The following is a 72,089-nucleotide window of genomic DNA, read 5'->3' as shown; positions in this document are numbered from 1 at the left end:
TATGAAGTGTAGGCTGTTCAGCAGCATTACATGGTCGGGACGACGTTTAGGAGATATAAGTAATGCTGATTACGGAGCTCACCGGCTGACCTGCTTCCTGCTTATTCCCTCCTCTGTACATCTCCAGCTCAGCGCGTTACACAACTCAAGCAAAAGCTTCTACTAAATGACTTGAATTGTGGCTCCTGTATCTCCCAGTTAAATGGTTTCATTGGCATATACTTGTTTAACATTGTGGAATTTGATAACATCTGTAATATGGGTGCTATGACCGGGGGGCCAGGCTCCCCTCTTACCTCATATTGGTTACCTGGCATCTCTCCCCTCCTGACTACGGGTGACACGGTCAGGGGGCGGTGGGGGAGGGTCAGCAGGGGTTATTTATTCTCCCATTCCCTCTCTCCCCCCATCCTCTCACTCTCCCCCATCCCTCCATTCTCTCTCTCCCCATCCCTCCATTCTCTCTCCCCACATCGCTCCATTCTCTCTCTCTCTCCATCTCTCCATTCTCTCTCGCTTCCCCATTCCCTCCATTCTCTCTCCCCCCATCCTCTCACTCTCCCCTATCCCTCCATTCTCTCTATCCCCATCCCTCCATTCTCTCTCTCCCCACATCCCTCCACTTTCTCTCTCCATCCCTCCATTCTCTCTCTCCCCCCATCCTCTTACTCTCCCCCATCCCTCAATTCTCTCTCTCTCTCCATCCCTCCATTCTCTCGCTTCCCCATTCCCTCCATTCCCTCTCCCCCATCCTCTCACCCTCCCCCATCCCTCAATTCTCTCTCCCCCATCCCTCCATTCTCTCTCCCCACATCGCTCCATTCTCTCTCCCCCATCCCTCCAACCTCTCTCAACCCCATCCCTCTATTCTACCCATCCTTCCAGCCACTCTTTCCCCACCATCCCTCTATTCTCTATCCCTCCATCCTCTCACTCCCAACCATCCCTCCATTCTCTCTCCCCCATCCCTCCATCCTCTCTCTTAACCCGATCACTCTATTCTCTCTCCCCCATCCCTCCATCCTCTCTCTAAACACGATTACTCTATTCTCTCTCCCCCATCCCTCCATCCTCTCTCTTAACCCCACCCCTCCATTCTCTCTCCCCCATCCCTCCATCCTCTCTCTTAACCCCATCCATCTATTCTCTCTCCCCCATCCCTCCATCCTCTCTCTTAACCCTATCCCTCCAGCCACTCTCCCTACCATCCCTCTTCTCTCTTTCTCTCTCCCCTCATCCCTCCAGCCTCTCTCAACCCCATCCCTCTATTCTCTCTCCCCAACCCTTCCATTCTCTCCCCCCATCCTTCTCACTCCCCAATCCCTCCATTCTCTCCCTCCCCATCCCTCCAGTACTCTTACAATTCTTCTCTCCATTCTGTCTGCTTCTCTCCAGTCTGTCTCTATCCCACCCATACTGTGCCTGCCTCTCCCCATGCTGTCTCTCGCTCTCCCCATGCTGTCTCTCGCTCTCTCCCCTTGCTGTCTCTCGCGCTCTCCCCATGCTGTCTCTCTCTTTCCGCATTCTGTCTCTCTCTCTCCCCATGCTCTGTCTGTCTCTCCCTCTCCCCATGCTCTGTCTGTCTCTCCCTCTCCATGCTGTCTGTCTCTCCTCCTAATGCTGTCTCTCCCCCATTCTATTTCTCGCTCTCTCTCATAGATAACCAAAAAGGGGGGAATCACCGCTCAAACCAAATATATTGTGCGCATAACTGCGCCAAACGGGTGCATATGGGAGGAACGATACTTAGATACAATGTCTAATCGAAGAAGATCATAATAGATCCCAGAAAATTGCACTCAACCTGATGAAATGTAATGTCAAAACCTATAATAGGTATGATATACACAATAGTTTGTAGACTACAGTTGGATGAATAGGAAGATTGGTGAGAATAACTACCTCTCAGGGAGACTATAACAAGACACAAAAATAATAAAATTGTATTTATCATATATCAAACTCTGGTGTGTTATTTATTTTCAAAGTGAATGTTAAAACCCCGGTAGTGATTGATCGGACATGTAAATACAGGGTTGTAAGAAAGTACTAGCTTATAGTACACTGCTATATCATATAATAATGATTGATATATATATATATATATATATATATATATATATATATATATATACATATATATTGTGATGTCCACACCACGTTGCAGTCTCTTTTATCCAGATCAAAGGCAGGGAAACGTAGTGTTGATGCCAGGTACAAAGCCGGTATACACATACACGCCCAGAGAGGTAATACCGGTATACACATACACGCCCAGAGAAGTAATACCGGTATACACGTACAGGCCCAGAGAGTTAATACCTGTATACACATACATGTCCAGAGAGGTAATACCGGTATGCACATACACGCCCAGAGAGTTAATACCTGTATACACGTACAGGCCCAGAGAGTTAATACCTGTATACACATACATGTCCAGAGAGGTAATACCGGAATACACATACACGCCCATAAAGGTAATACCGGTTATACACATACATGTTCAGAGAGGTATACCAGTATGCACATACACGCCCGGAGATGTAATACCGGTATACACATACACGTCCAGAGAGGTAATACCGATATACACTTACACGCTCAGAGAAGTATACCAGTATACACATACACGCCCAGAGATGTACTATCGGTATACACATACACGCCCAGAGAGGTAATACCGGTATACACATACACGCCCATAGAGGTAATACCGGTATACACATACACGCTCAGAGCGGTAATACCGGTATACACATACACATCCAGAGTGGTAATACCGGCATACACAGACACGCCAAGAGAAGTAATACCGGTATACACGTACACGCCCAGAGAGTTAATACCTGTATACACATACATGTCCAGAGAGGAAATACCGGTATACACATACACGCCCAGAGAGTTAATACCTGTATACACGTACAGGCCCAGAGAGTTAATACCTGTATACACATACATGTCCAGAGAGGTAATACCGGTATACACATACACGCCCAGAGAGGTAATACCGGTATACACATACACGCTCAGAGAGGTAATACCGGTATACACATACACACCCAGAGAGGTAATACCGCTATACACATACACGCCCAGAGAGGTTATTCCGGTATACACATAAACGCCCAGAGAGGTAATACCTGTATACACATACACGCCCAGAGAGGTAATACCGGTATACACATACAGTACACGCCCAGAGAGGTAGTACTGGTATACACGCCCAGAGAGGTAATACCGGTATACACGTACACGCCCAGAGAGTTAATACCTGTATACACATACATGTCCAGAGAGGAAATACCGGTATACACATACACGCCCAGAGAGTTAATACCTGTATACACGTACAGGCCCAGAGAGGTAATACCGGTATACACATACACGCCCAGAGAGGTAATACCGGCATACACAGACACGCAAAGAGAAGTAATACAGGTATAAACGTACACGCCCAGAGAGGTAATACCGGTATACACAAACACCCCCAGAGAGGTAATGCCGGTAAACACATCCACGCCCAGAGAGGTAATACCGGTATACACATACACGCCCAGAGAGGTAATACCGGTATACACATACACACTCAGAGAGGTAATACCGCTATACACATACACGCCCAGAGAGGTTATTCCGGTATACACATAAACGCCCAGAGAGGTAATACCTGTATACACATACACGCCTAGAGAGGTAATAACGGTATACACATACAGTACACGCCCAGAGAGGTAATACCGGTATACACATACACGCCCAGAGAGGTAATACCGGTATACACATACACGCCTAGAGAGGTAATACCAGTATACACATAAACGCCCAGAGAGGTAATACCGGTATACACATACACGCCCAGAGAGGTATTACCGGTATACACATACACATCCAGAGAGGTAATACCTTTATACACATACACCCCCAGAGAGGTAATACCGGCATACACATACACGTCCAGAGAGGTAATACCGGTATACACATACAAGCCCAGAGAGTTAATACCTGTATACACACACGCCCAGGGAGATAATACGATATACACATACACGCCCAGATAGGTAATACCGGAATACACATACACGCCCAGAAAGGTAATACCGGTTATACACATACATGTTCAGAGAGGTATACCAGTATGCACATACACGCCCAGAGATGTAATACCGGTATACACATACACGTCCAGAGATGTAATACCGGTATACACATACACACCCAGAGAGGTAATACCGATATACACATACACGCCCAGAGAAGTATACCAGTATACACATACACGCCCAGAGATGTAATACCGGTATACACATACACGCCCAGAGAGGTAATACCGGTATACACATACACGCCCAGAGAGGTAATACCGGTATTCACATACACGTCCAGAGTGGTAATACCGGCATACACAGACACGCCAAAAGAAGTAATACCGGTATACACATATACGCACATAGACGTAATACCGGTATACACATACACGCCCAGAGAGTTAATACCTGTATACACATACATGTCCCGAGAGGTAATACCGGTACATACATACACGCCCAGAGAGGTAATACCGGTATACACATACACGCCCAGAGAGGTAATACCGGTATACACATACACGTCCAGAGTGGTAATACCAGCATACACAGACACGCCAAGAGAAGTAATACTGGTATACAGTAGCGACATATCTTATTGCACTAAATACCGGCGGCATGCCGGGATCTGCCCCAGCTGCCGCCAGTAATGCACGCGCGCCGCCGCGTTCCCCCACTCACCCCCCCTCCTCCATCGCGCACAATTTATACACCCTTCCGGACCCCTGTACCCCTTCTGCTCTTCCACTCTGCTTCCCCGAACACCCGCTTACCTTAATTTCATCTCCAGGGGTGTCGGGGAAGCCTGGGGAAGCCGGGGAAGACGGGGAAGCCGGGCGCGCATGTGACTGTGACGTCACAGTGCGCCGCCACGCGCCGCGGCTACCCGCTTCCCAGCCACATACAGCCAGCGGCTTTTGCTCGAATAAGAGCTGCCGCTGCTGTACACATACACGCCCAGAGAGGTAATACCTGTATACACATACACGTCCAGAGAGGTAATACCGGTATGCACATACACGCCCAGAGAGTTAATACCTGTATACACGTACAGGCCCAGAGAGTTAATACCTGTATACACATACATGTCCAGAAAGGTAATACCGGAATACACATACACGCCCATAAAGGTAATACCGGTTAAACACATACATGTTCAGAGAGGTATACCAGTATGCACATACACGCCCGGAGATGTAATACCGGTATACACATACACGTCCAGAGAGGTAATACCGATATACACTTACACGCTCAGAGAAGTATACCAGTATACACATACACGCCCAGAGATGTAATACCGGTATACACATACACGCCCAGAGAGGTAATACCGGTATACACATACACGCCCATAGAGGTAATACCGGCATACACAGACACGCCAAGAGAAGTAATACCGGTATACACATAGACGCCCAGAGAGGTAGTACTGGTATACACGCCCAGAGAGGTAATACCGGTATACACATACACGCCCAGAGAGTTTATACCTGTATACACATACATGTCCAGAGAGGAAATACCGGTATACACATACACGCCCAGAGAGTTAATACCTGTATACACGTACAGGCCCAGAGAGTTAATACCTGTATACACATACATGTCCAGAGAGGTAATACCGGTATACACATACACGCCCAGAGAGGTAATACCGGCATACACAGACACGCCAAGAGAAGTAATACAGGTATAAACGTACACGCCCAGAGAGGTAATACCGGTATACACAAACACCCCCAGAGAGGTAATGCCGGTAAACACATCCACGCCCAGAGAGGTAATACCGGTATACAGTACACATACACGCCCAGAGAGGTAATACCGGTATACACATACACGCTCAGAGAGGTAATACCGGTATACACATACACACCCAGAGAGGTAATACCGCTATACACATACACGCCCAGAGAGGTTATTCCGGTATACACATAAACGCCCAGAGAGGTAATACCTGTATACACATACACGCCCAGAGAGGTAATACCGGTATACACATACAGTACACGCCCAGAGAGGTAATACCCGTATACACATACACGCCCAGAGAGGTAATACCGGTATACACATACACGCCAAGAAAGATAATACCGGTATACACATACACGCCCAGAGAGGTAATACCGGTATACACATACACGCCCAGAGAGGTATTACCGGTATACACATACACATCCAGAGAGGTAATACCGGTATGCACATACACGCCCAGAGAGTTAATACCTGTATACACGTACAGGCCCATGAGGTAATGCCGGTAAACACATCCACGCCCAGAGAGGTAATACCGGTATACACATACACGCCCAGAGAGGTAATACCGGTATACACATACACGCTCAGAGAGGTAATACCGGTATACACATACACACCCAGAGAGGTAATACCGCTATACACATACACGCCCAGAGAGGTTATTCCGGTATACACATAAACGCCCAGAGAGGTAATACCTGTATACACATACACGCCCAGAGAGGTAATACCGGTATACACATACAGTACACGCCCAGAGAGGTAATACCGGTATACACATACACGCCCAGAGAGGTAATACCGGTATACACATACACGCCAAGAAAGGTAATACCGGTATACACATACACGCCCAGAGAGGTAATACCGGTATACACATACACGCCTAGAGAGGTAATACCAGTATACACATAAACGCCCAGAGAGGTAATACCGGTATACACATACAAGCCCAGAGTTAATACCTGTATACACACACGCTCAGTGAGATAATACGATATACACATACACGCCCAGATAGGTAATACCGGAATACACATACACGCCCAGAAAGGTAATACCGGTTATACACATACATGTTCAGAGAGGTATACCAGTATGCACATACACGCCCAGAGATGTAATACCGGTATACACATACACGTCCAGAGATGTAATACCGGTATACACATACACATCCAGAGAGGTAATACCTTTATACACATACACCCCCAGAGAGGTAATACCGGCATACACATACACGTCCAGAGAGGTAATACCGGTATACACATACAAGCCCAGAGTTAATACCTGTATACACACACGCTCAGTGAGATAATACGATATACACATACACGCCCAGATAGGTAATACCGGAATACACATACACGCCCAGAAAGGTAATACCGGTTATACACATACATGTTCAGAGAGGTATACCAGTATGCACATACACGCCCAGAGATGTAATACCGGTATACACATACACGTCCAGAGATGTAATACCGGTATACACATACACACCCAGAGAGGTAATACCGATATACACATACACGCCCAGAGAAGTATACCAGTATACACATACACGCCCAGAGATGTAATACCGGTATACACATACACGCCCAGAGAGGTAATACCGGTATACACATACACGCCCAGAGAGGTAATACCGGTATTCACATACACGTCCAGAGTGGTAATACCGCCATACACAGACACGCCAAAAGAAGTAATACCGGTATACACATACACGCACATAGACGTAATACCGGTATACACATACACGCCCAGAGAGTTAATACCTGTATACACATACATGTCCCGAGAGGTAATACCGGTATATACATACACGCCCAGAGAGGTAATACCGGTATACACATACACGCCCAGAGAGGTAATACCGGTATACACATACACGTCCAGAGTGGTAATACCAGCATACACAGACACGCCAAGAGAAGTAATACTGGTATACACATACACGCCCAGAGAGGTAATACCTGTATACACATACACGCCCAGAGAGTTAATACCTGTATACACGTACAGGCCCAGAGAGTTAATACCTGTATACACATACATGTCCAGAAAGGTAATACCGGAATACACATACACGCCCATAAAGGTAATACCGGTTAAACACATACATGTTCAGAGAGGTATACCAGTATGCACATACACGCCCGGAGATGTAATACCGGTATACACATACACGTCCAGAGAGGTAATACCGATATACACTTACACGCTCAGAGAAGTATACCAGTATACACATACACGCCCAGAGATGTAATACCGGTATACACATACACGCCCAGAGAGGTAATACCGGTATACACATACACGCCCATAGAGGTAATACCGGCATACACAGACACGCCAAGAGAAGTAATACCGGTATACACATAGACGCCCAGAGAGGTAGTACTGGTATACACGCCCAGAGAGGTAATACCGGTATACACGTACACGCCCAGAGAGTTTATACCTGTATACACATACATGTCCAGAGAGGAAATACCGGTATACACATACACGCCCAGAGAGTTAATACCTGTATACACGTACAGGCCCAGAGAGTTAATACCTGTATACACATACATGTCCAGAGAGGTAATACCGGCATACACAGACACGCCAAGAGAAGTAATACAGGTATAAACGTACACGCCCAGAGAGGTAATACCGGTATACACAAACACCCCCAGAGAGGTAATGCCGGTAAACACATCCACGCCCAGAGAGGTAATACCGGTATACAGTACACATACACGCCCAGAGAGGTAATACCGGTATACACATACACGCTCAGAGAGGTAATACCGGTATACACATACACACCCAGAGAGGTAATACCGCTATACACATACACGCCCAGAGAGGTTATTCCGGTATACACATAAACGCCCAGAGAGGTAATACCTGTATACACATACACGCCCAGAGAGGTAATACCGGTATACACATACAGTACACGCCCAGAGAGGTAATACCCGTATACACATACACGCCCAGAGAGGTAATACCGGTATACACATACACGCCAAGAAAGATAATACCGGTATACACATACACGCCCAGAGAGGTAATACCGGTATACACATACACGCCCAGAGAGGTATTACCGGTATACACATACACATCCAGAGAGGTAATACCGGTATGCACATACACGCCCAGAGAGTTAATACCTGTATACACGTACAGGCCCATGAGGTAATGCCGGTAAACACATCCACGCCCAGAGAGGTAATACCGGTATACACATACACGCCCAGAGAGGTAATACCGGTATACACATACACGCTCAGAGAGGTAATACCGGTATACACATACACACCCAGAGAGGTAATACCGCTATACACATACACGCCCAGAGAGGTTATTCCGGTATACACATAAACGCCCAGAGAGGTAATACCTGTATACACATACACGCCCAGAGAGGTAATACCGGTATACACATACAGTACACGCCCAGAGAGGTAATACCGGTATACACATACACGCCCAGAGAGGTAATACCGGTATACACATACACGCCAAGAAAGGTAATACCGGTATACACATACACGCCCAGAGAGGTAATACCGGTATACACATACACGCCTAGAGAGGTAATACCAGTATACACATAAACGCCCAGAGAGGTAATACCGGTATACACATACAAGCCCAGAGTTAATACCTGTATACACACACGCTCAGTGAGATAATACGATATACACATACACGCCCAGATAGGTAATACCGGAATACACATACACGCCCAGAAAGGTAATACCGGTTATACACATACATGTTCAGAGAGGTATACCAGTATGCACATACACGCCCAGAGATGTAATACCGGTATACACATACACGTCCAGAGATGTAATACCGGTATACACATACACATCCAGAGAGGTAATACCTTTATACACATACACCCCCAGAGAGGTAATACCGGCATACACATACACGTCCAGAGAGGTAATACCGGTATACACATACAAGCCCAGAGTTAATACCTGTATACACACACGCTCAGTGAGATAATACGATATACACATACACGCCCAGATAGGTAATACCGGAATACACATACACGCCCAGAAAGGTAATACCGGTTATACACATACATGTTCAGAGAGGTATACCAGTATGCACATACACGCCCAGAGATGTAATACCGGTATACACATACACGTCCAGAGATGTAATACCGGTATACACATACACACCCAGAGAGGTAATACCGATATACACATACACGCCCAGAGAAGTATACCAGTATACACATACACGCCCAGAGATGTAATACCGGTATACACATACACGCCCAGAGAGGTAATACCGGTATACACATACACGCCCAGAGAGGTAATACCGGTATTCACATACACGTCCAGAGTGGTAATACCGCCATACACAGACACGCCAAAAGAAGTAATACCGGTATACACATACACGCACATAGACGTAATACCGGTATACACATACACGCCCAGAGAGTTAATACCTGTATACACATACATGTCCCGAGAGGTAATACCGGTATATACATACACGCCCAGAGAGGTAATACCGGTATACACATACACGCCCAGAGAGGTAATACCGGTATACACATACACGTCCAGAGTGGTAATACCAGCATACACAGACACGCCAAGAGAAGTAATACTGGTATACACATACACGCCCAGAGAGGTAATACCTGTATACACATACACGTCCAGAGAGGTAATACCGGTATGCACATACACGCCCAGAGAGTTAATACCTGTATACACGTACAGGCCCAGAGAGTTAATACCTGTATACACATACATGTCCAGAGAGGTAATACCCATACACGCCCATAAAGGTAATACCGGTTAAACACGTACACGCCCAGAGAGGTAATACCGGTATACACAAGCACCCCCAGAGAGGTAATGCCGGTAAACACATCCACGCCCAGAGAGGTAATACCGGTATACACATACACGCCCAGAGAGGTAATACCGGTATACACATACACGCTCAGAGAGGTAATACCGGTATACACATACACACCCAGAGAGGTAATACCGCTATACACATACACGCCCAGAGAGGTATTACCGGTATACACATAAACGCCCAGAGAGGTAATACCTGTATACACATACACCCCCAGAGTGGTATTACCGGTATACACATACACGCCCAGAGAGGTTATTCCGGTATACACATAAACGCCCAGAGAGGTAATACCTGTATACACATACACGCCCAGAGAGGTAATACCGGTATACACATACAGTACACGCCCAGAGAGGTAATACCCGTATACACATACACGCCCAGAGAGGTAATACCGGTATACACATACACGCAAAGAAAGATAATACCGGTATACACATACACGCCCAGAGAGGTAATACCGGTATACACATACACGCCCAGAGAGGTATTACCGGTATACACATACACATCCAGAGAGGTAATACCGGTATGCACATACACGCCCAGAGAGTTAATACCTGTATACACGTACAGGCCCATGAGGTAATGCCGGTAAACACATCCACGCCCAGAGAGGTAATACCGGTATACACATACACGCCCAGAGAGGTAATACCGGTATACACATACACGCTCAGAGAGGTAATACCGGTATACACATACACACCCAGAGAGGTAATACCGCTATACACATACACGCCCAGAGAGGTTATTCCGGTATACACATAAACGCCCAGAGAGGTAATACCTGTATACACATACACGCCCAGAGAGGTAATACCGGTATACACATACAGTACACGCCCAGAGAGGTAATACCGGTATACACATACACGCCCAGAGAGGTAATACCGGTATACACATACACGCCAAGAAAGGTAATACCGGTATACACATACACGCCCAGAGAGGTAATACCGGTATACACATACACGCCTAGAGAGGTAATACCAGTATACACATAAACGCCCAGAGAGGTAATACCGGTATACACATACAAGCCCAGAGTTAATACCTGTATACACACACGCTCAGTGAGATAATACGATATACACATACACGCCCAGATAGGTAATACCGGAATACACATACACGCCCAGAAAGGTAATACCGGTTATACACATACATGTTCAGAGAGGTATACCAGTATGCACATACACGCCCAGAGATGTAATACCGGTATACACATACACGTCCAGAGATGTAATACCGGTATACACATACACATCCAGAGAGGTAATACCTTTATACACATACACCCCCAGAGAGGTAATACCGGCATACACATACACGTCCAGAGAGGTAATACCGGTATACACATACAAGCCCAGAGTTAATACCTGTATACACACACGCTCAGTGAGATAATACGATATACACATACACGCCCAGATAGGTAATACCGGAATACACATACACGCCCAGAAAGGTAATACCGGTTATACACATACATGTTCAGAGAGGTATACCAGTATGCACATACACGCCCAGAGATGTAATACCGGTATACACATACACGTCCAGAGATGTAATACCGGTATACACATACACACCCAGAGAGGTAATACCGATATACACATACACGCCCAGAGAAGTATACCAGTATACACATACACGCCCAGAGATGTAATACCGGTATACACATACACGCCCAGAGAGGTAATACCGGTATACACATACACGCCCAGAGAGGTAATACCGGTATTCACATACACGTCCAGAGTGGTAATACCGCCATACACAGACACGCCAAAAGAAGTAATACCGGTATACACATACACGCACATAGACGTAATACCGGTATACACATACACGCCCAGAGAGTTAATACCTGTATACACATACATGTCCCGAGAGGTAATACCGGTATACACATACACGTCCAGAGTGGTAATACCAGCATACACAGACACGCCAAGAGAAGTAATACTGGTATACACATACACGCCCAGAGAGGTAATACCTGTATACACATACACGTCCAGAGAGGTAATACCGGTATGCACATACACGCCCAGAGAGTTAATACCTGTATACACGTACAGGCCCAGAGAGTTAATACCTGTATACACATACATGTCCAGAGAGGTAATACCCATACACGCCCATAAAGGTAATACCGGTTAAACACATACATGTTCAGAGAGGTATACCAGTATGCACATACACGCCCGGAGATGTAATACCGGTATACACATACACGTCCAGAGAGGTAATACCGATATACACTTACACGCTCAGAGAAGTATACCAGTATACACATACACGCCCAGAGATGTAATACCGGTATACACATACACGCCCAGAGAGGTAATACCGGTATACACATACACGCCCATAGAGGTAATACCGGTATACACATACACGCCCAGAGTGGTAATACCGGTATACACATACACATCCAGAGTGGTAATACCGGCATACACAGACACGCCAAGAGAAGTAATACCGGTATACACATAGACGCCCAGAGAGGTAGTACTGGTATACACGCCCAGAGAGGTAATACCGGTATACACGTACACGCCCAGAGAGTTAATACCTGTATACACATACATGTCCAGAGAGGAAATACCGGTATACACATACACGCCCAGAGAGTTAATACCTGTATACACGTACAGGCCCAGAGAGTTAATACCTGTATTCACATACATGTCCAGAGAGGTAATACCGGTATACACATACACCCCCAGAGAGGTAATACCGGCATACACAGACACGCCAAGAGAAGTAATACAGGTATAAACGTACACGCCCAGAGAGGTAATACCGGTATACACAAACACCCCCAGAGAGGTAATGCCGGTAAACACATCCACGCCCAGAGAGGTAATACCGGTATACACATACACGCCCAGAGAGGTAATACCGGTATACACATACACGCTCAGAGAGGTAATACCGGTATACACATACACACCCAGAGAGGTAATACCGCTATACACATACACGCCCAGAGAGGTATTACCGGTATACACATAAACGCCCAGAGAGGTAATACCTGTATACACATACACCCCCAGAGTGGTATTACCGGTATACACATACACGCCCAGAGAGGTAATACCGGTATACACATACACGCTCAGAGAGTTAATACCTGTATACACACACGCCCAGGGAGATAATACGATATACACATACACGCCCAGATAGGTAATACCGGAATACACATACACGCCCAGAAAGGTAATACCGGTTATACACATACATGTTCAGAGAGGTATAGCAGTATGCACATACACGCCCAGAGATGTAATACCGGTATACACATACACGTCCAGAGATGTAATACCGGTATACACATACACACCCAGAGAGGTAATACCGATATACACATACACGCCCAGAGAAGTATACCAGTATACACATACACGCCCAGAGATGTAATACCGGTATACACATACACGCCCAGAGAGGTAATACCGGTATACACATACACGCCCAGAGAGGTAATACCGGTATTCACATACACGTCCAGAGAGGTAATACCGGTATACACATACACGCCCAGAGAGGTAATACCGCTATACACATACACGCCAAAAGAAGTAATACCGGTATACACATATACGCACATAGACGTAATACCGGTATACACATACACGCCCAGAGAGTTAATACCTGTATACACATACATGTCCCGAGAGGTAATACCGGTATATACATACACGCCCAGAGAGGTAATACCGGTATACACATACACGCCCAGAGAGGTAATACCGTTATACACGTACACGCCTAGAGAGGTAACACCGGTATACACATACATGTCCAGAGAGATAATACCGGTATACACATACACACCCAGAGAGGTAATATGGTATACACTGACACACCGAGAGAGTTAATACCTGTATACACATACATGTCCAGAGAGGTAGTACCAGTATACACATACACGTCCAGAGAGGTAATACCGGTATACACATACACGCCCAGAGAGGTAATATAGTATACACATACAGGCCCAGAGAAGTTATACCGGTATACACAGAAACGCCCAGAGAGGTAATACCGGTATACACATATACGCCTAGAGAGGTAATACAGGCATACCCCGGTATAAGGACACTCACTTTAAGTACACTCACGAGTAAGGACATATCGCCCAATAGGCAAACGGCAGCTCGCGCATACACCTGTCAGCACGTCCTGAACAACGTTCTGAACAGCAATACCAGCTCCCTACCTGTACCGAAGCTGTGCGCAAATGGAGAGACTATAGAGCCTGTTACAAATGCGTTATTTACATCAGTTATGCACGTATATGATGATTGCCGTACAGTACATGCATCGATAAGTGGGGAAAAAGCAGTGCTTCACTTTAAGTACATTTTCGCTTTATATACGTGCTCCGCTCCCATTGCGTACGTTAATGCGGGGTATGCCTGTACCGTACACCTATACATGTCCAGAGAGGTAATACTGGTATACACATACACGCCCAGAGAGGTAATACCGGTATACACATAAACGCACAGAGAGGTAATACCGGTATACACATACATGTCCAGAGAGGTAAAACCGGTATACACATACACGCCCAGAGAGGTAATACCGGTATAAACATACACGTCCAGAGAGGTAATACCGGTGTACACATACACGTCCAGAGAGGTAATACCGGTATACACATACACGCCCAGAGAGGTAATACCGGTAAACACATACACCCCAAGAGAGGTAATACCGGTATACACATACACGCCCAGAGAGTTAATACCTGTATACACGTACACGCCCAGAGAGTAAATACCTGTATAGACATACATGTCCAGAGAGGTAATACTGGTATACACATACACGTCCAGAGAGGTAATACCGGTGTACACATACACGCCCACAGAGTTAATACCTGTAAACACGTACACGCCCAGAGAAGTATACCAGTATACACATACACGCCCAGAGATGTAATATCGGTATACAGATACACGTCCAGAGAGGTAATACCAGTATACACATACACACCCAGAGAGGTAATATCGGTATACAGATACACGCCCAGAGTGGTAATACGTGCATACACAGACACGCCAAGAGTAGTAATACCGGTATACACATAGACGCCCAGAGAGGTAATACCGGTATACACATAGACGCCCAGAGAGGTAATACCGGTATACACGTACACGCCTAGAGCAGTAACACCGCCGTACACATACATGTCCAGAGAGGTAATACTGGTATACACAAACATGCCCAGAGAGGTAATATGGTATACACAGACACGCCCAGAGAGGTAATACCGGTATTCACATACACGCCCAGAGAGGTAATACCGGTATACACGTACACGCTCAGAGAGTTAATACCGGTATACACAGAAACGCCCAGAGAGGTAATACCGGTATACACATGTAACGGGTATTCCACCCCACCCAATCGCATATACAGTGTGAGTGCGGGGAAACATACGGTGTTACCATAGGTGTGGTGCATTACCTGTTGGCTCACAGGAGGGCTGAGCTTCCGCCACGGGGAACCTGGGGTAATTATACTAGGGGTGATCACTTACAACATCTTCTCGGTACAGCGCCTCCACCTGCGATGGCTCCCACCAGAGGGGGAGTGGTTCCTCGCAGGACAATCACAATAATAATCACGTAGACAGCATGTATATTAACTATATGACTTTACTAACATGCATGGAGAATATCATCACATTTACATAACCTCATAACCAGTTAACCTTATCACCTCAGGCCCAATGTCTGGTGCTCCCACCGGCAGTGGATATTCACAGTTGAGTGCAAATAGCCGCACGGCTATTCGCACTCAGTAAACATCCCAGCCTGGAATCGAACCCTTGTCCCCTTACGGCTATTCGCACTCAGTAGAACTTAACTGAGTGCGAATAGCCGAGCTGTTATGAACAGGTTTCTATGCCTTTATTCACCAGGAAAAAATCAGAAAGTCTTATAGCTCAGTGGTTATGCTGCAGGCCATTCGCATAGTGGACCAGGGTTCCATTCCTGGCAGGGATGTTTATTTTTTCCATTTTATTTTCTACTGAGTGCGAATAGCCGTGCGGCTATTTGCACTCAGTAGAACTTAACTGAGTGTGACTAGCCGAGCTACTAGAACTTAACTGAGTGCGAATAGCCGAGCTGTTATGAACACGTTTCTATGGAACTTAACTGAGTGCGAATAGCCGAGCTACTGAGTGCGAATAGCCGAGCTAGTAGAACTTAACTGAGTGCGAATAGCCGAGCTGTTATATACAGGTTTCTATGCCTTTAATCACCAGGAAAAATCAGGAAGTCTTATAGCTCAGTAGTTATGCAGCAGTTATGCAGCAGGCTATTAGCATAGGGGACCAGGGTTCGATTCCTGGCAGGGATGTTTATTTTTTCCATTTTATTTTCTACTGAGTGCAAATAGCCGAACTCAAAAGAAAATAAAATGGAAAAAAATGAACATCCCAGCCAGGAATTGAACCCAGGTCTCCCGTACTAATGGCCTGGAGCATAACCACTGAGCTATAAGACTTTCTAATGCTTTTCAAGGGCACAGAGGCATAGAAACCTACTGACAGTACAGTGTTCCTAACAGCTCGGCTATTCGCACTCAGTTCAGTTGAGTGCAAATAGCCGCACGGCTATTCGCACTCAGTAGGAAATAAAATGGAAAAAAATTAACATCCCAGCCAGGAATCGAACCCAGGTCTCCTGTACTAATGGCCTGGAGCATAACCACTGAGCTATAAGACTTTCTAATGCTTTTCTAGGGCACAGAGGCATAGAAACCTACTGACAGTACAGTGTTCCTAACAGCTCGGCTATTCGCACTCAGTTCAGTTGAGTGCAAATAGCCGCACGGCTATTCGCACTCAGTAGGAAATAAAATGGAAAAAAATTAACATCCCAGCCAGGAATCGAACCCAGGTCTCCTGTACTAATGGCCTGGAGCATAACCACTGAGCTATAAGACTTTCTAATGCTTTTCTAGGGCACAGAGGCATAGAAACCTACTGACAGTACAGTGTTCCTAACAGCTCGGCTATTCGCACTCAGTTCAGTTGAGTGCAAATAGCCGCACGGCTATTCGCACTCAGTAGGAAATAAAATGGAAAAAAAATAACATCCCAGCCAGGAATCGAACCCAGGTCTCCTGTACTAATGGCCTGGAGCATAACCACTGAGCTATAAGACTTTCTAATGCTTTTCTAGGGCACAGAGGCATAGAAACCTACTGACAGTACAGTGTTCCTAACAGCTCGGCTATTCGCACTCAGTTCAGTTGAGTGCAAATAGCCGCACGGCTATTCGCACTCAGTAGGAAATAAAATGGAAAAAAAATAACATCCCAGCCAGGAATCGAACCCAGGTCTCCTGTCCTAATGGCCTGGAGCATAACCACTGAGCTATAAGACTTTCTAATGTTTTTCAAGGGCACAGAGGCATAGAAACCTACTGACAGTACAGTGTTCCTAACAGCTCGGCTATTCGCACTCAGTTCAGTTGAGTGCAAATAGCCGCACAACTATTCGCACTCAGTAGGAAATAAAATGGAAAAAAAATAACATCCCAGCCAGGAATCGAACCCAGGTCTCCTGTACTAATGGCCTGGAGCATAACCACTGAGCTATAAGACTTTCTAATGTTTTTCAAGGGCACAGAGGCATAGAAACCTACTGACAGTACAGTGTTCCTAACAGCTCGGCTATTCGCACTCAGTTCAGTTGAGTGCAAATAGCCGCACGGCTATTCGCACTCAGTAGGAAATAAAATGGAAAAAAAATAACATCCCAGCCAGGAATCGAACCCAGGTCTCTTGTCCTAATGGCCTGGAGCATAACCACTGAGCTATAAGACTTTCTAATGTTTTTCAAGGGCACAGAGGCATAGAAACCTACTGACAGTACAGTGTTCCTAACAGCTCGGCTATTCGCACTCAGTTCAGTTGAGTGCAAATAGCCGCACGGCTATTCGCACTCAGTAGGAAATAAAATGGAAAAAAAATAACATCCCAGCCAGGAATCGAACCCAGGTCTCCTGTCCTAATGGCCTGGAGCATAACCACTGAGCTATAAGACTTTCTAATGTTTTTCAAGGGCACAGAGCAGTTTCCCAGGGCTGGTGTGCTGTAGATAGTCCAAGACAAAAGTTCCGTATTGGTAGTGCCTGTAGCACTAGCGCTTGGATCAGTCCACTCCAGCGCTGGGTGTAGACTTCAATGTCGGTGCGTCTGACGTCATGACGCTCCCTGACGCGTTTCGTCAGTCTCGGCTAACTTTAGCGTCATGACGTCAGACGCTACCAATACGGAACTTTTGTCTTGGACTATCTACAGCACACCAGCCCTGGGAAACTGCTGGTACGCTGCTCTTTTGCCAACGGAGCCTGGGAATGCCCCAAAAGTCTGCACTTTGACCGGATGATTTACATCAGTCCTGGAAACCTGCTGAGACGCTGCTCCTTCACCAACGGAGCCTGGGACTGCCCCAAGAGCTTGCAGTTAGACCGGATGGTGGTGATTATTATCACATATGCTTGATTTTATTGTACTTCTTGTAAGTGTGTTTTTTACCCCCCCTTCCCATCATTAAATTTACTCCTTTACGCTATGGGCGTGCGCTCTCTCCTCTTTTTTCCTTTTTAGATATCTTGTGGACGTGGTGGTCCACACTGAGAGCTGCCGGAGACCCTGCACACCAGCACCCATATTAATCATCGGAACTATTTGAGGACTGGTTTATCCTTTCATTTGCTTTTTTCATGTGTTGTTGCTGTATGTTTGTTATGGGCCTATCTTATGTTTATAGGTCCGTATAACCTTTACATTATTGCTTAGACAATTTAGGTTTTACACTAGATAATTCCTACGTAGACATACATAGTGTATATGTTCCTTAGAGGCGCAGCTTTTTTCCCTTCTGTTTGATTGATATATATATATCAATCAGAGACCCGGCGTTGCCCGGGATGTAAATGCGTAATAGGTAGTATCTACTATATATTTCTGAAAGTGTTCTATGTGTCCGGGTCTGTATGTGTCTCCCTGTGTCCCTCCCCGTGTCCCTAGCGGCAATCTCATTGGACCTTGGGCCAGGCCAATGAGATTGCTCCCTTGGGCCGCCCGCCCCCGCACACCTCTCATTGGCCTGAGGCAGAGTGAAGGGCACACACACACACACATCACTATACACACACACACACACATCACTATACACACACACACACATATCACTATACACACACACACATCACTATACACACACACACACATATCACTATACACACACACACACATATCACTATACACACACACACACACACATCACTATACACACACACACACATCACTATACACACACAACCCCCCCCACACACACGGTGTTACATACATTAGCGGGGCTCACTGTGTTAGCAGCACATCTCCCGCTCTCTTCCCCACCGGTCCCGGAGGCTCCGCCTGTTTCCCGCGCTTTCACCCCTCCCCCCCCTCCACGTGGGAGCTGCCGGACGGGTGAGGGAGCGGCCTTCACCTCCCCTCACTCCACTTCCCCTCCCTCCACTTCACCTCCCCTCCACCCCCCCCTTAACCTCTCCACCCCCCCCCCTTCACCTCCCCTCCGCCCCCCTTTCACCTCCTCTCACCAACCATCCTCCTCACCTCCCCTCCACCCCCCTTCACCACCCCCCACCACCCCTCCGACCTCACCTCCCCTCCTTCAATGCCTTTCGTCCGCCCTCCTGCCTTTTGCCCACCCGCACTTCTGCCTTTCACCCGCCCACCGCTCACACCCCTGCGCCACACAGCCGCCGCACGCACTCAACAGACACCCGCCACTCGACACACACCCGCCGCCTCTCACCCACCCCACACACTCGACACTCACCTGCCGCATCCTGCCCCTACGCAACAATATCACTGACCAGCTGTCACCCACACTCGCCACACACCCGCCGCCTCACACCCTAGCAGGACCCCGACCAACAGCCAGCACTCACTATCCATGCGCCACCCGTACTGAACACCCACCTGCCGCCTCACACACGCTCACACCCTAGCAGGACACACGCCTCACATTTTCACATCACTTATGTCACCAAAATATACATTGTACTGTGGTGTGTTTACAATAAACCATTTTTATACAACATCGTATTAAATTTTCTTCCATCTTTCTTTTCAACATTATTATCCAACCTTTCCAACAAATAGTCACCTATTGTTCCACGATTTATAAATAATACTACCTATTACGCATTTACATCCCGGGCAACGCCGGGTCTCTCAGCTAGTTATTTATAAATCGTGGAACAATAGGTGAGTATTTGTTGTAAAGGTTGGATAATAATGTTGAAAAGAAAGATGGAATAAAATGTAATACGATGTTGTTTAAAAATGGTTTATTGTAAACACACCACAATGTATATTTTGGTGACATTACAGATGTAAAAATGTGAGGCGTGTGTCCTGCTAGGGTGTGAGGCGGCAGGTGGCGCGTGGGTTGTGAGTGCTGTCTGAGTGGGGGTCCTGCTAGGGTGTGAGGCGGCGGGTGGCACATGGGTTGTAAGTGCTGTCTGTGAGTGGGGTCCTGCTAGGGTGTTAGGCGGTGGGTCAGTGATGTCGGTGTGTAGGGGTGTGTGGCGGCAGGTATGTGTCGAGTGTGGTGGGAGTCTGTTGAGTGCATGCAGCGGCTGTGAGGCGGTGGGCGAAAGCAGAGGCAGGAAGGCGGGTAGGAAGGCAAAGATTGGTGGGAAGGGGGGGAAGGGTGTGGGAGGGGGGGAAGGGTGTGGGAGGGGGGGAAGGGGGTAGGGTGTGGGAGGGGGGGAAGGGGGTAGGGTGTGGGAGGGGGGAAGGTGTGGGAGAGGGGAAGGGGGTGGGAGGGGAGGAGGGAAAGGGGAGAAGGGAGGAGCGGGGAGGGGAGGAGCGGGGAGGGGGAGAAGGGAGGAGCGGGGAGGGGGAGAAAGGGGAGCGGGGGGGGGAGAAAGGGGAGCGGGGGGGGGGGGAGAAAGGGGAGCGGGGGGGGGAGAAAGGGGAGCAGGGGGGGAGAAAGGGGAGCGGGGGGGGGGAGAAAGGGGAGCGGGGGGGGGAGAAAGGGGAGCGGGGGGGGGGAGAAAGGGGAGGGGGGGTGGCAGTGGACAGGAGGGGGGGTGGCAGTGGACAGGAGGGGGGGGGGGGCAGTGGACAGGAGGGGGGGCAGTGGACAGGAGGGGGGGGGCAGTGGACAGGAGGGGGGTTGGTTTTCATTAAATTGACGGGTCCCTCCTCTCCACTCCCCCTGTATCTTTCTCCGCTCTTGACCCCCCCCCCCCCCATGTGTAGCTCCGGTCCCCACTCTACAGTGTCTGAGAAACAGTGTAACACAGACACACACACAGTGTCCCACACACACACTGTCACGCTGTGACACACACACACTCACCTCTCCTTCTGGCCGCCGCCTTAGTTAGTCCGCGAGGGAGGAATGGGTCTTTCCGTCCGCCGCCATCTTAGGTGCCGCGTGGCAGCGGTAGGCTGCCCTGGCCAATGCCTGTCCCCGCGCCAGGGAGGAGTGAGTGTGATGGGGGGGGAGAGGACAGAGAGAGAGGTGTGTGTGTGTCCCTGTGTGTCCTTTGGCCCGTCACTCCGCCTCAGGCCAATGAGAGGTGTGCGGGGGCGGGCGGGCCAAGGGACCAATGAGATTGCCGCTAGGGACGCAGACATACAGTGCTTTCAGAAATATATAGTAGATATATATATATATATTTATTTTTATATACATATACTAGCTGAGAGACCCGGCGCTGGCCGGGACCTAAACCTCCTCTCCATGCTCCAGTTTCCCTGACCGCCCCCCCCCCCCCACCCCCTGCACAGCACACAGTGAGACAGTCGCACAGCGAGACACGCACACACCCAGTGAGACACGTGCGCGCACACTGTGAGACGCGCACACACACACTGAGATAACGCTGGTCCGGAAGGCGCTTCTCTCCAATCCGGGCACTCAGCCTGGTCGGTCACTGGCGTGGGGGGCAGAGCATGCAGCGCAGTCCGCCGGGCGCATGGCACCCAGGAGCATGCGCGAGCCGGCATCGGGAGGACAGTGAGGCGCCCGATGAGCGGGAGCAGCCGCGCGTGTGCGTGCACGGCCAGGCTGCTGGGCGGCTCTGAGAACACGTGCAACACGCAGGGGGCATCGGGGAAAGGGAGGGGGGACCGACACAGGGGCCAGTGGGGGGGGGAGTGACACCCGGGTGAGTGGGGGGGGGAATTACACCTGGGGCAGGGGGGGACAATACCCGGTGGGGGTGATACCCGGGGGCAGTGGGACTCAGCGGGAGACAGAGAACAGGAGGGAGAGGGAGAAGAGTGGCTGGGCGGCGGTGTGTGTAGGAGGGCCGGTCAAGGCCACAGAAGCAAGTCAATGAGAGGATGGCAGACCACGGAGCAGTCTGATTGGCCAGAGCCTGAGCGACAGACCAATCATATTGCCCCTAGAGACGGACATACAACGGTTTTAAATATATATATAATCTATATATCTTCCCTATACCTACACCGAAATAAATAACCTATACTGCTTTATTCCAGATCTGACTCAATCTTCAGACGGGACACATTGGAACCCCCCCCTAACCCAGAACACAGGTACAGTAGCGACATATCTTATTGCACTAAATACCGGCGGCATGCCGGGATCTGCCCCAGCTGCCGCCAGTAATGCACGCGCGCCGCCGCGTTCCCCCACTCACCCCCCCTCCTCCATCGCGCGCAATTTACACACCCTTCCGGACCCCTGTACCCCATCTGCTCCGCCACTCTGCTTCCCCGAACCCCCGCTTACCTTAATTTCATCTCCAGGGGTGTCGGGGAAGCCTGGGGAAGACGGGGAAGACGGGGAAGCCGGGCGCGCCTGTGACTGTGACGTCACAGTGCGCCGCCACGCGCCGCGGCTACCCGCTTCCCAGCCACATACAGCCAGCGGCTTTTGCTCGAATAAGAGCTGCCGCTGCTGTAAGTAACGCCTCCCCTCCAATGTATAACATTGCGTGACTGAGGGTACTTGGACTTTGAGGTACTGTGGATCAGGTAAGATACCAATGGTGATTACTGCTTTAGACATTGGGAAGTGGGAGCATCCAGACACACATGTAACAAGGACTACTTGTTGTATAATGTAATACAATATTTTTTTTTTTTAAATGAATGTTCTTACTATGAATGTATTAAATTTGTTGTATGTTTACTTTTTTTTTAGGTCGGGTAAAGGTGGCGAGTAGATTTTTCGTTTATATGTCGACATTTCTGTCTCTATCTCACGTTGCCCGTGATTTAATTTTCCTGCTTTCCCTGTCTTTCTCTGCTCCTACCTGTTGCTCCGCTCCCCCTGTATTTTATTAGTGTGGATGTGTGTGCATGTATTGGTGTGGGATGTGTTTCTTCCTCCATCAGCTTGTCATATTCCACTCTCCAGCATTATTCCTTTACCCCTCCCTCCCCTATTCTAACCTTGCTGGACAGTGGAGGGGATATGCTAAGGGTGGTCTGACTGGGTGGGTTTTATGTGTGGGTGGGTGGAGGTTTATAAATACATGATTAGGAGGGGGAAGAGAGGGGACTCGTGAGGTAAAATGGGTGGGTGCTTGCAGACAATACCGCCGACATGGGGGGGGGGCGGGGGGGACCCTGCTTCAAATGGTTGTCCCGTCCGTAAGATTTCTGTTGGCGGCCCTGATCTTAATAGACACATGCATAATAGCATGTGGAGTGAACCAGCTAAGCATAGCTGTATGCATTAGGTTGCACTAGTAACATATCCATAACCATTGCAGCAAACAATCAGAGGCTTTATAGAACTGGATACGGTCAGAGCTGTCTTGAGGATTAAAATACTAATTTAGTGATCCTCTATTTGCAGCTCTGAATAGAAATATATAATAGCAGACTTGAAAAAATTGGACAATGGTACAATGTCATTAGTATACTATTATCTTTTTTTATTAGAACAATATTGCCTAATACGTTGTTGTGATCTCTTGTACAACCTCTGGGATCTAACTGTTACTACAATTCTACTCACTATCGACATGTGACATTCTGGCAACTTTTTTAGTGGCACCTCTGGGTAGATGTGGGCGAAATGTGAAACGGAAGTGACGTCATGTAATGGACGCCGCTCCGCTCACACGTCCCCTGTCACATGTGGCGGCGGCGATACCCGCCGGCGCCGCTCCTATTCGCCGCGCACCCCCCACACCCCTCCTCACACCTCTTTGCTGACATGCGGCGGCAATAGCTGCCGCTCCTAAGGACCGCTGTTCTGCCGCCCGCTGCCATGCCGCGCATGCGCAGTTGTGATGGCGCCGCTGACGGACGCCACACATGCTCAGAAGCGGCTGGCAGCGGCGTCGTTCCCCCCACACGCTCCTAACTGACGTGGGCGTTTGCGGGCCCCCTGCGCCTGCAGGAAGCTGTGGCACGCGGCGCAGGGCGGGCTGGGCAGCGGACGTGTAATCTCGCCCGCGGCCGGTCACTCATGCCCGTGCCTGGCGCATGTACCCCGCGGGGGGAGAGGGGTGCGCAGAATTTGCGTAAGGGGGGGTCGGGGGAGGGGGTTGCGCAGAATTTGCAGGAGGGGGGAATGGGGGAGAGAAGTGCTGCGCAATTTTACACCCCGCCCCTGGCTGCAGCAGGACACACACACACTGACTGACACACACACACACACTGACTGACTGACTGACTGACTGACTGACTGACTGACACACACACACACACACACACACACACACACACACACACTGACCCACACACACACTGACCCACACACACACACTGACTGACCCACACACACACACACACACACACACACTGACTGACCCACACACACACACACACACACACTGACTGACCCCCCCCCACACACACACACACACTGACTGACCCCCCCACACACACACACACACACTGACTGACCCCCCCACACACACACACACTGACTGACCCCCACACACACTGACTGAATGACTGACTTACACATACACTGACTGACAAACATACACACACAAACACACACACACATATTCACACTCAGTGCAAATAGCTAATAATACATGGGATGTGTGCCGAGCACGCGCATTATAAGTCAAATGTATTTGCGTTTTGTCAATGAAATTGTATTTTGATTTTTAATTAAAACATCACCAATACAAATACAATTTCTGTGACAAAAGTCAAAGAAGTTTCACTTACTATGCGCGTGCTCGGCACACACAGCTTTTTCTTTATACAGTATAGTGCTGTGACTGTGATATGTGCTTGTTGGATATATGTTTTTTGCATCCTGATGATATAACTGCCACTATATGCATAATTATGTATACCAATTCTATAACGTGTTAAGATATATGTGATGCACACCATTGATCATAATATCTACATGCATAATTTCAGGTGGATTGAACCAGCTAAGCATTGCTGTATGCCAGTGTGTCCCAATCATGTCTGTTTGGAGGAAAGCTTGAAGAATTGTGAAAAGTCTCGGGGAACCCCTATCTGGTTGACATATTAGGTTCATTTTACACCTCACAAGCACCTCTATTTCCCAACCTCTAACCATGTACTACGCTCCCCTCCATCTTACTCCCTCTGCCGCCTCACATGTATTTCTCCCCTGCGTCTCACTATTACTCCCTCCTCACTCACCCCCTACCTTCCCTAAATTACCCCACTGTCACTCTACATCCTGACAAAATACCAAAACAGCTATCCACCATAAATACATAAAACTACTCTGCCCCGCAAAACGTTTTAACAAAGACCACTGCCACATTTCATTTAAAAAAGGCCACCATAGATGAATACATTTTACAAAGACCAAATTCACCCACAATACAGATTTAACAAAAAAATTATGTTTCCACGATTAAAATCATCATGTCTATTAACATTTTATAAGATACTAGCTGAGAGCCCTGGAGTTGCCCGGGATGTTTGTGGTGTGGGGGTGGCATTTGGGTGTGGGTGTGGTCCACGCGGGCCATGGTGGTGTGCGCTGTTACTGCAATTCTCAGCCACCATCAGCACCCACATCAGCACCTTTGCACCTCCCCCATCGCCACACCCACATCAGCACCAAACCCTCCCAAATCACCACCCCGATACAATGACAATCAGTACAGCCACCGCAGCATTACCAACGCACACAGCCATGGCCCGCGTGGACCGCTCCCCACCCAAATGCCACACACACACCACAAACATCCATGGCAATGCTGGGGCTCTCAGCTAGTATGGTGTGTGTGTATAGAGATAGAGATGGGACAGATGGAGGGATCAGGCTGGAGATGAAGGAAAGTGTGTGTGTGGGGGGGGGGGGAGCTGCTTACCTTACAGCATACAGCAGCTCCCTCATGGAAGCCGGGAGCCTCGGACCGGAGCCGGACAGAGGACATGTGGAGGGGGGGGGGGTGAGCAGCACGGAACATGTGCAGGGGGGGGGAGTGAGAGGTGTGCAGGGGCGGGCGGTGAGTGTGTGAGGCCAATAAGAGGTGTGCGAGGGCGGGCGGGCCAAGGGACCAATGAGATATCCGCTAGGGACAGGGAACACAGTGAAACATACAATGGTTTCAGAAATATATAGTAGATGGGAGCCTTGGATACTCCTGACAAGATGAAGGAATCAATCCCACAAATATCAACTTTGAGATAAAGTATAGTTCCCAAGACTCTAGAGCTTTAGCTCAGACATTGACAGTTATAGGAATCAAACTCCCAGGGTGGATACACCCTTCACCCCTCTTCACCCCTCTCCCCTCCCTCTACACCCTCCATGTCTTCTCTCTTTGAGGACCTCAATTTTAACAGCCACGGTTGGCTTTCTTTTACCCCCAAAATTTTTTATTGTATTAGGCTGTGAAATTTGTTTGTCAAACATTTCCTGTATTACTGCCTAAAAAAACTTATTGGAAAAAAATCTGATCATGTCCCCCACAGCACCCCTTATCTTCATAACTCCCCCATCACCCATATAAATCCTCATACACCCACCCTCCCCCGGCATCTCAAATCACTCCCCCCTGTATCTGACTTCAATCTCCCCATCCCCATATGGCTACCTCAGGTGGCGACGAGCCGGCAGGAGGCAGACAGCAGAAGGCGGCTGCGTGAGGCAGAGAGAAAAGGCGGCTGCCTGAGGCTGAGAGACTGCGGAGGCAACCAGAAGGCGGCTGAGGCAGTGAGAAGAAGGCTGCGTGAGGCAGAGAGAAGGCGGCTGCTTGAGGCAGTGAGAAGGCGGCTGCTTGAGGCAGTGAGAAGAAGGCTGCGGAGGCAGAGAGAAGGCGGCTGCTTGAGGCAGAGAGAAGAAGGCTGCGGAGGCAGAGAGAAGGCGGCTGCTTGAGGCAGAGAGAAGGCGGCTGCTTGAGGCAGTGAGAAGGCTGCGGAGGCAGAGAGAAGGCGGCTGCTTGAGGCAGTGAGAAGAAGGCTGCGGAGGCGGCTAGAAGGCGGCTGCTTGAGGCAGTGAGAAGAAGGCTGCGGAGGCAGAGAGAAGGCGGCTGCTTGAGGCAGTGAGAAGGCTGCGGAGGCGGCTAGAAGAAGGCTGCGTGAGGCAGAGAGAAGGCGGCTGCTTGAGGCAGAGAGAAGGCGGCTGCGTGAGGCAGTGAGAAGAAGGCTGCGGAGGCAGTGAGAAGAAGGCTGCGGAGGCAGAGAGAAGGCGGCTGCTTGAGGCAGAGAGAAGGCGGCTGCTTGAGGCAGTGAGAAGGCTGCGGAGGCGGCTAGAAGGCGGCTGCTTGAGGCAGTGAGAAGAAGGCTGCGGAGGCGGCTAGAAGGCGGCTGCTTGAGGCAGTGAGAAGGCGGCTGCTTGAGGCAGTGAGAAGGCGGCTGCTTGAGGCAGTGAGAAGGCGGCTGCTTGAGGCAGAGAGAAGGCGGCTGCTTGAGGCAGAGAGAAGGCGGCTGCTTGAGGCAGAGAGAAGGCGGCTGCTTGAGGCAGAGAGAAGGCGGCTGCTTGAGGCAGAGAGAAGGCGGCTGCTTGAGGCAGAGAGAAGGCGGCTGCTTGAGGCAGTGAGAAGAAGGCTGCGGAGGCAGTGAGAAGAAGGCTGCGGAGGCAGAGAGAAGGCGGCTGCTTGAGGCAGTGAGAAGAAGGCTGCGGAGGCAGTGAGAAGAAGGCTGCGGAGGCAGAGAGAAGGCGGCTGCTTGAGGCAGTGAGAAGAAGGCTGCGGAGGCAGAGAGAAGGCGGCTGCTTGAGGCAGTGAGAAGAAGGCTGCGGAGGCGGCTAGAAGGCGGCTGCTTGAGGCAGTGAGAAGAAGGCTGCGGAGGCAGAGAGAAGGCGGCTGCTTGAGGCAGTGAGAAGGCTGTGGAGGCGGCTAGAAGAAGGCTGCGTGAGGCAGAGAGAAGGCGGCTGCTTGAGGCAGAGAGAAGGCAGCTGCTTGAGGCAGTGAGAAGAAGGCTGCGGAGGCGGCTAGAAGGTGGCTGCGTGAGGCAGTGAGAAGGCTGCGGAGGCAGTGAGAAGAAGGCTGCGGAGGCAGAGAGAAGGCGGCTGCTTGAGGCAGTGAGAAGGCGGCTGCTTGAGGCAGTGAGAAGGCTGCGGAGGCGGCTAGAAGAAGGCTGCGTGAGGCAGAGAGAAGGCGGCTGCTTGAGGCAGTGAGAAGAAGGCTGCGGAGGCAGAGAGAAGGCGGCTGCTTGAGGCAGTGAGAAGAAGGCTGCGGAGGCAGAGAGAAGGCGGCTGCTTGAGGCAGTGAGAAGAAGGCTGCGGAGGCAGTGAGAAGAAGGCTGCGGAGGCAGAGAGAAGGCGGCTGCTTGAGGCAGAGAGAAGGCGGCTGCTTGAGGCAGTGAGAAGAAGGCTGCGGAGGCAGAGAGAAGGCGGCTGCTTGAGGCAGTGAGAAGGCGGCTGCTTGAGGCAGAGAGAAGGCGGCTGCTTGAGGCAGTGAGAAGAAGGCTGCGGAGGCGGCTAGAAGGTGGCTGCGTGAGGCAGTGAGAAGGCTGCGGAGGCAGTGAGAAGAAGGCTGCGGAGGCAGTGAGAAGGCGGCTGCTTGAGGCAGTGAGAAGGCGGCTGCTTGAGGCAGTGAGAAGGCTGCGGAGGCGGCTAGAAGGCGGCTGCTTGAGGCAGTGAGAAGAAGGCTGCGGAGGCAGTGAGAAGGCGGCTGCTTGAGGCAGAGAGAAGGCGGCTGCGGAGGCAGAGAGAAGGCGGCTGCTTGAGGCAGAGAGAAGGCGGCTGCTTGAGGCAGTGAGAAGGCTGCGGAGGCGGCTAGAAGAAGGCTGCGTGAGGCAGAGAGAAGGCGGCTGCTTGAGGCAGTGAGAAGAAGGCTGCGGAGGCAGAGAGAAGGCGGCTGCTTGAGGCAGTGAGAAGAAGGCTGCGGAGGCAGAGAGAAGGCGGCTGCTTGAGGCAGTGAGAAGAAGGCTGCGGAGGCAGAGAGAAGGCGGCTGCTTGAGGCAGAGAGAAGGCGGCTGCTTGAGGCAGTGAGAAGAAGGCTGCGGAGGCAGAGAGAAGGCGGCTGCTTGAGGCAGTGAGAAGAAGGCTGCGGAGGCAGAGAGAAGGCGGCTGCTTGAGGCAGTGAGAAGAAGGCTGCGGAGGCAGAGAGAAGGCGGCTGCTTGAGGCAGAGAGAAGAAGGCTGCGGAGGCAGAGAGAAGGCGGCTGCTTGAGGCAGTGAGAAGGCGGCTGCTTGAGGCAGTGAGAAGGCGGCTGCTTGAGGCAGAGAGAAGGCGGCTGCTTGAGGCAGAGAGAAGGCGGCTGCGTGAGGCAGTGAGAAGGCTGCGGAGGCGGCTAGAAGAAGGTGCGTGAGGCAGCGAGAAGGCGGCTGCGGGAGGCAGAGCAGGAGGTGGCTGCATCACACAGTATCAAAGACTATAACTGGATACTGACTGTTTGTGAAACGTGTCTCGAAGATAAAAATACACATTTTTAGCGTTCTTCTATTTGCAGCACTGAATAAGGAAGGTCACGCGCTTTGCGTGTAAATTTTTTGCCATGTCAAATGTGAACTTGACAGAATCTTGCCTGGAGTTTTCTGTTGGCCGTTGTTTTGAATCTTACGATAGGCTCAAAGAGACTTTGGAATCATTGTGTCAGCGCACCCATCAGCTGTTTTCTATCCATTCAAGCTTGAAATTTCAAAGAAGTGACAATCGTCTTGTTTATACAAAAATTCATTACCGATGTAAAAATGGTATTAAATCACGACAGACGGGAAAAGGATTGCGACCCAACCAAAGTTATTTTGGCCTAGGATGTAAGAGTGAAATTGTGGTTGTATACAACAAGGTATTAGATAACCTGTCTATAAAAAAAGCTTGCTTTGAACACAATCATGAAGTTTCACAATCTGTGTTTTCGTTTTATCCGGAGCAAAGGCGGCTGACCGTCGAAGCTGAAAAATTCGTGTGTAATGCCTCTGCCTTGCGCGCTAATCAGAAGTTAGTCGCAGAACAGGTGCGTACTATATTTGGCAAACATGCAACATCGCGCGACATTTCAAATTGCATTGCCAAGAAACGCAAAGATGTTACACTGTCACAGGTAGAAAAAGTGGTAGATTTTCTTGACAACGCTCGTCTGAAGGATCCTGATGCTTATCTGCAAATCATAACCGATGATGCTACTAACTTGGTTGATGTGATTTTCTATCAATCTGGTGAAATGCGAAATTGGTATTGTCAGTTTCCTGAACTTGTGGAGCTTGATGGCACGTATAGGCTGAATGACTCTGGTTACGTTTTATACCTATTTACTGTGCTGGATGGTAATGGCATTAGTAGGGTTGTTGCGTGGTGTTTTCTAAGTATGGAAACACAAGAAAATGTCAGATTATGTTTTGAGGCATTTCTAAACTCTAATTCTTCAGTTGTTGGCAAAACTACCGTTGTTCTTCTAGATAAAGATTTTGAGTCGGTTGATTGTACACACAAAACATTTTCTAATGCTGAAGTCCTTTTGTGCCAAGTGCACGTTGAGCGAAACTTTAATTTGCTGCTTAAAGGATTGCATCTTAATCGTATGGAGTTGTCAGCGCTCGGCATGGCGGACGTTACCATTGAGTCTTTGAAAACACGCATTCTGAAATGCCTGAAAATTCTCTTGTTTACCCATGATTCCAGTTTGTTTGATAACGTTTGGTGCAACTTGTTGTCGGATGACTTGGTACCCGCAGACTTCAAAAGCCGTTTCACCAAAAATTGGTACAGTTGTCGGAAAATGTGGGCATACTGTTTTCGCAAAAATTTAAAAACTTTTAAGGTGAATGATACCAACCGAATTGAAGCGCAAAACAAGCACATAAAAGATGTGGTACGCAAATACTCGTGCATGTTCGAATGTGTGAAAGGCTTGTTTACTTTTTGTAGCTTGCATAAGTTCAATGTGGACCATCGTGAGTATTTAAGCAAGTGCAAAACGATTATTGTAGAAGAGGGTGCCGATGCGCTTGTTGACCTTGTAAAGAAAAATTTTTCAGAGTTTGCCTCTCGGCACATTTTGCAACAGTATCATGTTTTTCGAGAAAAACAGTCACTTTTTTCGGTGTGTGTGGATGGTAATGGTGCCAGGGTTACGTTTGGCTCTGTTGATCATTATGTAACAGGCGATTGTTTCTCTATTTGTTGCTGTGAATTTTTCAGTCAAATGAATCTTCCCTGCAAGCATATGTTTGCTGCCAGGGATTACCTTAAATTGACGCTTATTGATGTGGATGTTGTTTCAGATCGTTTCAAAAGGCAAAATGTTTCAACCACCATTTTTCCTAGTATTTTAAAACCTGCAAAGGAAAACATCATTGTGACTTCTGTTAAAAAGGTCAACACAAAACCCCCATTGACCGTTTCGGAAAAGTATTCCACAATGTATACTGTGTGCAAGCGTATTTGTGACTTGGCAAGCAAACTCGGCAACGAAGATTTTAATCTGAAGCTGGCTTTTATGCAGCAGATTTACTTGAGCTGGAATGAAGAAGGCTTTCCATCCAAAACACAGAAACCAAGTGAAGCTGTGGTTGTTAATGACGAATGTGGGATTCAAAATTTAATGGAAAGTGAGCAGACATCCAAAGAACATGCATTGTTTGAAAAAAAACAAGTTTCACCTTCTGCAGTGCAAACAAAACCTGATTTAAGCAACATTTTCTTTAGAAGGCAACGGAAAATTGTTGGAAACGTCAAAGGATTAACTGCTTCTCAACGATCATTCAGGCGAAAGAAGAATTTGTCCCATCTGAAGCTAACGGAAGTTGAAGAAAATTCATTGCGAGTGGGTTCATCTATTATTGAAACTGTAATTGTTAAAGCAGCACAATTGATTAAACTTGGGCACGGTCGCAGTCATCCGCAGGACCCTCGCATGGCTTTCAAACGTACGCTTTTTACAAGTAGCAGAGAACCAGTTGTGCAGATTATACCGTTTGAAAACACGTATGTTACTGTTAAGACCAGTGGAGCCAACACTATCAGTTTGTACTGTGGCAAAAAGCTAGATGTGGCTGATAGTGACAAACCTGGTAATCGGTTTATGAGTTTGTACTCCAGGGCTGCTTCCTTGTTAACCTTTCCTGAATCGCCTGCTTCGTGCATTGAATTTATTGCCTGGCCCACTACTGAATCTAACTGTCCTCGTGAACAGGCACTAATAGCTGTAGCATGTGCGGTTGATTTATGCAGAGGGGCTGATCCAAGTTCCAAAGTGTATAACCTAGGGCAAAAATTCTCAGAATATGCCATTCAATGCTTTAGGAACTTACATTTTATGATTTTTCCGTCCTCAAAATTTTTTGAAAGGATCTCACAACATAGTTCAGTTCGGGTTGCACTTTACTGCGTTTGCAAACAACCTGATACGGGTTTGTTAAAAATGATTAACTGTCATATGTGTGATGATTGGTACCACCCTGAATGCACGGATGTGCCTCCTACGTACGATCCTGTTTGGGTTGACTTGAACTACCCTTGGGTTTGCAAATTTTGCAGTGATGAGCCTGCCGCCCAAAAATTAAACAATCCTGTGCCCTGCTGCCCTACACTAGATTTGCAGCTATTTCCTCAAGGGGGGATATTTACAGCTGATGGCAACACTGTAGTGATGCAAAATACTTGCAGTATTGACGCTTGCATTACCCCATTTCATGTGCTTAATATTGACTCATCGATGGCCTTACAACGCTACTTTTTATCACATGCACATAAGTCTGTGGAAAAAATGGGAGAAGTTTTATCTCTGTCAATTTTTGGGAGATTCAGTGAGGCCAAAATGTGCTGATTGAATCACATAGGAAAAAAACCTGCAGGAAATGTGATTGACGTGTGGGGCGATTTGGACAACAATTTCACTTTGTTTTTCCAAGATTTAGTTCTGACTAAAGTTTGCAGCATTTGCACAAATTCTGAGTGCAAATTTTTTGAATCGGAAAACATTGAAAAGGGTATAGCATTCACTCGTCTGGTCACCAACTCATTCCAAGGCACTTTAGAAAACGCTGTGCAGCAGTGGGCAGAACCTTATTCATCAGATTGCCGCTATTTTTTTCCCGAATTAAGTACATGTGGTGACACTATCGTTGACTTAACTGGAAGCTGCCCAGGGATAAGGAGTTACTCCCACCGTGAAATCATTTCTGAAATTCCACCATTTTTAATTTTACAGACTGGAGATTTGTGCTCATTGGAAGACTTTTTGCCTGAACATTTGGAATTTTTTGGCACCAAGTTTGATTTTGTAGGAACTGTGCATCACAGAACAAATCATTTTCTCAGTTCTGTTGTTTTCAAAGGCTCACGGTTATATTACGATAACCAGTCTAAAACGCTGTTCAAAACTCCCTGGAAAGAGCGTGCCTCCATTGCATTTTATCTGAAGTCTGATATTTTGCATTGATTTTTGCGGTACAGAACTAGGCAGACGCATGTTGTGCGTACCCTTGTTTTTTTTTAAACATTTGGTTGTGAAGTTTCCTGTCAGCATGCAATAACTTCCCTAAACTTGAGATAGAGCATGTTGACTTGAGTTCTTTGTTTCGTCGTTTGAATTATGCATCAATGTTGATTAACATCCAAAAACTTGAGTAGGGCCTCATTGTTGCTGTAGTTTTTTTATGCGTGCTGTTGCTTTGCCGTTTGATAATTTTGTTGCATGAAGAGTATAATAGAAAATGTTGACAAAACACGTAAAAAAAAAAAAAATCAAGAACATGGCCAATAACCAGAGTTGTGCAGCCGCAGGTTATCTCAGCTCCAGCGGGTGATAAGAAGTGTGTGTGTGTACAAGTGTGTGTGTGTACAAGTGTGTGTGTGTACAAGTGTGTGTGTGTACAAGTGTGTGTGTGTGTGTGTACGTGTGTGTGTACGTGTGTGTGTACGTGTGTGTGTACGTGTGTGTGTGTGTGTGTGTGTACAAGTGTGTGTGTGTGTGTGTGTGTACAAGTGTATGTGTGTGTGTGTGTCTGTGTGTGTACAAGTGTGTGTGTGTGTGACATAAATTACTAAAGCAGAGTCAAAGGCAAGGTTTAATAACGTTCCCAAGGTAATGTTAGTTTTTCTATAATTGTGTACCCATCCCTAATGGAAGACATACAAACAAAAAGAAATTTTAATAGACATGGAGAAAAGGTAAGATATACTTTTTTAACCAAAGGTTCCTCCAGATGGAATTGTGGGTCTAAAAGATTCGAATTAGATAATCCTTATATATTTCCCATGTCTGTTTTATATTCGGCCTGTCTGGAGCTGGGCAAATACAACCTGCATGAACCTTCCTCCCAACTCACCCCACCCGTCAGTGGTTACACGTTCTACAATACTTGCAGGTAAGATGCAGTGCTTGAATCCATGCTAAACAATTAACTTACTAAAACTACAGTATGTACTGTTACCCATGTCACGCACGTTTCCACCAAAACCCTTTGACCCTCCAAACCTTGTGTACTGTAAAACATCTAGTCATACGACAGTGAGTCGCCAATTACACTACATGAGTGACTCTAGCCATTGAGTTGAGTACTTTTGATCATGCGTTGTGTAAACAGACGTGCGGGTTTTGCCGGGACTGTTGCTGGTCTGTGCCGAAAATGTCCCTGTTTTCGGGCATGGTCCCGGTTTTTAGGTGCAGAGCGGAGTTGAGGCGAGGAGGATGTGGTGGCGGTGAGGAAAATGCGCCACCAGCATGTGAGTATTTTATATTGAATAATTAATGAACCACATGGGATTGGATTGAGGATGTTCGCGGTGGGGCTTTGTGCAATGGCGTCTGCCTCCCCATACACACACGTCGCTGTGGTGTGTGTGTGTTTAAATTGGAATTAATTAAATTAATTTGTTTGTGTGGCTACGTTGAAATGCAATTTTTGAAGCATTACTTATTTAGTGACATGTACAAAATTCTAGATGGGACAAATCAGCAATGTAGAGACAAACTGAAACGAATGTGACGTCTCCGCTGGAAGGTAGGGTGACACAACTTGCCTGTTTCGCCATGATGGACTTTTTTTTGTAGTCCTGTCCCGGAAATGTGTCCGTTTTTCTCCCTTGTCCAGTTAGATGCGTAGCTGGCGTTTGAATGTCGCCGGTGCATGAGTCAGCGTTGGCGCAAAGACTGACTCGGGAGCTGGTGAGTATTTCAATGTTGTTTGAAAAAAATGGAAATGGGATGCATAGAATTGGCTGGAGTATGGCAGGGCCGGGGCTTTGCCAGAATGCCGGCTGTGCCGCAGTGCATTTGTTGAATATAAGGGTGGGGCATTGCATAGCACCCTTGACATCCTTCAACCAATCCCCTGCGGCCATGATTGAATTCTACCAAAGCACCGGCCCTGCCATACTCCTTCAACCAATCCCCCATTCAACCAATTATAGAATGCTGGGGAGGATGGGGGGACTAGGTGCTGGCGTTGGTTATGAGGTGATGGGTGAGGGCCAGGGGGAGCGCCGAGTGCATCGCACACCACCAGGCAATAAGGGTGCAGGTGATTGTCTCTTTTGAGGCATGAGCACAGGGGATAGGACGGATGCCGGGCAGAGTGGGTGCGTGCATTTTTCCATGGGATGGCAGTGATGGTACAGACCCGTGACATTGACTGCCACGAAGAGGACAGTGTGTCAGACTGTCTGTAGCTGCTCAGTCTGCTCTGTATGAGTCTTCTTCTCTCCCTCTCCTTGTACCGCTCCTTCTCCCACTTTTTCTCTCTCCCTTTCTCATTTTCGCCCTCTCCCTCTTTCATATCACTGTAATCCCAGGGGCAGAACTTTGATTTATTTTTGGTGCAAATATATCGCATTTAAAATTAAGTTTTGAACTTCATATTTGAGTTTGTGCACCCTTTTTCATGCAGTGTGTGCACTCACAATGGACACTGTGTTGTCTGCCACGAGGATGACTTTTGCCAGAATACCAGTTTACCAAAGGTTAGTACAGAGAATAATAAAAAATAAGTTTAAAAGCTATTTTCTCATCCTATTTTTTTGGTCAACTGTTTTAAAAAACACAATAACACATATATTGACATATGTTCGCTCAAACATATACGTGGTGTTTGCCACGAGGAAGACTTTTGCCAGACCACCTAAAAACATTCATCACGGTACCCTAAAACGTAAAAATAAAGATTCCGAAACGCAATTGTCGTTGACAATCCTTTCTCTCATCCCTATATTGTGGGTATGTTCTAACTATTTATTTTCTTATTTTTCATATGAGGAGGAAGTCCCTAACCTTCAGACACACACCAGGAGCGCTGTTTTACAGACGCTCACAGGCCGATAGTTGTGAATTGCAGGCACAGATTTATCTGGTAAGTACTGCAAACATTCTTTTTCGATGGCCTTCGACATTTTATTTGACGGTTTACATCAAAGTGCTCCATCTTTCTCTAGCGCCCCCCTGCAGCCCATCTGCCTCACCATGCTGCCCCCTGCACTCCATCAGCCTCACTAGGCTGCCTCCTGCACTCCCCATGGTTCCTGCAGTCCACCCTTACTCTCTGCCTCACCCACCCTCACTCTCTGCCTCACCCAACAAAACTCTCTGCCTCACCCACCCTCACTCTGGATATTTTAATGTACCCGGTATATATTAAGTGCCCTATAAATACACTGAACTAAATATACCTATACTGCTTTCTTCCAGATCTGACAATCTTCCCAAGGGAGACATAGGAATCCCAACTATCCCCAGAAGACAGGTAGGGAACACCTCCCCTACAACATATAACATTGCGGGAATGAGGTACACTACCTGTTTTTATTGTGTTTGTTTTTGTGGTTTTTTTTCCGCCCACATAAACTTGATGCCCCGGCTGTAATGTACAAGTTGATGGTCCCATGCAAAGGCCCCACCTCAATACACACAATCGCAAACTGCGGCACCCATCTCTATACACACACACACTGCAGGGGTATCACGTGATGCAACACTGTTTGCCGTACGTCTCGTTGGCATGGCAACGGCGGCGTCACGTGAGGTAATTTGTTTGAGAACAAATTTTTGACGGTGTCCTGGCTGTTTCAAATTAAAAATTTGGTCACCCTACTGGAAGGTGGAAGATAAGAGCTGGCAGTTGAAGGCACTCTTTGTCTCTGCCCACCCTTTCCCACCGCATAGCACCCGGTGATCTGTCGCCCCTCTCCCATCTTTCGACGTGTATTAGCTCAGGGGGAGTATTCAGGAGATGGGTGATCTCGAAGCGACACACAGTGACGCGCGCACACACGCATTGTAACGCACACGCAGTGTAACGCACCCACACAAATTTTTGTGGGGGTTATGCATGATTTCTGTTGGCGGCCCTGAGGGGGAAGAAAGTAGAGATTTAATGGGAAGAGGTAGAATGAATAATATAGCATCTAATAAAGCATCAATGGTGACTTTATTAGATAAAGATCATTATAATATTCCTTTTTTTGGTATGTCCATTATAATATTCATTTTTTAGTAATGTGATGTGTTGTATTAATATTTATTTTTGAAGTGTCCCATCTTTTAAGTGTCAAAATGTGGCCACCCTAATCATGCTGTAAACCAGGGTTTCCCAAACGTATTTTTTTCAATGACCCGGTTATTTTTGAACGTCTCCTTCGTGACCCACTAAAAATGTTATCGCCTATACTGGCCTTTAGGGCCTGCACAGACACAAACACACAGCCACTGATACACACGCAGCCACTGACAGACATATATAGAAGTTGCAAGCATATTTTATCCATTATGTAATGTCCTCCAACCCTACCAGTGCCTAATGCCCTCCCTTGACTAATTCAACACACAGTTACTGTACAGTATATACTGTAACGTTATAGTAGAATATAGTATATACTTTAGTGAGACACACTGAAGGCCTTCCATCATGTAATCCTGGTGAAATAATTTTGTCTTTCAGAGATTCATCAGAACGGTAAGGGGGGGGGGGGGGGGGGGTAGTGCAAACTTATTGAACTGCGTGCATAATGTAATAACAGTCAATAGTTTGTTATGCTCTCACCCTCTCTAAATGGCAAATTAAGTACAGTACAAAATCCAAGAGAATGAGAATGTGTATGGAAAGAAGTAAGTAATATTTAATGTCATAATTTATCAAATATTAATACCGAGTGTGACACGTAAACACTTGTACCCCCTCTCCCAATCGCAGATTGGTGTGGTGCATGTAGATACGTATGTTACCATGAGTGTGATGCGTGTACCTGTATGTTCACAGGGGGCCAGAGACGTCACAGTTGGAAACCTGGGGTGCACCTGGAACGTATTTGTTCAGCGCCAAGAGGGATCCTCACAGTGGTGGGAATAGGCCCAACTGGAAACATACCATTAGAAACACACACAATGATGTATGCTAACATATTTTCTAATAGCAACAATAATATAGAAAATATATTGGTAATCAAATCCACACATGCAGATTTTGAACATATGCAATGCACATATAATCCAGAATTAGATAACTCCCCTAAATATGGTAGTGGGGTATAATGAACACAGTTCAATAATAGTGCTCTAATGTCCATAGATATTTCAAAATGTAGATGTAAAAATAATTCTTGATTGAAGATGGATAATTGGCTGGATATTAGTGACGTGAGTAGGTAGGTATATTGGTGGGTGTATGAGCAAAACCTATAATTAATGTCCTGGGATGTATAGTGGATGGAGATATATACCAACCCCTCCATCTGCACTCCCTATTTGGACTAGGTATGCAATCACCTAAGTGCACCAAACATATACCTCCATGTACAGCATAAAGTACATAAACTCACGTGAACCATGCCTGTAGTATCTTCCAAATGGCGTGCTTCTGGAAAGTTAGATTAAACCTCAGGTAGCCACAGATGTAGAGATGCAGAGCACCGCAGAGAAGCAGAATTCCATAAGGCAGCAGCGGTATAATAAAAGATTCCTTTATTAACATATCATGTTGCAAACAGGGATGGGTGCAAAAAACCTCCTATTACGTGTTTCACGCCTGTGTGGCGCTTCGTCCCAACTCCCCTAAATCCCCCAAAGTCCAAGGGCTGCAGGTACTCCCTCCCCAAGGGTCAAATGCAGCGCTGCCCCATTATAATGTTGGTGCACTTTAGTAAAGATACTTTACGGTGTTCCAGGACCCCAGGATGATGAAAAACTAATGATTTGATAGTTTAGCTGCTCCAGTGATGCACTGCAGCACTGGTGGTGTTGACTCCTGCAGATGTCCCACCTCAAAGCCCAGTCTCGCACTGGATAGAGGTGGCATGCTCTCAGATCACAAAATGTGGATGGTACACTGCAATGCAGTCCTATGTCCCTGTCTTGCACCACTAACTAGAGGACAGCATCCATATCTAAACAACACAATTACAAAATTAACTATTACTAATTTCTAATTTACTAATGTTGAATTTACTAACTTATTAACTTCTAAGTAACTACTGTCACTCACTTATCTTTAACTGCTAACTGTTCCTTTCTTGAACTGCATCACAGGCTTAGGGCTGGGACCTGCTGGGCACAGGCGGCTGCACGGGAGTTAACCACCAGCAGGGGAATCCCTACATTGCCGGTCCCGCTCCACACTGGCTGCACAGCTGACTACAGGCTGTGGCGCGTCAGCCGCTATGGGAAACCAGAGAATGGTGTTCCCTAGCGTTGACGCGTCACGTGGTGTGGCTGTGAGCCAATGGGGAGGGGGGCTTCGGGGAGCGGGGAGGAGTGTGGAGTGACAGCAGCGTGAGTGCCTGTGTGTGTGTGTGTGTGTACCTGCGTGTGCCTGTGTCTGCGTGCGTGTGTGTGAGTTGCTTACCTTTGGCAGCTCCAGCACAGGTCCGTGGAGGGAGGGAGGGGAGGGGGGGGGGAAGAGAGAGTAGCGGATCCGTCCGCTCAGGCCACACCCCCTCCCGCTCATGCCGTCCCCCTCCCGCCCACATCCTGCTCTGGCTCCCGCTCCCTACAGACCGCATATCGCGGTCTGTGTCTGTCAGCGCCCCGCCTGTCTGCAGCACGGGAGCACTGACGGAGGGAGCGTGGCCTTAGCCTAACTCACTCATCTTGGAAGAAATCTCTCCCATTGGTTGCCTTGCAACACATGCTGCAGCTTTCGAGGCAGCTGACACTTGTAGTTCCCTTAATGTGATATACTCCTATGGAAAGGTAAGGGGTACCAGCGGAACACAGGTTATACATGCAGCACATCATTTATTTTTTATTTTTAATCACTAATGTTCCCTTGTCGATCAACTAAATAAGTATGGGTTATTTCACAGTTAATACTTTAAATTAATATTTGCACAAATCCACCCAAAACTAATCCCACATAATGGTTACCTGTAGCAAAAACCAATTTCATTAGAGCTTTTTTTAAAAAGAGTATATAGAGTCATATTTTTCACAATAGAATGCAACACTGCTGAGGCAATGTAGAACTACCGTAGGTTGTAATTCTGGCAAAAACTGTAGTGTACTGAACAGCAGCAGCAATGATACACACTTGATTTGTCCTGTATGAGTAGCCAATTACTATAAATTTGTGACTCTTGGTGTACAGTAGATCATGGCCTAATATTGGTAGACGATGCAGGCATACAATTATAACAATATTCAGTGCGATAATTAATATGGTAAATTATCTTTATTTCCAGACGCTGATGTCAAACAAGCCATTACGAAGAAGAAACAGACAAGATTGAAAATTGTGAAGATGAGGCAAAGCTGTTTTTTAAAAAAAATAAAAAATTTCATTATTCACATCCAAATGAAACTATTTATTCTTTAAATATACTCTTTTGGTTGTTCACGTTTGCCATTTTGAAAACACTTACTGTACGATAGTAATATACCGTAAAGATGTTTGGCAATGTAAATATATGTTAAATATATAGAAAGTAGCTGATATACCTGGCGTTGCACGGGCGTGGAAGGGCAGGGGGCATGGCGTGGAGGGGAGGGGCGGAGGGGCAAAGGACGATGGGGGGGGAAAGGGCAGGGAGGGGCACGGGGGCATCACGGGCACCCACTGACACGGGTGCATCACAGGCACCCACTGACACGGGGGCATCACAACCACAGGCTGCACCTTGTCCCACAGACAGAGCTGCACCCAGTACCAGGCTAAGGACAGACCCACTCACGTACTGTACAAAGGCAGTGGCATTGACATACCCCCTGCACACAGGGCACGGGTGGCACTGACCTGCCGGTAGCCGCTGTCCGTGGGGTTGAAGTCGCCCCCGAGCCACATGGAGAGCTGCAGTTGTGGGAACCCGTGCAGCCAGTCGAGTCCCCTGCTGTGTCCCGTGCGCTCGCTCCGCTGACTAGTGGCGCATGGGGGGTGGGGGAAGGAAAAACCGCGGGAGACCCGGTGAGAGGAGGTGCGCGCGGCTCCCGCTGAGCGCCGCGCACTGCGGCTGTGATGAGTTGGATTTCCGGGACCGGTGGTAAGAGAGGTGTGTGTGTGACCGTCACTCTGCCTCAGGCCAATGAGAGGTGTGCGGGGATGGTCGGCACAAGGGACCAATGAGATTTCCCCTAGGGACACAGGAGATGCATACAGTGCTTTCACAAATATAGTATAAGATGTATAATTTTTAAACTACTGAAAACATTAATTGTTAAAATAGTATAAAATTGGCTTTATTTGCATTCTATTTTTTCTTTTTTTAATTTTGCACATTTTCAATTTTATGTAAATCTACATCAATGTGTGGAAATATCCATAACTTGATTAGGGGGCTCATTGGTGTTAAAAATGCACCCTGCACTTCCTTTAATCACTAATTATTATATTTTGGTTAGCTTCTTTTATGAAGTATGCGCGTACAGTATTTCTGTGCGTTCATAAGTTGCTAATGCTTCTACAGTATCTTTTTTTTTTTTTTTTAATTGTTTTTGAGTAAAAAAAATTATACAACCCCAAAATAATGGAAACATACACACAATATTCATTTAGATCACTTTTAAGGTTAATTGTTAAATTGTTGTCATTGGATGTTATTTATTAGCACGCACAACAATGTGCTCCAAATATTTTCAAATACATAAAATTATGGAAACAAGGAAAGTATAAATATGAAAATTATATTAAAAGTTACCATAAAATAATTCTGGACACTTGCAACTCAGTATCGAAATGTAGATGAGCTAAATTTCAAGTGTTTACGAAAACGTCACACAGGCGCGCATCTATATTTACGTGTCATTTATTGTGCTTATGTATTGATCAGCAGTTGTCATTTTTCCGACTATGAATCATGTTACTTAGCTGAAATTAAAGTACTAAGAAAACAGGATGGCTAGCCATTATTTGTGAAATAGTGTTATTCTAGTTTTTGAAGTTAAATTTCTTTAGCGGCACATAGCACCTTAGCAAAATCCAGTGACAGTAAATGGAGTTGATTTGAAGCGGAATGCAGGGGTGACGGAAGTGATGTCACCGCTGGCAGAAGAGGCCACCAGCAACAGTCGCTGACACTAGCAAGAGTAAGGATGAACTAACACACACACACACCACCGTGACTGAGCCGCATGAGTTTGAACAGAACGCTTTGGAGCAGACATAACGCTCAGCCAGTGAGACAAGAGTTATGCAGCGTTCACACACGTGGCTTCACAACGCAGCGTTGGTGCCTGTCTGCTGGGCGGTGCGCAATCATACACAGCAGACAGAATGTTGCGACATACCACGCACCAACGTGACGCGCTCCCTTCTGACGCCCTGTCATTTAGGAGACTAGTGAGTCTGCAGACTCCACATTCAGCTCTGGCTATTGAAGGTGCAATCTCACATAGCCATAAAAATAATAAACAACCTTTGGTATACTGCGATCGCTTTCTCAGAATAATGTCAACATGCTAAAAGCTATGTTTTGACTTCTATTGTTTCTCAGCAAATTACTTATAATCGACCACAACTTGATCAACAGCAGCCGGAACAAGGCGACATACCGGGAGAGAACGTGTGTGGTGGGGTGGTGTGTGGGTGTCCATTTCTCCCTCGCTGTTGGCGACACTGATTAAGATCAATGGTGTACAGCACATATTTCGTGAAACATTTTATAATTGGTATTAAAGCTTTATGCATACTGTGTCTGGGCAGGGTGAGCATCGGGGCTTGAGACGCTTATACAGCAAGCTAAATTGAATTTGCCATCTCAAGCGCGTCACGTTGTGCTGGGATCACAGTCCTAACTGTGACACTCGCGCCCGCCGGCGGGCAAAGCGTGCACAGCGCTAACCGCGCTCTGCGGTCTGACATGTAGAGAGGGAGCTTGCAACAGGAGGGAGCATGGTACGGGATTTGTGGGTGCGTGGGCATGACGACATGCATCAGGTTCGCTCTCAATGGGAGAACCGCCGGTGATGGCGTTGCCACATCTCCGTCGCAAGTTGTAAAATTATTAATTTATAAAATATTGTACCTGGAATTAATACATTGAGAGTTACCTCTCATTTTCAAGTATGTCCTGGGCACAGAGAGGACAAATAATACATGGTTACAAGTACAGTTACATAATGAGCACGGTATACATTATATACAAGACATTGCGTGCACAGTTAGAGATAATATATATTATGGGCGTATGAAACAGTTACAGACCAGGTTAAAATGTGAGACAGCCTTAGTTATGAAAGAGCTTTGACTGGTGGTGGATGTGAGAGTTTCCGGGAGACTTTTCCAGTTTTGGGTTCACGGTAAGAGAAGGAGGAGCGGGCGGATACTTTGTTGAGCCTTGGGACCATGAATAGTCTTTTGGAGTCTGATCTCAGATGATGAGTGCTGCAAGTGCTAGGGGTGAGGAGCTTGTTCAGGTAGCTGGTTAGCTTGCCTATGAATAATTTAAAGGCAAGACAGGAAAGGTGAACTTTGCACCTAGACTCTAGTGATGACCAATCTAGTTCTTTGCGCATTTCCCAGTGATGTGTGTTGTAGTTGCATTGGAGAACAAAACGACAAATTGAATTGTAGAGGGTGTCAAGTTTGCTAAAGTGGGTTTGAAGAGCCGAGCCATATACTATGTCTCCATAGTCAATAATTGGCATAAGCATCTGCTGTGCGATACGCTTTCTGACCAGGAGACTTAGGGAGGATTTGTTCCTGTAAAGTACCCCTAGTTTGGCATAGGTCTTGGTTGTCAGGGTATCAATGTGCATTCCGAATGTTAAGTGGGAGTCAGACCATAAGCCCAGGTATTTAAAACTAGTGACAGGGGTTAGGGTGGTGTTAGCGTTGGTTCTAATCAGGAGCTAAGTCACTGGAAGCTTTCAAAATGTAGTCTTGGTCCCATATACCATTGTTACAGTCTTGTTAGTGTTATAAAAGCTGGTTGTTTGGTGAAATCCAGTTTTCGACTGTCAAAAAGTCAGACTGAATTATGTGTTGAAGGTCAGAGAGGCTATGGCTGTGTGCATATAGGATTGTGTCTTCTGCATACATGTGTATTGAGGTTTCCTTAAAAGCTGTGTGAAGATCATTGCTGAACACTGAGAAGAGTAGGGCCCCCAGAACAGAGCCTTGCGGGACACCACAGGTGATATCCAGGGGGTTGGAGTTAGAGCCTGAGATGGACACATGTTGGGATCTTCCTGCTAGGTTGGACTGAAACCAGTTTAAAGCATGTTTCCCTATTCCAGAGCTCTGGAGTTTGTTAAGCAGGATAGCATGATCAACTGTGTCAAAAGCCTTTGAAAAAACTCGGCACACTGCACCAGTGAGTTGTCCCCGTTCCATTCCACACTGGATTTAATTGCAATCTTTTAGCAGGGTAGTTATAGTGGAGTGTTTGGTGCGAAAGCCCGATTGGAATTGGCAAGGGTAATTTAATTTGTTCAAGAAATCGTTTAATTGGGAGTGGACACATTTTTCCATGACTTTGGATAGCATTGGGAGAGGTGAGATTGGCCTGTAGTTTCAGACAGTGCTTTTGTCTTCACTTTTGAAGATTGGGACAACTCTGGCAGTTTTGCAGGTATTAGGGATATGGCCTGCTGACAGGATAGAGTTGACTATGGAATCAATTGGTTTGTCAATGGTTGGGACACCAAGTCATAGGAACTTGGATTGTACTAAGTCGGGTCCGCATTGCCAGCTTATTTTTAGTTTGAGGAGTGCTTGTGTAATCACCTCTTCAGATACTGGGCCAAAATGAAAATTGTGGGCAGTGTTGGATGCGGGTGGGGCTATGTGTGTACTCCCTGGATGAGATTCAGGTTTGAGGTTTGGCCTGCGTTTCGCTAATAAGTTAGTGGCACAACCCACAAAGTAATCATTGACTGACATTTGCAATGTCAGTTGGGTTTGTCAGAGTAATATCCCCCTTTAGTGATATAACTTGATTGTTGATGGTTAGGAGGCTGGAATATATTGTTGATAACCTTCCAGAAGTTAGCTGGGTTTGATGTATTTTGGTGGAGATTGTCAGAGTAATATTGTGCTTTTGCGTGTCTTGTTTGCCCCTTGTTTTGCGTAGTGGAGCATGGTTATTGCAGAGTTTTTAGAACTCTGAGTTGAACTATTCGAGCGCTGAATCAGGTTCGTGAATTACTTCGATTCTGTGCCATGGGCAGTTGTTAAGGTCATCCAGAAACTGTTGTGGGTTAAAGTTTTTAAAACTTCTAGTGAGGAGAACTTTAGGGCTTGAATGAGGCTGTTTAATGTTCCTTACACAATACACTATTGCATGATCACTGAAAATATCAGGCAGGATGCCAGAGGATTGGATTCTGCTGGGGTTTGAGGAGAGAATCCAGTCTATCAAGGAATGGTTATGCAATTTCAGGTTTGTCCGTGTGGCTTGAAAAAGGAGTTTTGATAGGTTAAGTGACTTGAGTTGAATGTGGTTTTTGTGGGTAAAGCCAATTTCAGTTGAAATCACAAAGAACTAGCAGCTCACTCATCTCATTCCGAGAGGAAATGTAGCCAAGAAATTGGGTGATATCTGTCAGGGATTGTAGAGGGGCTTTAGGGGGCCGGTAGATGGCAGGGAGAAAGATGGTCTTAGAAAAGGGGCGGCAGATTTAGCCGACTACTATTTCAAAAGAGGGTGGGCTTGGGGGGCAATGTAACAGTGTAAATTTTAATGTGTCTGCAATATAAAATAACACTCCTCCTCCTCTCTTTGACCTATCTCTCCAAAAAATGGAGTATCCTTTGATGGCGATATTTGCATCAGGGGTTTTATGGGTTAGCCATGTTACGGTAAGAACGATGGTTTTTGTTTATGCATAAGGCACCATGACCTTAGTGCTTTCCAGTTTGGGCAGCAGGCTCAGGATGTTTATATGGGCGACAAATACCCATTTTTTTAAATTAAAGGTAGAATTCTCAGGGGCATGGGACAGAGCTGAAATGGGAGAACCTGGGTTAGGTTCAATATCACCTGCTAAGGAGAGTAACAGTACGAGTAGGAATTTGGGTAGTTCTTTGCAAGTTGTATATTTGTGGTGTTTGCCATTAGAGTGAGCAGTGGTTGTGTGCTGGTTTTTAGAGTTCTCCACCAACTTTCAGTAGATAGAGCAAGGCTTTTGAGTAGTCCAGGGTGTCTGGTGATGTTGGTTGTGGGCCAGGATGGATGAGTTTGTTGTGGATAGAGGGTATAACATCTCCATGAGGCCAGGAGAAAGAAAAAAATTAAGATACATAGCAGGTTCATGATGTCACAGGTAGGCATTTCTGCATGGAGCTGTTGTGAGTGTGTGCAGTCTAAACAGCAAGGGTGTGCCTGTTCCTTGTCAAATGTTTTGCTGCATTGCAATGCTATTGTCAAATCTGGGTTTCAGTGTTTTGTGCAGGCTGTTTTGGAAGAGGCTGCAGTGAAATAAGTTGTAAAGGGGTGGGGGGGGGGGTTAAATTATGCAGATTAACAAGCATGGGATCATAGTGTGGTCATATATGCTCACCATTTGTTGCCTTGAGTAAGAGTTTGCAGAAAGGATGCAGTCCCCCAGTCACCTCTAGTCAAACTAGAGTCTAACTATTATTATAACTTTAAATGCATCACTCTTAAGAGGCCAATGCAAGGGGGATATGTGTTTTATACATCTAAAGCAGTCATATGACCCTCCCCCTGCCCCAATAATTCAGCTTTTTTGAGTTGGTCAATTAACAGCAAAAAGTTAAGAGGGGGGAGGGGGGGAAAACTCATTTACATATTCAAACATACCAAACTTATCAATGCTTAAGGCCACTGAGAAAATATTTTAAACAGAACTTGAACATCAAGGGACATACAGCTTTACTCACAGCTATTCCAGCTAATTACATCTCATAGCTCCTTCAGCTCACTAGAAACAGGCAAAATAAATTTCATTGTGTTTATAAAAACTTGCAGCACACCGTGGCTGCACCTTCAGCATGAAGGTGCGTACTGGGCCCTTCCCCATTGAGAGGTGGTGCTTACATGCACAGCGCACGCCGAGCAGTGCGCTGTGGCAGTGACTGGGACCGCCGCGCCTACCTAAGCGGTTCACCTAATGAGGGCGAACCAGATCAGTGCCGTTGTGGCCGCGCCCCCAGATGAGCGTGCACCTAGCCACAAATTGCACGGCCGAGCAAGGGCGCAGCGCTCGTGTGCCAGCACGCCACGCTCCCTCTCAGGCCGCAGCCTAAGGCTTAGTCCATAGAGACTGAAGCCGTGCGGAGGTGCGCTGAGGCTGAGGGAAAGCAGTGCTTTCCATGGCCTTACAGCGCGCGCCGTCCGTGGGCGTGTCTGGGGGCGGGCCAGTGACGTCACGGATCTGGTGCGCCCTCATTGGCCGAAACGTTCACGTGACCGGCCCTGCGCTCTGGCAAGCTAAGAAACTAAAGATTTATTAAGACACGCTTCCGCAGGCGTGCGCGAGCCCCTGCTAAAGCTGCTCTCATTGCGGCTGCAGAGGCTCAGTGCCAAGCAGCAGCGCGCCTAAGGACTCTGGCATGGTGCCTCGGGCCGCGCTCCTGCTCTGCCTCGCCTACAGAAGCTGGTGCTTTTTTGTGGCCTGACAGGTGAGGCAGTGAGCGCGCTATGGCGGCGGGGCGAGGGTGTGGCGGAGGTGGGGCGGGAGACGAGTCTAGTCCCTCATCCCCATTGGATGTTTGGTGTCACGTGACCCCTCCTCCGCTCCCCTCAGCGCGTATATTTAAACTTGGCTGTCGCCGGCATTTACACACGCCTGCGCACGCACGCGTAAGCTGCTCCGAAGGCTGCGGTCCAAGTAAGTACTACAGCGCAGGCCTGTGCGATCAAGCCCCGCCCACCCAGTTCCTTCCGTCCCAGTCCCTACCGTGTCGCTCACCTTTCCCCAAGCTGGCAGGGGAGTTTGAGATTGGCATTTGCGATGGAGGCGTGGCCAGGCCGCGCCGGCGGTTCAGCCAATGAGGGCGTACCAGCCGCGGGACATCATGGCCACGCCCCCGCAAACCTACCGCCACGCCCCCTCCCATCGCAAACGTTCTCTCTCCCCTCAGAACGCAGATCGCGTTGTAGGCCTGTGCATGGGCCGCATGCATTTTTTTCCATTTTATTTCCTACTGAGTGCGAATAGCCGTGCGGCTATTTGCACTCAACTGAACTGAGTGCGAATAGCCGAGCTGTTAGGAACACTGTACTGTCAGTAGGTTTCTATGCCTCTGTGCCCTAGAAAAGCATTAGAAAGTCTTATAGCTCAGTGGTTATGCTCCAGGCCATTAGTACAGGAGACCTGGGTTCGATTCCTGGCTGGGATGTTAATTTTTTTCCATTTTATTTCCTACTGAGTGCGAATAGCCGTGCGGCTATTTGCACTCAACTGAACTGAGTGCGAATAGCCGAGCTGTTAGGAACACTGTACTGTCAGTAGGTTTCTATGCCTCTGTGCCCTTGAAAAACATTAGAAAGTCTTATAGCTCAGTGGTTATGCTCCAGGCCATTAGGACAGGAGACCTGGGTTCGATTCCTGGCTGGGATGTTATTTTTTTTCCATTTTATTTCCTACTGAGTGCGAATAGCCGTGCGGCTATTTGCACTCAACTGAACTGAGTGCGAATAGCCGAGCTGTTAGGAACACTGTACTGTCAGTAGGTTTCTATGCCTCTGTGCCCTTGAAAAACATTAGAAAGTCTTATAGCTCAGTGGTTATGCTCCAGGCCATTAGTACAGGAGACCTGGGTTCGATTCCTGGCTGGGATGTTATTTTTTTTCCATTTTATTTCCTACTGAGTGCGAATAGCCGTGCGGCTATTTGCACTCAACTGAACTGAGTGCGAATAGCCGAGCTGTTAGGAACACTGTACTGTTAGTAGGTTTCTATGCCTCTGTGCCCTTGAAAAGCATTAGAAAGTCTTATAGCTCAGTGGTTATGCTCCAGGCCATTAGTACGGGAGACCTGGGTTCGATTCCTGGCTGGGATGTTCATTTTTTTCCATTTTATTTTCTTTTGAGTTCGGCTATTTGCACTCAGTAGAAAATAAAATGGAAAAAATAAACATCCCTGCCAGGAATCGAACCCTGGTCCCCTATGCTAATAGCCTGCTGCATAACTGCTGCATAACTACTGAGCTATAAGACTTCCTGATTTTTCCTGGTGATTAAAGGCATAGAAACCTGTATATAACAGCTCGGCTATTCGCACTCAGTTAAGTTCTACAAGCTCGGCTATTCGCACTCAGTAGCTCGGCTATTCGCACTCAGTTAAGTTCCATAGAAACGTGTTCATAACAGCTCGGCTATTCGCACTCAGTTAAGTTCTAGTAGCTCGGCTAGTCACACTCAGTTAAGTTCTACTGAGTGCAAATAGCCGCACGGCTATTCGCACTCAGTAGAAAATAAAATGGAAAAAATAAACATCCCTGCCAGGAATGGAACCCTGGTCCACTATGCGAATGGCCTGCAGCATAACCACTGAGCTATAAGACTTTCTGATTTTTTCCTGGTGAATAAAGGCATAGAAACCTGTTCATAACAGCTCGGCTATTCGCACTCAGTTAAGTTCTACTGAGTGCGAATAGCCGTAAGGGGACAAGGGTTCGATTCCAGGCTGGGATGTTTACTGAGTGCGAATAGCCGTGCGGCTATTTGCACTCAACTGTGAATATCCACTGCCGCTCCCACCAAGTGTCCTGTAATCCCCACCCAATGTCCCGTACTCCTACGGAGATCGTGGGTGACTGCGCAGTCACTGTGAACTAATAGGCCTGTTGGTGCACATATAATACAGAGGTACCTTCCGAGCACTCCGATGCTCGGGCCTGCAACACTCTTCTCAAAGGGTCAGACGTGCGATGCATCCGTCTGCTCCTTTCCAGGTACTTCTCCAGGAACCCCAACGAGGGTCCCACCGCTTCACGGGAACACAACCGTCTCACGGTAACAGCAACCGAATCACGGGAACAGCAGCCGCCGCTATCCCTGACTATCCCTAACTAACCCTAACGTGACAGGAACCCTAACCTAGGGCCTGTCCCTGATGAACCGCAACCTGGGGTGGCTTGGGGAAATCTCCTAGGGCCTGCGGAGTAAAAACCTGCCCCACTCCCCTAGCTACCCAAGTCCCTAATCCTCCCTAACATCTAGCTACTCGCTACTCCTAACAGCCTGCAGCAGACACACAGCTCTCACCGTCAGCCTGCAGACATTCACACACGCTGCACACACTGCGCCCAGCACATGCAGCAACAACACACAGCAACCAATCCTACATACACCATACCCTGGAGAGGGAGAGTCTATCTGGGGCCTAAGGGGTTAAGCGTCTGCCTACTCCCCTAACGAGTCCCAGTCCTGACTCCCACTAACAACTGACTAACCTGAGTGACAGGGTCCCTTACTCTAGGGCATCCCTGGCAACACTCACTATATGGGATAACTAGAGCTATCTTGGGCCAAGAGGGTGCTGGCTAGTACAGGGGATCCCTCTCTCCCGTACCCTACCTCCTTCCCCTGTCTGCCTCCTTGCTCTGCTTCTTCCTGACTGACTAGTGTGCTCCAACTGACAAAAACCCTGTCTGCACACAACATTGTTGCAACTTTGCAGCATGAGAATCTGCCAGCTCTATTGGCTTCAATGCTGCCTGTGACCAGGGTGAAAGTGCAGTCCCCAGAGGCTGCTGGGAATTGTAGTCCTTGGCACAGCTCTTTCCTATGGGGACCGCGTGCGCGATCTTTACTGCGCATGGGCGAAGCTCGCGCCAAAACCAAGAGGGCGGTGCCCGCCGGGAGAAGTCGCCGTCCCCTTCCCCCACTGCCACAGGGGTAAGGCAGGGGGCAAAGGAAAATCAGGGGAACCGGGGGTGACCCCCTTACACACATATACGCTTAGATAGGTAATACCGTACACCTATACATGTCCAGAGAGGTAATACTGGTATACACATACACATCCAGAGAGGTAATACCAGTATACACGTACATGCCCAGAGAGTTAATATCTGTATACACATACATGTCCAGAGAGGTAATACCGGTATACACATACACGCCCAGAGAGTTAAAACCTTTACACACATACACGCCCACAGAGTTAATACCAGTATACACATGTCCAGAGAGGTAATAAAGGTATACACATACAGAGGCGGCACATTTTATTTGAGTGCGGCTAGCTCCGCAAGCCTGGGGATGCCCCGGCATGCTAGCCGCACTCCCTCGGCGTGCGACGCGCGGTCACGCGTCATCGGGTGCCTGCGCCCCCTGCACGCGCGTCCAGGGCTCCCCGAGGGAGCCCTGGTGTCCCGCGATGTGGGGGACGGCGGCAGGGGGTTCCGGGGGACCCGGCGGACCCGGCGAGCGGAGGGAGAAAGCCCCGATCGGAGGGCGCTCCTCCGCGGCTTCGGCGCGCGCCAGGCACATCCCGGCGCGCGCCTGGTTACTGCTGCGGCCGAGACCGGGCAAATGCTCAAATAAACTCGGCCGCAGCAGTACACCCAGAGAGGTAATACCAGTATACACATACACGCCCAGAGAGCTAATACCAGTATACACATACACGCCCAGAGAGCTAATACCGGTATACACGTACACGCCCAGAGAGGTAATACCAGTATACACATACACGCCCAGAGAGCTAATACCGGTATACACATACACGCCAAGAGAGCTAATACTGGTATACACATACACGCCCAGAGAGGTAATACCGGTATACACATACACGCCCAGAGAAGTAATACTGGTATACACATACACGCCCAGAGAGGAAATACCGGTATACACATACACGCCCATAGAGGAAATATAGGTATACTCATACACGCCCAGAGAGTTAATACCTGTATACACATACACGCCCAGAGAGGTAATACCGGTATACACATACACACCCAGAGAGGTAATACCGGTATACACATACACGCCCACAGAGTTAATACCAGTATACACATGTCCAGAGAGGTAATAAAGGTATACACATACACCCAGAGAGGTAATTCCGGTATACACATACACGTCCAGAGAGGAAATATCGGTATACACATACACGCCCAGAGAGTTAATACCTGTATACACATACACGCCCAGAGAGGTAATACCGGTATACACATACACGCCCAGAGAGGAAATACCGGTATACACATACACGCCCAGAGAGGAAATATAGGTATACTCATACACGCCCAGAGAGTTAATACCTGTATACACATACACGCCCAGAGAGGTAATACCGGTATACACATACACACCCAGAGAGGTAATACCGGTATACACATACACGCCCAGAGAGGTAATACCGGTATAGACATACACACCCATAGAGGTAATACCGGTATACACATACACGCCCAGAGAGGAAATATCGGTATACACGTACACGCCCAGAGAGGTAATGTTGAGGTTCCCTTCTCATGTCAGGGTCTCTGCTCAGATGTGGATTGCCAAATTAGTATAACACAAGCCTGGGTGCACCCCGGATCCCAATAAATGACACAGAGTCATGTATCAGTTCCCTCAGGCTCCGTAGTTCAGACTGACGTGCCGAGTATATGTATTACAGAATATATATAGGCAGACAATAAGTTTCAGTTTCGATTCTCTGTAAACCATAAGCTTCAGTTTCGATTCTCTGTAGACCAGCTGAATTCACAGGAAACCGAGAGTTAGCAGAAAAAAGGCTCCTGGTTGAGTTTCGATTCACCTCAGAAAGAGAGAGAGAAAGAGAGAGACTTATTAGCTTATATAAAAACATACTGCGTTATTTCCAAGCCTTGAAATTAAAGCAGATTCAATATGGCGGAATGCATACAAAATGGACGAATAGTTTCTTATAATACTTTATTACCTTCACATTCCCCCCTAGACACTAAAAGGACATTTTGTAGGAAGGGGCCTGTCCCTAATTTCTGTTTCTTGTGCTAGAGTCCCTACCTGAGGGTGTTGGTCGGCTGTTCATGGGCTTGTCCCATCCCCGACAACTTCTGGCTCGCTAAACTCGAAGACCTACAGTATACACAAAAGGGTTCCCTGACCTCAAACAAACACAATAGGGTCTGGGATTCTAGAGTGGTCACCCCTTATTCGAGTTTGGTTGTACTGTAATTGAACATCTTGGGTGATTTCTGCAGTGGTATATCTTCCAGATCAATATTGTCTTTGTTGTACATTACCATTGTGGGTATAACCTCAGATCCAGCCTTCTTACAGAGACCCTTACAGCACGGGATAACACAGAGGACCACTACTGCCAGAACCAAAAGTATAATCAGGAGAAATATTGCCAGTTGTGTCAACCATTGTCGCCAGCCAGACAGCCACGAGAAATACTTGTCCCATGGGTCTGTTATACCAGAATTTCTTTTAAGTTCATCAGACAAATCTTTCAGTTTATTAATAGCTGTGGTAACCTTACCGTCCGGGCCTGTGTTCCCGGGAATATATATACAGCACGCATCTCCAATCATATGGCAAACCCCCCCTTTTTCTGCTAATATCATATCTAAAGCCATTCTATTTTGGAACGTCATAGTGGAAGTGGGTCCAAGTTGGTCAGCCAGGCCTTGTAGCGCATCACGGGTGTAATTCACAAACCATTTCTGTCTTTTCGTGCTAGGCCATTCTGTGGTTGGTATCCCTAATCTGTTCCCGTGTTCCATCCTACTGCTCCCCAGTAATCACATTCCTGTCCCCAATAACTGTCTGTAACACATATATATATATGGCTCTAGAGTTCGGAGTGTCTCGGTACATATTACACTGCCAATCGGTTGAGGAACAGCTGACAATATTACAGTAATTGAAGGAGAAGGTAGCTACATGAGTATTGGATGAATTATACCAAAACGTGACTGCCCCTTCATGTTGGGTGATAGCAATCTCTTGTGCCTCCCCCAAACCTAACAAACAAAGGATATATAGAATCATTTTTCCTTCTGAGGTGTCCTCGTTGGGAACTGGAACCTTCTTGCAATGAGAGGCGTGTATCCAGGTGTTCTTGCCAGCTAGCTTGACTTATGTCGCTGTGGTCAACAGAACTTGGAAAGGACCATCATATCTGGGCTCTAGGGAATATTTCCTTACAAATTTCTTCACAAGCACCCAGTCTCCGGGCACGAGTTTATAAGTCCCGGTATCTAGATCTGGAATAGAAGAAAACACTCGACCATGCATATTGGTTAGTTCTTGCGCTAGGGCAGTTACATATTTGGTCAAAACATCAGACTGCATCTGTAACTGCTGTGGGTAGTAACAACCAAGTTTGGGGGCAGTACCAAACAGTATCTTAAATGAGGATAGAGCATATTCCCCTCATGGGGTGTATCGAACACTGAACAAAACAATGGGTAGACTATCTGGCCAGGGCATATTTGTTTCCTGGGCCATTTTCAACATTCTAGTTTTCAGTGTGCCATTCATTCTTTCTACCTTTCCGCTACTCTGGGGATGGTATGGGGTGTGGAAAGCAAGGGTGGTCCCTAGCGCGGACCAAATTTCTTTAGCTAACGTAGCAGTGAAAGCAGGGCCTTGCAAGATATTTCTGCGGTGGTTTTTCCACACATCCTGGGTTACACTTTGCGCAAATTGTACATAATTTGCAGAAATTACTAGTCATTGGGGTAATTCCAGGCGCAACATAGTATTTGTCGATCAGTGCATTCATAAGAGTCTTCGAGAGATGTGCTGCTCCATGTGCCCATGGCAGACAAAGTTTCTTTTTGTACTCATAAATTCCTTCTTGGGGCGATGCACCTCTTTTCTTCCAGCTTTCCTTTTCTTCCTTTGTTGCAGATTCTTGCAACTTCTTCAGATATTCTCGATTCACTGGGAGGTTCTGCATTAACGGAACTATCCTTGTCGTGTCCACTCGATCTTCCACTTCTCGTATCCCGCTGGCAGCTTGTTTTGCCGCAGCATCCGCCAGATGGTTTCCTCTGGCTTCTTCTGTGTTCAGTTTCCCATGGGCTTTACCTTCAGGATGGCCACAGGGCTTGGAAGGAGTAGGGCGTCCATCAGAGCTTGTATGGCTGAGCTGTGTTTCACTGGTGTTCCTGCTGCTGTCAGAAATCCCCTTGTTTGCCAAATGACGCCAAAATCATGTGCTACTCCAAAGGCACATCTAGAGTCAGTGTAGATATTCGCCGTTTGTCCTTCTGCCAGTTTACACGCTGCAGTGAGGGCTTGTAGTTCGGCTTCTTGTGCAGATGCTGTTGACGGTAGTGTGCTTGCCAGTAGGACCACAGAGTCTGTGGTGACCGCATAACCCGTATGGTAGGTGCGTGTCTTGTTGATCAGCATATCGAGAATCATCCACAAACAGGATTAGATCTGGGTTCTGTATCGGCGTTTCACTCACCGTGGGCAGATGCGCAGTTTCTAGCTTCATGAGTTCGAAGCAATCATGGGGTAGGTCGACTCCAGCTGTGCTTTATTCTTGTTCGTGTCCCTGCATATCTCCCCCCTCGGGAAGTGGAAGATGAGTGGAGGGGTTAAGCACTTGGCACTGGAGAAGGGTGACATTGTCTGGAATGAGAAGCGAGCATTGCAGCCTGAGGTGTCTGGCAGCGGACAGATGTTTTGGCTGTGTCTGATTGAGAATAGCAGCAATGTCATGTGGTGCCAGGAGAATGAGGTCATGCCCTAGAACAATGTCCGAAGTTCTATCCAGCAGTGCTTGAGCAGCAAAGACAGCACGAAGACAGGACGGTCCACCACGAGCCACAGCATCGAGACAGCTGGAGTAATAACCAATAGGTCGACATCGGCCAGCGTGTGGCTGTGTTAACACTCCAGTTGCATGTCCATTTTGTTCTGATACAAAAAGTTTAAAGGGTAAATCATAGTCTGGGAGGCCCAAGGCAGGGGCAGAGGATATTACCTGTTTGAGAACAGTGAAATTCTTGGAAGCCTCTGGGGTCATCTGAAAGGGATTTGTTGTTAAAACATCGTACAATGGGGCTTTACACCTTGGCCCCGCCCCCCCGGTCGGGGGGGGGGGGAGCGTTGAAGAAACCCCGGCCGGGAGAGAGAAGGGGGTGATAAGGGGATCCTCCGGAGGATGCCGCCGGGGAGGTCCAGCGGTCTGCGCTGGGTGGCGTCATCACGCCCCGACGGCACAGCCACCGCTATGCTCAGGCAGCGCAGCCGTCGCCGGCGGGAACCCATCGCGCAGCGCGATGACGTCAGTCGGCGCCCCTCCGACCTCGGCGGGGCTCGACTCGCTGGTGTGAGGCCTCCTCGGGCGCCATTTTGGTGAGCGACCAACAGAGCGACCGCGGATCGGAGAAGGACCACGAGGAGGGGTATGGACGCTCCGGCCGCCATCTTGGGAGACTGCGGAGTTGATGTCGGTGTGCAGGCAGGCAGGGATCATGCTCCTCAGCGGGGCTCCGGATTCAGCTCCTCGTCGTCCTGTAGCTGGATTGTCCTCATTGAGGTCTCAGGGGCTGGCTGCAAGATCTCCGGTGAGCCCTGGGTCGAAGGGAAGGCCACGAGGGAAGGTAAGGATATACCCAGCGCCATTTTGGGGGTTGTTTCTTTTTTTATTTGTTGTGGGATGAACGGTGGTATTCTGCCGGCTGGAATTTGTGGGTAGTTCTGTGCGGTCCCTCATTTTTCCCGGATTTGCCTCTGTCCCGCAATTCTCTCAGAGGTCCTCACAGGCATGTCGTCTCTCTCTCGGGGCCGGTCACCGGCTGAGTGGGCAGGTTGGAAGGGGTCATCTGGGAGGCCCAGGGCTTTAGCGAAAGGTGCCATGTCCTCGGGGTGCCTAATTGTTAGGTATTTGCCCTTGTGGGGGACCACCAATTTGAAGGGGAATCCCCATTTGTATGTTACCCCTTTTTCTCTCAGGAGCAATGTGAGGGGGCGAAGAGCTTTGCGTCGATCTATGGTTAGTTTAGAAAGGTCGTTGTAGATCTGTAGCTGTTTGCCTCGGAACGCGATCGTGTTTCTCCCCCTGCTAGCGCCGATCAGCTTGTCTTTGGTTGAGTAGCTGTGCAGTCGCACGATCGCGTCCCGCCGGCGATTAGGGTCCTCGGAGCGTGGCCCCAGAGCTCTATGCGCTCTGTCAATCTCCAGGTCTCTTGGCTCAAGGTCCGGGCAAAGGAGAAGGAAAAAATCCACCAGGTAGGCCCTCAGGTGCGCAGGCAGGATTGCCTCAGTGATGCCGCGGACGCGCAGGTTCTGGCGGCGATCCCTGTTTTCCTGGTCTTCCAGGCCATCCCGTAGGGTGTTGATTTCGTGGCCCAAGCGGATGATTTCGTCGTCAGCCTCTGACTGATGATGTAGGGCCTCGTCGAGTCTGGCTTCTAGCGTGGTGGTACGCTCCTGGAGGCCATTGATATCCTGCCGGATTTCGGCCACCGCCTCCTTGATGTTGGTTTGGAGTGAGCGCTGTAGTTTGGCATGTAGTTCCTCCAAGTATGCCTTCGTGATTCCCCCCTCAGCGGGTGGGGGGGACTCGGCGGGGTGTGCTGATTCCGTGGGGCCTTGTGTGCCTCGTGGGCCTGGAGTCTGGGGGCCATCTTGCCTCTTTCCACTCACTTCTGCAGGCCGCTTTGCAGGGGTGAAGAAGTTGGCTCCTCCGTGAGTCGGGGGATTTTTCCCTTTATTAGCCATCCTGCCGTGTTTAGGAACCTTTTAGGGGCTTTTTATAGGTTTTTGGTCGGGTTGAAACTCCTTAAAAAGTAGGTTTATTCAGGAGGGTCTCAGGAGCTCTTCCTCTACCCGACTGTCCTGGATGACGTCATAGACACGCCCTATTCAGGACACCCGATCCCCCTTCCCCCCCCCACCGCGAGAACCCAGGAACCGCGATCCAGAAACACAACGGACATACGCTGACAGCCAGGGTTTGTACCAGTTTGTACCAGTGCCCCGCACATGCCCCGTCCACCTCCCCCCATATGTCTCTATGTCAGCAATGTCCCGCCTCCCCACTATAGCATGCCCAGCAAGAGGTCCCCCCAAACCCCTGCTCCCCCCCACCCCGAACCCCTGAGGACAAACCCTCCCAGCTGCCCCTTCAACCCCCCCCCCCACCCCATCCACTCCAAGAGAGGGGCCACGTATTCCAGCCACAACCCAGCTACATCTACTGGAGAATAAAGTCACGTATACAACATTCTACTGACAGGACACAAAAGTCTGCACTAACTTAGTATTACCGTAGTATCTGGTGCCTGCATACTTGAATGTTCCATCTGCACAATGCTTTGGGTTCCACGATCAAGCCGGTTCCCCTCGCCCCCCCCCCACCCCCTCTCTCAACCCCCACCTCCGGACCCCCCCCTCTCCCCACCTACTCCCAACCCCTCCCCCTCCCTTCCACCCCCAACCCCCCTGGCCCCCCAACCACCCTCCCCCCCTGCTCCCTGATCCGGGAACAGCACCCCCCCCCCTCATTCTAAAGTCCCCCTCCCCCCCCCTTTCCCACCCCCTCCCCCTTTTCCACCCCCTCCCCCTAACATCCTCTCCTCACCCCCATTTGTCCCACTGCCCCCCCGGCCCTCCCGCCCCCCCCTTTTTCTTTCCCCTCCAGCTGATCCGTATGCCTCTGCCTATTCGTCATTCATCTAACTGTAATGCAAAAATGTTCTCACTACTTATGACTCATTGCCCAGGGTCACACTCTCCCCCCGCCCCCCCCTCCCTCCCCTTCCCCCCACACCACCCCCCCCTACCCCTGCCCCCCCCCCTACCCTCCCCCGACCCCTTCGGACTGAATCACTCACCCCCGCGTCTGTTCGGCCGGACACGCTCACGCGGATTGGCCTGACAGACACGGTACCCAGGTTTACCACACGAGGTCGCACAGCGTCTGTGCTATGGCAAATGTCGGTTGCCTCAACTGCTAAATGTAAATTACGTACAATATTCAATGTTTAAATGTATAAGCCTGTACCCCCCCCCCCTACCCCCTATCCCTTCCTCCCCCCCTAATTATCCCCCCATCTGTCCGACGCTTTGCCCAGGTTTACCACAAAAGGTCACACAACACCGGTACTATGGCAAATGTTTGATGTCTATATTGTTAAATGTAAACTGTGTACACTGCGCAAGGATCAATGTTTAAGCCTGCACCCCCCCCCCTCCCCTTTCCCTCTCAACCCCCCTTCCCCCCCCCACCCCCTCCCCCAACCCCCCCCCCCCCCCAGACCCCCCCTCCCCCCCCACCCCCTCCCCCAACCCCCCCTCCTCCCCCAGACCCCCCCTCCCCCCACCACCCCCCAGTCCGCTTCCCTTCCCCTATGATCAATCTCCCCCCCCACCCCCTCCTCCCCCACCCACGGTTCGTCCTCCTGTAAAATCACAGGTGACCACCGCCGTTCCAAAGAAGCTTAGGAGTGGACTGCTTCAGCTCAGTATTGTATGTAACCAATCTGTCAAGCATTGTATACACACAGCCTATCTAATACGAGGTACAATGTTGGTATTGAATGCTATGCTTAGGATATGTCAGAACTGCTCTCCCCCCCTTCTACCCCTTATCTTCCCCCCCAACCCCCTCCCCCCTCCCGTATCACCCCCCTTTTTTTCCTCCCACACCCTCCCCCAACTCCTCCCCTCCACCCTCCTCTCTTCCCCCTCTTCTCACACCAAGGACCACTCCACGGAGGGGACGCACCCGAACCTCACCGCCCCGGGAGGGCCCAAGAGACCTCAGGCTCATTCAACACTTATAGACACCTACCCGAGCGGTCAAGGTACACTATATGAGCGCCTGTAAACACAGTACAGAAGCCAGGAACACATTAATCGGACTCCTCCCAGAAGCGGTCCCCTACCCAGCCTAACCCTGAACCCCCCCCCCCACTCACCTCCCCCCCACCGCCCACCCCTAGAACTGAGCAGCCCAGCGCCTGCCCTCTCCCCTTCCCACTCCCCACATTGCCCATACAGGAGAGAAATCCAATCTTCTAGGACTCCCACGGTCTGCATGTTTTGGCTGTAACTCCCAATAGCTAAGGGTCTCTACTCGGCCCACCCTTACTGGAGACAGTCGTCAGACCCGCCCCCCTAGGGTCTTAAACCACCCCAACCGGTCTTTAAACCAGATCGGTTTCAAACTTTACAGACCCCAATAGGGTCTACCTTCCCTCTTTTCTACATCCGCTGATCCTATCCCAGCGGTTCCCCTCCCACCCTACCCCCCGTCCCACTTGGCTGTCCAGCTACCATCTTAACTTAAAGTTTACAATTAGTCTGCGTCCATCCCAAGCAGAATGTCACGCCAACAAGCTCTAAAGTTTACTTCCCTAAATGTCAAGGGCCTCCACAACACCAGAAAAAGACGCCTGGCCCTACAGGAACTTAAGAGGTTGGGAGGCGATGTTGTTTTCCTCCAGGAGACACACTTCACATCTCGGGAGCCGCCTAAAACATTCCAGCATGTGTATCCGATGAGCTACTTTGCCTCATATAGTAGTAAACGCAGAGGGGTCGCCATTCTGATTCGTCAGGGCACCACATTTAATCTTGCTAAAATCCAGGCAGATCCAGAGGGAAGATTTATTGTGGTCTACGGTTCGCTCTCAGGCTCGGCAATCGCCCTTATTAACCTATATGCCCCAAACGAGAACCAGACAGATTTCTTAAAAACAGTTCTGGCAGAAATTGACCCCCAATACCTATCATCGCTACTTATTGCAGGCGATCTAAATATGGCTCTCAACCCTAAAGAAGATAAATCGAGCCTCCCAGGGCGACAACACTCCACCCAGTCACAAAGACTGGGGAAAAAATTCAAGGACATAATGGGGGACTTCTCACTCTTAGACATTTGGAGAACACAACACCAGGGGCAAAGGGATTATACCTTTTACTCGGCCCCTCACCAGACATATTCCCGTATAGACTACTTTCTTGCGACCAAGAACATCCTAGAAGCCGCCCTAGATACTGACATCGGCCCAATCACGTGGTCAGATCATGCTCCCATCACCCTGACCCTATCCATTCCATTCGTGAAAACAACCTCGTATTCCTGGAGACTGAACGACTCCCTACTGAATCACTCGGAGACAGTACGGGAGATCAAAAAATCCCTTAAGGAATATTTCCGGACAAATATAGGTACTGTTACCTCTCCAGCGAGCCTGTGGGAAGCCCATAAGGCGACAATTAGAGGGCATTTCATCTCGATTGCCTCCCATAGGAAAAAAACTAAACTTAAACAAACCAAAGAGCTAACAGACAAAATAATAAGTTTAGAACAACAGCATAAAAATAACCCTTCCCGGAAAATCTATAAACAGTTGACTTCTACCAGAAGCGACTTAAGAATAATTCAAATGGACAGTGTCGAAAAAGCTCTTAAATGGACGGGTCAGAGGTATTACGATAAAGGGAACAAGGCCGATAGACTTCTTGCTAGCAAGTTACGAGGCATACACAAAAGATCGCAAATAACGGCGATCCGGAATAGTGCTGGTGAGCTCCAATACAATGAAAAAAAAATTGCAGAGGAATTCACTAAATTTTACTCTAAATTATATAACCTAAGGGCTCACTCTGCTAGCCCAGACCCGAAGGCGCTATCGGCTACCATTGATTATCTAGCTGACTGCGACCTCCCCTCATTAACAGAGGAGGAACTCCTTCTCCTGAACGCCAAAATAACGGCGGAAGAACTAGAATGGGCCGTTAAGGCCTCCAAAATTTCTAAAGCACCGGGCCCTGATGGTTTCACAAATGCCTACTATAAGAAGTTTCTCCCCATTCTGTCCACCCACCTTTTACAATTGTTCAACTCATTCTTAGAAGGATGTCCTATCCCATCTTCAATGTCGTCCGCCAATTTGGCCATAATCCTCAAAGAAGGGAAGGACCCCACACAATGCGGAAGCTATAGACCAATCTCACTGTTGAACAATGATCTAAAACTATACAGTAAAATACTGGCGAACAGACTTAATCCAATTCTCCCGAGACTAGTACACATGGACCAGGTCGGGTTTGTCCTGGGCCGTCAGGCCTCAGACAATACCCGTAAAATCATTAACCTTGTTGACCAGGCCCACCTTACAGATTCACAAGCTATGTTACTAAGCTTAGATGCAGAGAAGGCATTTGACAGAATTGACTGGCTGTTCCTAGACCAAACATTAAAAAAATTCGGATTCAGGGACTCCTTTCTTACGGGTCTCCAGGCGCTCTACCAAACGCCATCCGCCTCAGTTAGACTATCGGGTGGAGGAGCGGAACAAATCCACATTCGAAATGGTACCCGACAGGGTTGCCCCCTCTCCCCTCTCCTCTTCGCTCTCACGATTGAACCACTGGCGGCCAAAATAAGACAAAACCCAAACATCCAGGGTATACCTATGGCCACTGAACAATACAAAATTTCCCTATTCGCTGACGATATTATCCTGACCTTGACCAGACCCCTAACTTCCCTCCCCAACCTTCAGATGGAACTGACGGAGTTTGGAAAGGTATCAGGATATAAAATAAATAGCGACAAATCTGAGGCCCTAAATATTAGTCTTCCCCACCCCATAATCAAACTCCTCAAGCTAAATTTCAGCTACCGATGGTGCCCCTCATGCATTAAGTATCTGGGAATTAATGTATCTAGGCACTATCGGGACCTATATAGGGATAACTACCCGAAACTATGGGATCAGATCAAAAGGGATCTAGATCGGTGGGAAGGTTATCAGATCTCATGGATTGGGAGGATGATCTCTACCAAAATGAATATACTCCCAAGAATGTTGTACCTGTTCCAGACGCTCCCAATCCAGGTCCCGGCCGCCGATCTAAAATATATACAGAATAGACTACTCCACTTCATTTGGCAGGGTAAGAGACCCAGGGTAGCCAGATCAGTCCTGATGACCACAAGATCCAGAGGAGGGATGGGGGTGCCTGACCTATATAAATATTACCTAGCCGCTCAGCTCAGGCAGGTAGTAATGTGGAACTCAGACCCGACCCGATGTTGCTGGGTGGGAATGGAAACTCGGTGTGCCAAACTGCCTTCTCTGCAAGCCTGCCTCTGGAGCCTGAACAGAGGAGATGGCCACTTACACAATCTTAAGCTACAGGCCTCACGATTCACGTGGGATACCTGGTCCAGTTGCAAACTTAAATTTAACCTCACATCCACAAACTCACAACTCACCCCCTTTGTTAATAACCCTAAATTCCCTCCAGGATGCGGATCTAAGCTGTTCGCCCACTTTCATACACGGGGTATAGAGGCGATTGCCGACGTACTGAGCCTAGGGAAGCTCCTGAGCCACCAAGAACTGAGGAACAAATTTAAAATTACAAAATTGGACACCTTTAAATATCTACAAATCAGAAACTTTGTCAGAACTACGTGCCCTCATCCAGAATACCCCACTCTCACGACGTTTGAACTCTTGTGTGAGGACAAGTCTCACCAGAAGGGACTCATCTCAGATATTTACAATATCCTAATGCGCTCAACGTCCCCCACACAGCACGACTACATGCTGCGATGGTCAGCGGACCTTAACGTCAATATAGAAAGAGAGACTTGGGAGGAAATCTGGCAGGCAGCCTCAGAAACTTCCCTTTGCACCACAATTAAGGAAAACATCTATAAGATCATGTTTGGCTGGTATCTTACCCCAGCACGATTAAACCAGATCTACCCTCTGGCATCAGACCAATGTTGGAGAGGCTGTGGTAATAGAGGGGACATGGCCCACATCTGGTGGACCTGTCCAGAAATTGTGAAATACTGGGCCAAGGTCCAAATTCTTATAAAAGAGGTCACAGGCCTAGAAATTCCTATTGAACCACTGACCTTCCTGTTGGCAGCACCCATGCCGAATATAGTTCGGCCCACCAGGAAATTAATATCCTTCATTCTCACTGCGGCGAGATGCTGTATTGCAGCCTCCTGGAGGAAAACAGCTACGCCAGCGCTCAATACAATAAAGAAAAGGATTGGGGAAGTAATGACTATGGAAAGGCTCACAGCCAACATCAGACAAAAAACCCCGGCCTTTGAGGATATCTGGGAACCCTGGTTCCACTATACCAGCGCGCCCCGACCAACCCAGGGAGGTGGGAGACTAACTCCCCTCCCATAAGAAAAAAATCAGTACGAACCCCACCAGCCACACCCCATCAGCCCTGTAGGACGACAATACCCTCCCCCCCCCATCCCCCTCCCCCCCCTCTTCCCCCCACCCCCTCAACCACCCCACCACCCTCCCTCCTTACCTTCTCTCTATGAAGGCTCCCCCCCCTTTTTTTCATGGACAACTTAGGTTGCCCTTCTTTCCCCCCCTTTTAAAAAAAAAAATATATATGTTTTGGAAAATGTTAGGCTACACAATTTGTCAGAAATGTTGTACTCTCTAAAAATGCCTAATAAAAACATTGAAAAAAAAAAAAAAAAAAAAAAAACATCGTACAATGGTTGCATCTTTTACTGCTTGAGGATCTTGAACCATTCTATACTTATCAGGTTCACCCTTCGCGGTGCGTTTCTTCACAGGGAAAAGAGGGGTATTGCAGTTTACGGGGAAACGGGGCCCCTTATTTGAGCTGTACAACAATGGGCGGTACCCTTAGGTGCCCGTTATCCTCAGGGCCGGTGGATCATAAGTTGGATGGGATCCTATCCATGACAGCGGGCGGTATACTGGCAGCTGAGGGTTTGTCCGCTAATGCCAAAAGTATCGGAAGGGAACAAAGGGCAGAGACATCTGATTCCCAGAGCGGGGAGGGTACATCAATGGTGTCGTCCTCGGAGAATATTATGGAGGCCTGTAACCTGGACAAAACATCAGCGCCAAACAGATTAAGCGAGCAAGTATAGAAAACTACAAATCGTGCAAATAGTTCAGGGTAGGGACCTATCTGTAGGGGTCGTGTTAATGGGCTAGAGCGCGGTGTGCCATCTACCCCCACACATAAAACATCAATATCAGACAAATAGGAAGGGTCGAGTATGTCTGCAGCTCTAATTACACTCTTGGCTGTACCTGTGTCTACCAGGAAGGGGGTGAGATGACATACATTATTGGGGCGCCTTCTACCTGCTTGGGCGTCTGCCCATATAACCATGGGCAGGGGTCGGGTACTGGGGGGTACTGCTGGAGCTGGAAGCGAAGGTAACAAAGGAGTGAGCATAGATAAATCAGTCACACCACAATTAAAACAATCTTCCCTCCCTTTTCTATCTCCTGCTCGGTCTATTTTTCTCTGGACAGCCTTGGTAACATTAAACCAGGCTTCTGCTATCTTCAGCAGGTTGTTATCATTCAAAATTCCTCTCTTTTCTTTCAATATCTTTCGCCACTCTTCTGGCTGTAACCTGCCTTCTGCTGCAGTAATACTACATACTTTAAACAGCGTACTTGCTTTATTTTTCACTTGTTCTTATATTAACTTCTGTCCTGGCAATGATAAAATAAATGCAGCGGTACCCTTCTGTCCCTCAACAGAATTATTTTGACTCATACTAACGTAAGGTATATTTCCATGTGGGATTCAAAAAAAAAAAACACATAAGACTGCGCTCCCTGAACTTCTCCCTCCCATAGAAAAAGACTCCTCTTTCTAGTTGCTATTAGAACAGAAGGAAAAAGAATATTTTCTGGTTTTAAAAGACCCATTCGTGTGGCCAGCACGAACAAAGTTTTCAAAAAATATTACCAGGGCTGGCATTCTTTTCCGTTCTGTTCTCTCTCTCGGCCACTAGGTGGCAGGCTAAGACTCCTTTCCCTGTCTTACTTGCCTGTGCTCAAATGTTAAAACTGCACCTTTTTTTTTTATTTTTTTCTTCACTTATAACACTTTCTTTCCCTTCCAAATAATATACACAGTATCTAATTGTATCCCAATTCCTGCATATAAACCAGGGGATTTTTGACACTGGCAAACAGAACATACCCAATAAGGGGCCGGTACAGGGGCTGAGGGAGAGGGTCTACCGGTCGTCTGCGGGTATGGGGGTGGATTTCCCTGTAACATTTGGTCTTTTTCTGCCACTACCGAACCAGGGGTCACATTTTCTGGTTTCACATAACAATAACATTTCTTATTTCTCTCTCCACACTCTACTTCTTCATAACCTTCTTTCTGAAGATCTATGGCAACACTCAGAAATTTCTCTTCATTTTCCCACAGGCCTTCATCTTTCAGTTTCCCCTTACACATTTGCATATTCGTTCTTAACAACTTCGGTTGCAATCTTCCCGTAGGGGGTAAATCTAACAGTTTGAACAACAATTTACATTTCTTGGTATACTTCTTTCCCTCCCGTTCTGTCACAAGAGTTACGGAATCCCGTGCACCAGAAGGCAAATCCTTCTTTAAAAACTGCGAGCACATTGTCTATTTTAAAAACAAACTCGGACACGTGCGCCAATTACCGGCGGTACCTGGACTCTTGAGCTTCAGCGATAAATTGACCTAGACGGGGAGGCGCGCAGGCAGTCCCCGGACCGTCACCTGTATGGACGATCCTCCGATTATCTAACAATAGATATCCTTACACACTCGTCCCCTAAATAACCTCGAGAACATTGTCTATCTTCCAAAACAACCTCGTATGAACCTGCGCCACTACCGGCGGTACCGGGATTCTTGAGTCTCAGTGATAAATTGACCTAGACGGGAAGGTGCGCAGACACTCCCCGGACCGTCACCTGTATGGACGGTCCTCCGATTATCTAACAATAGATATCACTAGACTCTTCCCCTTGTGTCTATTTTCTACATTTGATTCCGTAACCCCTATGACTACAAGCATACATATAAACCACACATCTGGCAGTCACAAGACCTTACTAACTATATAAATCCTTGGCGGGAACCACCGGACTCTATGGTCTTGTATAGATTAACAATACTGTTACCGTCAACCAAGAGATCGCCAACCTGAACAGACTGACAGGAGTTCGGTAAAAATATATTCTGAATATATCTTATCTTGTCCTTAGAGGTTGATCAGGCCTCAATCAGTCCGGTCAGGGGACGGTCGTCCGTGGATAGAGACGGGTCCAGGATTGTTCCGGTGTCCCTTCACAAGGATCCTGCCGGCTACGCCAAATGTTGAGGTTCCCTTCTCATGTCAGGGTCTCTGCTCAGATGTGGATTACCAAATTAGTATAACACAAGCCTGGGTGCACCCCGGATCCCAATAAATGACACAGAGTCATGTATCAGTTCCCTCAGGCTCCGTAGTTCAGACTGACGTGCCGAGTATATGTATTACAGAATATATATAGGCAGACAATAAGTTTCAGTTTCGATTCTCTGTAAACCATAAGCTTCAGTTTCGATTCTCTGTAGACCAGCTGAATTCACAGGAAACCGAGAGTTAGCAGAAAAAAGGCTCCTGGTTGAGTTTCGATTCACCTCAGAAAGAGAGAGAGAAAGAGAGAGACTTATTAGCTTATATAAAAACATACTGCGTTATTTCCAAGCCTTGAAATTAAAGCAGATTCAATATGGCGGAATGCATACAAAATGGACGAATAGTTTCTTATAATACTTTATTACCTTCACAGTAATACCGGTATACACATACACCCAGAGAGGTAATACCGGTATACACATACACCCAGAGAGGTAATACCAGTATACACGTACACGCCCAGAGAGGTAATACCGGTATACACATATACACCCAGAGAGGTAATACCGGTATACACATACACACCCAGAGAGGTAATACTGGTATACACATACACGCCCATAGAGGTAATACCGGTATACACATACATGTCCAGAGAGGAAATATCGGTATACACGTACACGCCCAGAGAAGTAATACTGGTATACACATACACGCCCAGAGAGGAAATATCGGTATACACGTACACGCCCAGAGAGGTAATACTGGTATACACATACACGCCCAGAGAGGTAATACCGGTATACAGATACACGCCCAGAGAGGTAATACTGGTATACACATACACGCCCAGAGAAGTAATACTGGTATACACATACACGCCCAGAGAAGTAACACTGGTATACACACATATATCCGCTACAGACCATGGTTAATTCATTAAGAGTTTGGGAGGCCACAAAATTTAGCTGCCACTTGACTACCAAAGGTTCACTGATGACCCCAATTGCCGGCAATCCAGACTCCGCTCCAGGGCTGAATAGCAAGAACCTCTTCAATTGGATTCAAGCGGGGATAACCCGTCTTAAGGATCTGCAGGGTAGAAATTACATACAATCGTTTGAGCAAATTAAATCCTCTAAAGCTATCCCAAATAAAGAATTCTATCGATACCTCCAGATCAGAGATTTTTATAACAAAACCCCAATCAGACCGGCACGAACAAATTTTGAGCAGCTGTGTGCTAGAGCTACGGACACAAGGGGACTCACATCTAGGATGTACAGGGAAGTGATCTGTCCAGTGACGCCCAACGAGACCAGACTGTGTTACATTAGACACTGGGAATCAGACTTAGGCCGAGTCCATAGAAGGACAGGCCGTGCTGAGCTGTGCGGACGCTCCGCGCTGAGCCCCTGCATCCTCAATGTGGATGCCTTTAGAGGTGGCTCACGTGAGCGTCCGCAGGCGTGCTGATGCACTGGAGTTTTCAGCTGAGCGCCAAGCTGTTTTTCAGCGCGCTGTCGGCTGAAAACATGCAATCAGCGTGGAGCTGCGTCAACGTCACGGCGCCGACTTCAGTGCGTCGCGGGCGATTGGCCCAGAGACGTCACTGCCCCGCCTCCCTCAGTCTCCCCCCGCCTCCGATCGCGCCTGCTTGCTCGCCTGCATGGGCATGAAATCGCGCAGATTTCAGCAGGTGAGCCTCAGCATCAGCGCAGCTCGGAACTCCTCACCCCTCTATGGCCCGGGCCTTAGGAGAGACTTTAGAGGACGACACGACATGAGAATTATTGTTTGTTAAAGGTTTACTGTACCTTGCCTTGAATGTAGATCAGGCTATCTTTGAAAGGCCCTAACAACATATCTACATTACCGTGTGGACACTATTTTATGTCAATTGTTATAGCATACATGTATCATCTATTTTATACATGTATATCTTATCACTTTTATTGAATGTTTTTAATTACTATCACATATTAAATAATTATTCTTCATGTATAATTTGCACATCTTTTATTATCATATAGTATGTTTTTTATAACTATCACTTTATGTATTTGTCATGTAATTGTCATTTTTTTCTCAACCTCATGTTTTTTCCATGTTTTCCCCCCCACCCAGCCCCAAGAAGTTAATTATCTAATTATTACCCATGTGCCTTGAAGCATTTAATCACGTATTTAGCTATATATGTGGTTCTCCAACAGTTTAGTGTTAACCCCTGAGGAAGTCGCATGAAGCGACGAAACGCGTAGGGAAAGAGAAAATATTGGACTTTAATACATCAGAAGTATATTCGTCATTACTTTGGCGCCATTCCATTCCTGTATTGGAGCAGTGCAGGGTGTGCTTATTGAACTGTGCCTGGATCCTGTGCTACTACCCGGTGACCAGCTATCGTGAGACTTGAATACCAGGAAGAGATTGAGTGCGCGCGCACGTTCCTGGCGTCCGCAATGGAAGCTTACCAGACCAGCTGCACTTGGATCGGCACACAGATGGAATAACGGGTGATGCACCAAGATCATTTTAACCACTGATTATGACCTTTTTATCTATTGTAAGTGTCTGTAATCTAGCAGCATTTATCAATAAATTATCTATTTACAGTATTATACTATGGGAGCAGCGCCGTCTTCTTTTTGTTTCATATATATATATATATACAGTGGTTGACAAATCACCAAAAAATCTACTCGCCACACAAAAAAATCTACTCGCCACCTAGTACCAAACGTGTGCTGCTTGGGCCAATATTTACTCGCCCGGGGGTTAAATCCACTCGCCCGGGGCGAGCAAATGTATAGGTTTGTCGAACACTGTATATATATATATATATATATATATTTGGAAATGACACATACCTCCAGACAACCGGGACCGCTGTGGGTACTCGGATGGCGCCACAGTATACCAATCTGTTCTGCGCAAAACTGGAAAGTGACTTTCTTTCCACCTGTCACTTGAAACCCCTTACATACCTTCGCTACATCGATGACATCCTCCTGATTTGGACCTCTGGCGAACAGGATCTCCTACATTTCTATGACAACTTCAATACGTTCCACCCGACAATCAACCTCAAACTCACCCATTCCCCAGATGAAGTACATTTCCTAGACACCCCCATTACTATAAAGAACAACCAACTACAGACTTCTGTATACCGCAAACCTACAGACAGAGCCAGCTATTTGAGGGACAACAGCTTCCACCCGACACACACCAAACATGCAACCATCTTCAGTCAAGCCATACGATACAACTCGGATATGCTCCGACACAGCAGACAGAGACCAGCGGATTAAAGCCTTGAGATCAGATTTTATAAACCGTGGATATAACCGCAGAATTGTAGACCAGCAAATTCACAAAGCCACCAGAATACCAAGAAGTGATCTCCTTGAATACAAACAGAAAGAGACAAGCGACAGGGTACCTTTGGTGGTCACAT

The 72,089-nt window shown here is 47.9% G+C and overlaps 1 long non-coding RNA gene across 2 annotated transcripts; it reads left to right on the top strand.

The window, feature by feature from the left end:
* Nucleotides 1-35,168: 35,168 nt before the first annotated feature.
* LOC142475564 (uncharacterized) lies at nt 35,169-41,951 on the top strand. Of its 2 annotated transcripts, XR_012791007.1 has the most exons (9): nt 35,169-35,525; nt 35,822-35,883; nt 36,103-36,161; nt 36,252-36,325; nt 37,047-37,119; nt 37,412-37,505; nt 37,841-37,895; nt 39,090-39,104; nt 41,824-41,951. It is a non-coding gene; the product is annotated as an uncharacterized LOC142475564 (long non-coding RNA). The 2 variants fall into 2 exon arrangements; XR_012791008.1 differs by lacking the exon at nt 36,103-36,161.
* Nucleotides 41,952-72,089: the final 30,138 nt, after the last annotated feature.

Source organism: Ascaphus truei, unplaced genomic scaffold, assembly GCF_040206685.1.
Source record: "Ascaphus truei isolate aAscTru1 unplaced genomic scaffold, aAscTru1.hap1 HAP1_SCAFFOLD_127, whole genome shotgun sequence".
In the NCBI taxonomy this organism is placed as follows: Eukaryota; Metazoa; Chordata; class Amphibia; order Anura; family Ascaphidae; genus Ascaphus; species Ascaphus truei.
The sequence above is the reverse complement of the archived record's forward strand: the minus strand, read 5'-3'. Positions and strand labels throughout refer to the sequence as shown.